The sequence below is a fragment of the Sinohyriopsis cumingii genome, chromosome 9 (assembly GCF_028554795.1).
Source record: "Sinohyriopsis cumingii isolate HCF-2022 chromosome 9, ASM2855479v2, whole genome shotgun sequence".
Taxonomy (NCBI): domain Eukaryota; kingdom Metazoa; phylum Mollusca; class Bivalvia; order Unionida; family Unionidae; genus Sinohyriopsis; species Sinohyriopsis cumingii.
In genome coordinates, this window is record NC_142969.1 from 19,789,084 (window position 1) to 19,861,172 (window position 72,089).

Below are 72,089 nucleotides of genomic sequence, written 5' to 3' on the forward strand. Positions count from 1 at the left end.
TTACTCGAGAAACTGCTAGATAAACTAAATTTGACCAGGAAATTCTATCATCGACAATCCAAACTTGGCCATCTACTGTCAATCCCTGTGACGAGTGAATCGTTGCTGCGTATCCAAGTTTCCACGGCGATCTTTCTGCGTTTATCGCATCATTGACAAGATTAATATCGACGAAAATAATATCATTCAAAACTAATATTTTTTCTTCTCCGCATGGCAAAATAACATTAATATTTTGTTTTCTAGTATCAGCTGGCCTATAACACAACGGCACCTGCAACGTTGGAAATTTCTCACAGTGAAGCTTAAATAGTATTTCTTGAATATTATCACGAATAATTTTTCTGCTAGCAACGATCAAATGATCTGGACGCCACAAATTTAGAAAATTATCCATCGAAGTTTCGTCAATTATTTTTCTCATCACATCACATTGAAATTTATTAGGTTGCAATCGAATCATTTTTTTAAACTCGGTCAGTAAAATATCATTAGATCTATAATCAGCATCAATCTCTTCATAATAATCCACAAAATTTCTAAGCCATCTATGAGGAGATTCACCATCAATAGGATCAGGTTGTCCATGATCGCCGCACATTATTACTGCGGTGTTTTTTTCTTCTAGCCAACTTAGGAATGATTTTAGTATAACTAAATTTACTGTGCAAATTTCATCAAATATTATAATCTTGTTGATATATTTATTTCCCATTCGAGCTGAATCCCACAATCCACCGCTGTACTTGAAATAACTGTGATAAGTACAAGAATTAACGCCACGTTGTTTTATTTCTCTCGCTAGTCTGTGAGTTGGAGTCAACACGATCATATCAGAGTTTGAAAATAAGTTTATTGCTCGTGTTGTTTTACCACTACCACCAGGACCATTTAGGTAAACGAATTTGTTTCGTGAAATTGGATCAAACACTGATACTGCTGTTGATACTTCATCACATTGGTCTTTATGAAACTTATCGCAATCTTCTACATCCGCGTCCTCACAATAATCTAGAATATCCTCGTTTTTTATTCTCCAAGTTCCCCAGGAACCATCGGTGATTAAATTTTCCAACCTACACTGATATTTCTTATCGATATAAAATGAATCCGTTGCAACCCTTACCGCGATATCAGAAAATTTATTTATCATTGACAGCAAATTAATACTCACATAGGCGAGCATTGATGATCTTAAATGAGTATACTGCGCGGATTCTCCATCGAGATAAGTGATCACTGTACCTAACTTCGTTCCATCAATAATAATATTTTCTCTGTTGCAAAATATTCCACGAGACACTGTATCGGCAATAATAAAATCCATCTCAGCATCATTGATAAATAACCTAGCGTGGCGATGTTTATGATCAACTGATCCTCCTTGAGTAAATTTACCAATTATTTTTCTTCCAATATCTTTCGCGTTCTCACAATCCGTGGGTAACCACACCTCGGTCTGCTTTCTATACGATATAATTGCTTCACTTACCGTCAATGATATTAACATCGACGAATCCAACATAAATCTCAACAATACCGTAGGGACCCATCTGCGTTGAGATAAATGCCGACCAAACCAAATATAACAAATTTTATGCAAATTTTCAGCAAGTTCGAATGAAGTAACATGAGCGAATCCTGTCATGACAAAATCAGGTAACGGTCCGTTAATTGCCACTCTCGTCATCTCGTTGGTGGGATGGCCGAATTTAGCAAAGTAATTTGCACAATCGCCATACCCAAGGAAACTTCCAGGATAGCATGCGCTCATATCAACGGAAATCATATCTTCGAAATAATACTTGGTATTCCATAATCCTCCATGGCCGTATTCGATACAGCTAAGTTGAATATCATTAAGAAATTCATTTCTTGTAGGTTTCCACGAATTTCTTTCTCTAGCAGCGTGAGCAGCAACAGACGGAACAGTAAAGCAATTTGTCAGTAACTGATCTGGATTTGACGAATACTTCTCCGCGATATTTTTCATCGATTCATGTAATATTTCATCTCGGTAAATATCTCCGCGTGGTAAGATAAATTGATCGTATCTTTCTTCGCTAGAAAATAACCAAATCGATATTGGATCGGACCTGGCTAATAGTTTGATATACCTAAACATTGCATCGGAACTATCTTTTCCGGATTCCACGGGATAAAATTTAACAACACGATCTCGCGGGAATATCATTACCGACTGACTCCACGCATGTGAATTATGATCAACAATTTCGATTGGTGTTCCTCGAGAATTATACGGCGACGAATATAATATTTCACCCGATAATGTTTTAACCGTAATAGGAAATTTAAGTTTCTTACTTAACGCAGCAACATCATCGATTGATGCGCCATCAGTAACTGTCTTTGCCCATGAATTAATTTTATCCAATCTCAATTGAGTCAGACCAGATCCGCGACGAGCATTTTTCATGTGCTCGATAACTCGCTCAGCCACGCAGTTTATTATCGGAGATTCCCTCATCGTAGGTAGATTTTTCACATCAGGATTATTATTCAGCCGATAAATTCCATAAACAACAGCACTAGAAGGATACGCCCTAGCATAATAAGGACCATCAATCCCCAGCAGCAATCCTGGTTTCGAATTTTTATCAAGAACAACATTTTTCTTACCGCCGCGTACCGGATCTCGTTTATCACGAATAATCCAAATGTCATCGGGTATTTGTGCAATAAATTTTATTCCGAAAATAAATCGTTCTTCCTTGTGTTCAGATTTTATATGCTCGATTATCTTCTTCGCTCGCTCCAAATTCATCGTAGCATCAACAAAGTTAGTTTTCCATGTCGACCAAACATGAATCGCTCCATCATCAAAAAATTCCTTCTTCGCATTATCAACTTCAGGAATGATATATTCTGCCTCATCGAGATCAAATAAATCCATTATTATATTTTAGACAAATATCTAAATTATAATATGCAATGCAAATGGATAATAGTCGGATCAACAAAGTCATGTGACAAATCCTGCAGAGGTGAATATTGTGGCGCTCATATATACGAAATTCGACGAGGTAACAAAGGACCACAGCGATGTTTAGTTTGCCAAGTTGGTATTCGAGGAAAGACACGATTGTGTTTCTCCTGTGGAGGGAAAAAATATCGTGAATTACGAAGATATTATGAAAAAAGATCCTCCTCGGTAATAAAATGCGAAGAAGATTATATTAATCGTTTCAAAGCAAATTTCGATTTAAACAAAGAGAATATCATATATGGAAATGAAATCAGCGATTCCCACAATGAAAATCACATGCGAGTATAAATCGCATCCCATCATCGAAGGTTACGAAGCATCTGAGGATGGTAATGTCAGAAACATCAAAACAAAGAAACGTGTTGGTAGTATTTGTAATTCGGGATATCTCAAATTTACAGTCCATAAAAGAAATGAAAGAACAGAATGTTATTCGAATCATAGATTTGTGTTCGAATGCTACAAAGGACCAATAGAGATCGGACTTGTTATCGACCACATTGACGGTAATAAACTTAACAATAAATTTTCCAATCTGCGCGCGGTAACCCAGAGTGAAAATTCAAGATTTGGTAATAACCGTGGATTTCCTAATTATTCGAGGACTGTTAAATCAGTGAATCAAGCAACAGGTGAGGAAATCGCGTTTACATCGATGAGTGCAGCAGCAAAACATTTCTTTATTGAACCACGATCAGTACAATTTGTGGCAGAAGGAAAATATAACGCAACATTTTCTTATGATGCTGATTCGTGGATCAAATTCTCCTATGTACCAATAATATTTGATTCGGAGAGTGACGAAGAATAATTGAATATCTCCGCAAAACAAAAAAAAAAGATTAATTTTGAAAATTTCCCTGGATTTTATTTATTTTTTTCGCCCATTTTTCCCACGGAGACAGATTTGGAAAATCTCACTTGCGATTTAAAAATCAGGAATCAGAGATTCTCACGATTTCACCAAAAGATTGATACTTACAGTTTCTCCTCGTATATCAAGTAAATTTCCTTTTTGATCCGTTAATTTGAAATTTATTCTTGTCAATAATCGATTATGACATCGCAGGTAAAACGGATTCATTGGTTCCTTGATTATCAAGTAACCAGGAGATGCGCTAGGTGAAAACGAATACAATATAAAACCCTGATGGGCTTGATTTGACTCTGACGAATCCACGTTGTAGCTACCCTCGACAACGTCCGCGTGAAGATAAATCGCGATAACTTCCGTTATATTAACGATACCCGGCGATATATGTCGTCCACCTTTGTCAGGATCGTTATTGTGTTTAAGAATCAATTCTGAATGTATTTTTTTGGTCCATGCGGCATATAATTTCGGAAATAAATCATCAATGGTATCAGTGACGGATTTTCTCATCGCATCAAAATCAGAATTGGGAAATTTGAAATTTGGCAGTGTTTCCTCGGTTAATTCAAATACTCTCATGAATTTTTGTTTCTCACCCGAGTTCTTGATCAACTCGAATTTGCTAATAGGAAGAACATACTCGGCAATTGATATATCGTCGACTATCGCCCGAATAAACATATCATGATAATATTCAATATCATTTGCAAGTTGATTTAAAATTTTCACGTGTTTGATAATTTCGCTACATGAACCAGATTTATTTAGGATGCATTCATGAAATGATCCTCGCAATAAATTTAATTGTAATTCGTGTTCTTGAATAAACTCGTCTAGTGTTCTTCTTACCAAGATACCGTCTATGGGGGCTATTATCCTGTTAATGTGGGTAGCGTCGAAGATTTTCACATCTGGGGGGATTTTAGGAAGAGGTAACCATGAGAGAATTCTTTCGTTAATAAAAGTGAAAGCGAATATTACTAGGTTAATTTTGTGGTTATTCATGAGATTGATGGCGCTGTGGATCAGAGGTTTGTGTTTGATATCTCCATACCATCCTTCGTCGGTTGTAAAATCTTCCTTTTTTGGTTCCGGTAGTTCTGGAAGGGTTTCATCATACCAACCTGGAATAATAACATCCGATTTCTTTGGTTTTATCAGAGGTGCGACCTCGGGCCAACCTAATATATTCCTGATCGATGATTGGTAAATATCTACCACGTACGGTGATTTCACTTCTATCATTGACGATAGTGTTGGATCATGTGCAGATATTTTTATTCCCGGAGTAGCATCGCCGGTTAAATTTGATATTCTAGTGGTAAACTCATTATTCAGCTGATCAATTTCATAACTGCCCGTTGGTATACCAACGACGATCCAATCGGGTGTTCCATCGGGTTTATTTTTATTTGCAAAAACAAGTGAATTATTTGGCATCAAATTACCGAATGATTTTGATCTAACATTAGGCCAGCTGTTGTAGACGCGTAATTGTGTTAATGCAATTTCGTTAACGTTAATTGGTGTTGAAAAATTAATACTAAACTCGGGTTTCGTTGAACTTAACGATATTAACGTTGTTGTTGGTGGTGTCGTGTTTGTCACGATCTGGGCTAACTCGGACATTATTAATATTCATTTGTTCAATCTCCGAGTAAATACTAATCATTGAAGAAAATTCTAGATCGGATATAATACCATCGTTGAGACTTTCAGAAAGTAGCAATGATAACTTCGAGTACGCATCATTGATCTTAGTTAGTTTACTTTTGTATGATGATAATTTCTCACTTGTGCACGAGGATATCTTTTTCGCGATGATATTAAGAACACCCGCGATTGCTGTTGTTGACGAGATTATTATTGTTGCTGCAATTGGCGCTATCATTGTTACCGCGGATAGAATTATTCCTGCACCAGCAACTACAGCTGATACTGCATACACGGCAACATCAATAATAACTAATCTACGCTGATACTTCTTTATTTTTGTCTGATAATTATCGAGAAGACTTTTTAGCGAATCCTGCCATGATCGCGCCTGATTATATCGGTAATCAGATGCGGTCATTTATAAGTATAATTAGTTATTCCAATTTGGGGGTATTTCGGATAAATATTCGAAAATTGCAAAAAAAGGAGTTGGTTTTGTTATGGTTCTATCTGGTGGTTCCAGACTGATGTAAAATCCTTGCTGTTCATCTAAGGATAAAATAAGAAAACCGGGATAATATTCAACGAAATATGCATTATTGCTTTTTGCATTGAATTTTATCCTGGAGATAATATGTATTCGATACATACCCATAATTGGCGCTTGAAAGAGAAATGGGTCAATCCCAGGTGTCCATATACCCTTATATGTCTCTACCACAAATGGTACACTACAGGTAACATTATTTGTTTCTACTTTTTCTGGTATCGAAATTCGCGATAATCTTCCAAGGTTCATTGACGATATTTTTGTGTTGATATTGTTAATTTTTGTGGTTGTTTCGATAATTTCTCTACCTAATTGCTTTACGTCAGTGGCGTGACCAGTTTTATCGACGGATTGGTCAATCTTTGCTGTTGCAGCAAGAAGTTTTGTGTTTAAATCTCGAATTTTTTCGTCGTACGTTGATGTATCTAACTTTTGACGCGCTAATTCACGTACCGCGTTAATTTCATCGTTGATGGATTTTATTTGTCCTTGCATCACGTTAATCCCCTTGGTAAATTCAGGAACAACAACATTACCGAGTTTAATAATTTCCTCGTTGATTTTTTTGTTGAGATCTTCGATCGATGGGTTCTGACCCATCGAGATTTTTACTTCGTTAATTTTGGCAAAAATACTAGTAATTTCCTCGTTGATTTTTTTTATTTTTTTGTTGAGATCGTCGATTGATGTTTTATCGATTTTCTGACTCATCGAGATATTTACTTCGTTAATTTCGGCAAGAATATTAGTAATTTCCTCGTTGATTTTTTTTATTTTCTCGCTGAGATCGTCATGTGATGCTTGATCGGCTTTCTTATTTGCTAGTTCGTTTGCGGCGGAGGAAGTATCACTGGATGTTTTTATATCCTCGTCAAATTTTTTGCTAAATTTAGCTAAAGCATCGTCAAGTTTTTTAAGGTCGTTATTTAGCCTATTAAATCTTTTTGTCATTCTATCCTGAAGATCGTCGTGTAATGCTTTATCGGCCTTCAGGGGTAACTTCGCTATAATATCGGCGATATCAGCAATAGATTTTAATACCATCTCCGATTGGCGAGTAAATTGACTAATGTGATCGCGGTATTCGTCTCGCTTGATTATGTCAGTTATTTTAACGTTGCTAGTTTGTAATCGCCCTTCGGTATTTTGAAAAACAGCAACTTCGCCAGGATCCACCTCTGACAGCGATAAAAGATTGTTAATATCGCTCTTGGTTGCAAACTTTGATGTATCGATGTCGACTGCGTCTTTTTTTTCTTTTCTGAAGAGAGATCTACCGTAAATGTCAACCATGATATTTATCTACGGTATATTCAAATAAAATTTTGCGATAAGGATTGGATGATTTTGAAATTGCATCAAGGACATTAATTGACTCCGGGCCGCATATTGGTGGATCTGCTAATGTTTGTGTTGGAAGTGTTGAATACCAAACCGGAAGTTTTAGTTTTGACACATATTTGATAAATTCATTTGGCGGTGCTAATCCGTATGAGTCGAAGTAAATAACTTCGCGAGGATTAATCGCGTAAGCAACCCAGTGAGTGCCAGGACCAGAATTTTTATCGAGGTTTATTATTCCTGTCTCGGTAGGATTTGGTTTATCTGGTAGTTGATCTCGCATAAATACGCCCCTGAAAAATTTTATTTTCTTTTTTTTTGCTTCACTTATTAAATCTAAATTTGAGGCTGGTAGGCTCGACTTAGACCGGATCCGTACGGGGGTCGTCTTAGGTAAAGGCCTGATCCTTGTTGCGGTTGCAACAATTTTGCGAGAAGAGAGGGGAAGAGAAATCCTCCCTTTTTTTTGCGATATCTTCCTCCAACGACCTTCTTTCCTAATGCGGAACCTATCCCACCAAGTGCACCTAATCCTACTGCCTTTGCAATCATGGGGGCCGCTGCAGCTATTAATCCTGGAATAGCGGCGAATAAAGGAAAAATACCACCTACTTTGATCATATCTCTGATTGCACCTATCGAGAGATTCAGACGAATACCAATATTTGCTGATCTGGCTCTGGTGAAATGTCCGTGTTGATTTTTAGTTAACGATAGTTTGTTAGGTCCACCGTGAAGTTGATTACTTTTTAAGGTTAAACTTAAACCTCGTCGCGCTGTTGTTGCTGCATGAAGTTTTTTTATTTGACCTGGGGTCAGAGTTACGCTGACGTGATCGTATGGCATATTAATAATCACTTAATCTAAATTTAGAATTTTGTTACATGTTCTCTACGGGTGCATCGATGACTCTCATTCTTCCACTAATACCTTCTAGGATCATTGTTCTATCGCTGAGAATAACCGCGATTGCTCTTGCCGGTCCTCCTGTGTTAATTCTGGCTTTGAAATGAATATCGACAACCGACTGCTTTACCAAATCGAGATGTTCCAGGGAAAAGTAATAGATAGGATATAATGTATTAAAATCTAGTTGTGATATTTGCAATCCGGTATCAATATTTTGATCACGACCCATATAACTTAGTAATTGATGATATGCACGTGCCGTCGAATTGTTCTCAAAATCGATGGCTATTTCCTCGGATGGCTCCTGTTGGCCATTTATTCTCAACGATACATTTGTTGCCTCTAATCGATCGAATATCATGTTACTATGTAATTGATCGTCTCTGATCATGCTTTGCAGAGCAACAAAGATATGTCTAGGTGCGGAAGAGCCTTGCTGTGACGCAATTCGCCAAGTAAATATTCCGTCCAAATTAACATTTTCGTTGGAGTCAGTCATTGTTGTCAACCAAGACATGATGGATTTTCCTCCTTGATTCATAAACGACAGTAATTTTTCTTCTATGATCATTGATGGAACTATTGCTGGCATCCACAAGGTAATTTTTTCAAGGACAACTTTACCAGGATCACCAGGATCTCTCCAAATGGCTCTGTCATCATTGGCATCTCGAACGAAAGATATCGTATGCTTCGCTCCGTAAATAACTTTTCTGAAATGTCTGCAAAATCCAAAAATATGAGATAATGGAATTGCACAGGAGAATTTTCGTTCAGCTCCCTTCAACATATTTTTTCTTATGGCAAATCCAAGATTGTAATTGCCATTGGGGGCAATCATCGCTGAACGAACATCAGCGGGTTGGCCATTGGGGTCTACCGGTCTACCAATATCAAATGGTAAATGTTCAGGGTAGTTGGAATTATCCTTGGCAAACATCATACTAGGACCGGCTGATCTGGTAAAATCATCCGAGTATCTTGCTAGACCTATGATAGTCGTTGCTATATCAACGTTGTTCGTAATTGATTCAATCTCTCTTCCATCAATCATGTAAGTGGCATTCTTGAATAATGCCATGATACCATTATTGACAAAACCAACACCAAAATCCGCATCGTAGTTGGTACCATCAGCTGCCTTTACAATTTTTCCAACAAATTCGATATACGCCTCAGATGGAAGAAAATATCTTGTTGTATCGTGGACTTGAATTTCCTTTCGATTTCTTGAATCTGGCTCAACTACATCGTACGAGAAATACTGAAAATCTCGCACTGATGTGTCCCTACCTACTGGCTCGTCCATATCAAATACTTCATTTGACACTTGTGCGAACATTTATTACTAATAATATCGTCTAAAACGAAGACCACTACCTGAAACAAAACTTGTATTTACAAGATTTTTCTTAGCAACATCCTGTGCTAGATTTGTATTAGCAACTTCCTGCGCTAGATTTGTTATAGCAGCTTCCTGTGCTAGATCATTTATTTTTTTATTTGCCGCATCATTTATGGCCTTACTGACTTCAGGTGGCATTTCTCTGGTAATAGGTAATTTGACGGGTTGCTTTTTACGTACTAAACTTAATATTTTATTTTTGATAGCGTTGAAGCCTTTACTGGCCAAATTACCGATACCAGAAATGGCAGTCTCGCCGATCTTTCCTATCGCTTTCAACCCAAATTGCTTAATCACGGGTCCAATTTTAGGTATTACTCGCGTGACAAGACTTCCAACGATATCGCCGAATCCATTACCGTGAATATATTTGTATACTGGCAATCGAGAGTTTACTATGCGGACCTGATTAGGTCTGCGTTGATGTTTATGAATAATCATGTTATTTCAATTGTATTGATTTAATCGATGAGTTCATCGACAAACTCCTTGTAAATGTGAGAATCGATGATACCACCACGGAATAATCGCTGACAAATATCTGATGCTTCGTTGACTATCTCACGGGAGTTATTTCCTGCTCGCTTTCCTCCGATTAATACTTCGAGGCGAGATACATCATTGACAACACTATCGGGACAAACTGAATATCCACTTCCTGTGTGTGATTCTGGAGATTCCAATGGCGTTACGTAAAATACTTCATCTGACGGCGATGAAGATGTCCCTGACGACGATAATCCTGACAGTGTTGAAGATGTCCCTGACAATGACCTTGGTGGCAAATCCCTTGTAGGACTATCTTGTTTAGGATATTTATCCCTTATAGTAAGAAGATTACTAATATAAGCCTTTTCAGGAGTACCACTACTTTCAGGTGGCGAACTTTTAGGTGGCAAAATTTCCTTACCTGTAGGTAATGGATCGAGGTAGGAGTATGCTGATGCAGGAATATCCTTTTTAGGACTATCTTTTTTAGGACTAACCTTTTTAGGTGTTATTAAAGTTGATGCTCTTGCTTTTCTCTCTGATAACTCTATTCTGTAATTACCAACATCCGATGAAAATTTCCCAAAATCTTCATCGGAATATCTTACTGGTTTTCCTAAACTACCAAAATACATTATCGCATACCAATCAAGTGTGTTAATTTTATCAGCATTAATTTCTTTTCGTAAAAAGAATTTTTTATTTTCCGTAGAATCATCCGCAGCCATTTGAACTACTGAATCATAGTTGCTAAGTAAATAAAACCTACTTGGATTCAAATAATTATCCGCTGTTACACTAGGATCAATTTTAAACACACTACTAGCCGGTGATGGTACATATTCGGGAACAATTATTGGTTCATCACTCTGATCTTTTTTCTTTCTTGATTTTCTTTCTTTTTTCCGTGGTGGAATATCTTCCTTTGGTCTAGCTCCTAATTCCTCTGGTTGAAATATTGGCTCCTGTAGTTGAATATCTTCCTGTGGTGTTTCTTTTCTTCCTCGTTTTTTAGTTTTTTCCTTCTTTTCCTGTTGTTTTCTTTCTTTCTCTAGATTTTTTTCTTCCTTCTCCTGTTGTTTTCTTTCTTCCGCCACTTGCTTATTAAATCTTTGTGTATCTCTTGCCGCTTCTAAAAATCTTCTGTAACGTGGATCCGTTACTACACTCACATGTGTTTTTCCCGTATAAACTTTATATACCATGCTGTACCAATTATCACGAGTCCCATATCTTTTTTTTCCTATTGGAGTCAAATATTCATTTCGATCGCTAAAATAATTTTCCGCAAAATCACCAATTTGTTCTATAGTATACAATGCCGAGAGAGGTCGCGATATCATATCCCATCCCTCCTCGGTAAAATTTTCTCTTAAATTCTCAATATTAAACTTTCCTTTTATCATTAAAGGTTTTCCTCCAGGTTTTTTTTCTCCAGGTTGTCCTCCATCATCAATTGCAAGTTGTTGCGCCGCTGCTGCTATTGCTAATCGCTCGGGTAATGTTCGTGATTGATCCTCAATACCTTTCAACATAGGAAATATTCCACGTTTTCTGGCATCTGGATCTTTTTCGTCGCCATATACAACCTGTTCAATTGTTCCGGTTACTGGCTTCAACCATTTTGCCGAAGTTTCTGAAATTCCATGCTGCATATCTTCGTAACCACGAACATTTCTCTTAAATAATTGTTTTGTCGGAATAAACTTCTTTAATGCCGCTAATTGCTCTCGCGCTAATCTAGCAGATTGAGGTTCTCCAACTGTGCTAGTTTTCCGACTCATCTTATTTTCAACGATATTGTTTTAATGTGAAATAAAATTAGTATCCGCAGCCCACCATAATTCATTATGGCACAAATAAATTTTACCATACCCCCCCCAAAAAACTGCCTTTTTTTTTTATGCCCGAAAATGCAATTTGGGGTGAAATTTTGCGGATTAATTTGCGTAGGAGGCGTTATTTCTGCTTTCTGAGGCTTCTACGGAGAAAGTTTGTTTGGAAGGCTTAAATTTATCTGAGCCACCTGGTCTGTACGACTTCCCTGCTGCTACAAAAGTAGGGGATCAATATTCAGATATAAATAACATAGAAAACAGTCAGCCACAAGGTAACGTGCTTAGCCCCACATTAGTCAACATATGGTAAACGACCTTGACACTATAATTAACAAAAATAAGGTAGATCTATCCCAATTAGCTAACTATAGTGGGATTTGTAAAGCAGGCAATCCAAACAGCAAAACAGTCATAGGGCAAATACAAGATAGTCCTTACCAACTAGGTCGGTGGGCAGATAAATGGGGTTTTAAAATATCCAACACTAAAACAAATCATTATTAGAAATACCATGGAATACAATAAAGTGCACATACAAGGGAAAATAATCAAATTTGTCAAAATAGCCAAATTCCTAGGAATGTTCCTTGCCATATCTGTAAGAAGAAATGGCATTGGTCTTCAGAGTGTCCAGACCGACAAAAAAGCGAAACAGGAACTAGAAGAGACAAAAGTAAAGATACCTGTTATCATTGTCAAGAAAAAGGACATTGGTCTCCAGATGGCCCTAAGAAACAACAGGAGCAAGAAGAAGAAGAAAGGAATTATGAAGAGAAAGAAGAAGAGGTACACTCCTCCAAGGAAGAACTCAGACATGTGCAGAAAGAGAAACAGGAGAAGAAAAGAAGAAGGGGAGAAAGTAAGGAAGAAATGTAGGAAAAACTGTGAAAGTGAAGAAATTTAAAAAACAGAGAGAGTGAAGACAGAGACAGAAGAAGCCTGTGAACTTTTTAATGTGATATGTTGTGTTGTGAATTGAATTGTAAAAAATTAGAACAAGAATAGACAGTCTATCAAAAGTAAGTGTCTCTTGGTTTTGATTTTTAGATTAAGAATCTACACTCATACATTTATAAGTACCATAAGGGTAAAAAGGGGATTTTTGAGTTTTAATTGATGTTGGCAATTGAAATAGTATCTCTTTTAGAGAGAAATGGGTGGCCCTGAAAAGGACCTTTGGGGTATTTGTTGATGCAAACAATCAACTTAAACTGTTTTAAGCCTTTTCCACGGCCAAGGCCTACATCTGGACTGCGTACTGTCGATTATGATTTGGGAGAAATCACTAAGGGTGGTATGGTAGGTGTTGTCACAGCGTTGGGTTGTTTAGCTCGGGAAGGTCTATTCCTCTTCGGCCGTATTAAAGAAGAAAGATACATTTGTTTCAGACTTCTTAACTCAGCTAAAATTTTAAACAGTACCGTAACGGTTTGACTTTTACACCCTTGTTTCTTTGCTGCTTCTTCTTCTTGTTTTTTATTCTTTCTTACCTCTTCTTCTTGTTGCTGTTGCTGTAGGAGGAAAGCTTGTTCCGCTTACTTTTGGTGCTGTATAAATTTCTCCAATTCTTCCTTCTGTCTCTGTTTAAAATTCTCCACGTGTGGTAAACAAGGAGAAGGTACTGGCAAAGGTACTGGCTCCGGAACAAATTCTTGAGCAAGAAAATCCATAAATTTCCAATTTAAATTCACCTCTTCTGGAAGTAAGTCCGGGTTCCCTTGTTTAGTCTCCACGGCCGGTGCACCCCAATTCATTGTCTTCTGAGTTTTCATTATTGGTGTGGTCCGCCTCAGAATTACATCATTTGACGAACCCCTAGTTCCTAAAATTAAATAATTTTATGGGGTTTATTTAATATTTAGTATGTTGTTTGTATATTTTTATTTTCAAATTTCATTTGGATAAATTTGGTAGGGTTTACATACCGCCCCATTCTATATAGGGAATGTGACGTCACAGACTGGTCTTCGGATTGGACGTGGGGTGACTGGATTTTGTAACGCGTGTTTGGATTGGTCAATGGACTCAATTAGTTTCTATCCTCCCTTTCCCTATAAATAACGGCAGTTCGCTGCATTCCTTCACCTGTTCTCATCACCAAGATGTGGACCGACGTGGAGTCCTCTACTCAAGTCTCTTCAATGCTGTTCATGTCGGACTTGCCGTTGTATGTGGACTATTGTCAGGATAACGGATACAAGTGTGTGGAAGAGAAGAATCTACGTAGAAAGGCAAGGTTGTTTAAAGAGGGTTTTTAATTTACGGACCAGAAGTGAGACAGAGTTTGAGGAAAAGAAGACTAGTGCCATGCCCTCTATGTTAACATGGAGTACGGTTAATCTAAACCAAAGGCCCTTTTCAGAGCCATTCATAAACCTTGAAAAGAAATTGACTTTCATGCCTAATTTAAAAAAAAAAAAACTGTCTGTTGTCTATTGTCTGTTTTCTATCCCTCTTCCATGTAAAATTCCCCTTTGTCGCTATAATGCATATCCTGTGCTCCCCATGTTAAATTCCCCTTGTCGCTATAATGCCGGTCCTGTATTCCCCATGTTAAATTCCCCTTGTCGCCAAAAAAAAAAAAAATTCCCCATGTTAAATTTCCATTGTCGCCAAAGGGCCGCGACCCTATTTTAACATTAAAGTCCACTTGTCTCTGAATCGCCTCACTACACTACTCCTGTGGGATGAGGCTCTAATTCCTTTCCCCGGAATCAATTAAATAGTCTGCTTATGGACATTAACCAGATGTATATGCCCGTATGGGCGAACACGTCTATAATTTAATCTAAAATCCGACTTTATCCACTCTCTACCCCTTTTTGATGGAGATAGAGAGAGAGAGAGAGAGAGGGGGGGCATACATGCAACCAAAAGTAATACAATTTACATCTAACCAAAAGACAGTTGTGTTTAAAAGGTTATATCTAAGTTATATTTACATTTGTTTTCCTAACAATTTCCATTACATACATTATTTACGGTTCATCGTTAGATTCAGTTAATCCTTATTTAATTAAGATTGCGATGATACAAAATTACCATTACAAAAGTGAGATTTATGTTTGAACGATGGAAGAAGCCGTTGCCACAACAAAAGCTAAAGTCATATTGGTATTTGAATATCGTTACAACAGTAGGTTAGTGTACACTTGGCTCTTTATCCACTCGCCACATACTACTGTCCTTCTGACTTCTAGGACCGTTTCATCGGTTCGAATGGAATATTTCCTTTATTTATTGTGTCATCTGTTACTTATTTACCGAGTCACTGGGCTTGCAGGCATGAACCCAACAGAAAATAATAGTTACCACCTAGGGTCTCTGACTTTTAAGGTTCCTTCAGGGATAGAACCACATTTTCCATTAATAATGTATGTATTAGATTAGCATACAAACCTCTCATACTTTCATTCATGATAGTTAGAAAACTTTGTCCAGCACTGAAAAAGCAGGTGTTTTGAAACATTTGTATAGCCTCTTTCTATTAACAGGGGGACTCCTACACCTAATAACATAGCCTTGCACCATGTGTTTGTATGGTATTTTGTCAGTATGAAATACAAATATGATATAATAAGCAAAATATCTTGGTCAGCTATGGTTTATAGAATGAAGTTTGTGATATTATTAATGAAAGAAACTCCCGCCCGAACCACCCCCCAACATCCCCGCACCAAAAAAATTCCGAATCCATTTATTAGCCAATAGCCTTTGTACTCTGTTTTGTGTTCCCTACCGGTACAGAATCGTCAAACATGGACCCGATGCTTTCCATCACATAACCGTGACCTCGGAATGCCTTTGATACAACCGTTCTTATTCGGACAAATCGGTTATCTATGCGAGAAAACAAAATCACACAATTTCTTTTGGCAGAAATTACATTGCCTTCTATTCAGAATATCTCGGCTTTTTTCTTGAAGTTACAAATGAAAAGAAAAATAGTCCCATGCATTTGTTTTGGTTAGATATTTATATAATAAGAAATTTAATATTTCGACAGCTGTGCGGGTCTGACGTGGTCGTGTCGCAAAATTTAATAACATTAAATTTGGTATAATAGATTTTCAAGAAATACTCATTCTCTCTCTCTCTCTCTCTCTCTCTCTCTCTCTGATATTTATTTACGCAATATTTCCGTGTATCACACACCTTATTACCGTGTTAATTCCTTAATTGTCGGGAATAAATCTAAGTTGAAAAGACTAGAAAGGCGTATGTGCCCGGATTTATTATTCAAAATTATCATTTTTAAGGTTTTTAGAAAACAATAAAAATGAATCGGTATATCATAAATCTGGATAGCCAATTTATTATTGTGTAGTATGCAAACTCATCAAGTAACCATGACAACATGGTTATTTTGATGTTTTACATGTGATTATCTTTAATACTTTATAACGTACTGTCTGGATATTTGATTAAAATATCCTTTCATTGTTTCTTCTCGCAACAACAGCAAGAAAACGTGTGTGTATCTTGCCGATTTAAATTGAGAACAAGAGTATATTTTGTATACTGACAGGCGAAAGTTTCCTCTAAAAATGTTACCGATGGCAGCCGCGGTAGAGCAGCAGGTAGAGCGTAACGCTCAATGGCTGCCGATGCTAGATAAGGTCAGATGTCGTAATGGATTTTGTCAGCACATAATGGCTATCCATGGCGACCAGTATATCTGGCGGAGGAAGAACCCGGGAATATCCCGGTCGAACCACCGACCTGAGGAAGCTACTGGCATGATTTCTCATATCTTCCAAGACTTAAACCGACGCAGAGGTGATTTGTCATTGAAATGTAAAGGCGAGATCACTCAGTAATCCGAGCGCGTCCTCCCCCTCCCCCAAGAAACCATTTAGCTCCCACATTCTCTGCATGATATAGCTAATAATGATTAAAGTGTCGTTAAAACCAATACAACCAGTACATGCAAACAAAACTAAGGATAAAATCGTTGCCACCTTTTGGTTGCACAATGACCTCTTTATTCCCATACTGAAATATCTAAAACAGGCTCCATTGGCTTTTCGCAATATATTATAACATAAAAATAAACATCATGCAAACTCTGCATTAAGGTTATATTACTAGTTCCATCAGATAAGCATACTTCATTGACACGGGGTGACAGTTACTTGACTCCGTTAATATCATTGCAAAATTTAGAAAACACGCGTGAAATGTTAATACATCATTTCAGGTGAAGCTTAAAGTACTTTTATAAAAGAAATCATTAATGTACCAAAGGCTAAATACGCTCGATTACAAGCTAATTCAAATGTCGGAGCGGATTTCTATTTAATGGTAATGTGCCCAGTTACGGCGACAGCTTATGCAGACATTGCCATCAATGGTAAAGAAATAACCTCACTGATGTGCAGAAAGCAGAATGTTTCCAGGGAGAGATTAGCAACAACAACAAACAAACGGGTTCCTATCAATGGCCACCAAATGCAATGTGATAAATAAATGATCATTCAGAGATTAAATAATTTTACTGGGTTTTGAAATGTAAGATGGGAACTTTTATATTTATGGGTCAGTCTATATTAATTTTAACATGGTTGATTCATTGTAACATTAGGTAAGTAGGACATTAAAGTTTTAATGAACTGTAAATAATGTGAAACATAAATGGATAAATATTTTGATATATTAGATTCTGATATAATGATAAGACATTCTTAGCTATTTTAACGCCGGAAAGAAACCAATGTTAAGATATAGGTACCTGAAGAAACCAAAATATTCGTCCGATTCCTCCATTTTTCTGGTCAAAAACAAGGCCAAAATCGTTGAAAAGAGAAAATCCAGTTTCTTAATATTCCAGGGACTGACCTGTAAGATGCTCAAATGGGTTTCAAGGACACGTATCTGCTGTGTAAGATCGTGTTCATCTTGCTGACTCTGTGTTTCATCACGGACCTAGTTGGGTTTTCCATCCCTTACTGGTACTCGAAGGAGTTTATGATCTCTAAAATCAGCGGCAAGGACTATGCGGGACTCTGGGATTGGTGCACGGTGACCGGCAAGGCATCATGCAATAAAATCGAAGATAATAACCATTCAGGTAAACATTAATTTATGATGATAACATTTGCTTGAATGATCATGTTGACAAAAAGACAGTTATGAAATCAATGCAGCAAATGATGACCACGACGACGATGATGATGCAGTCTGGACAATTTTGAAGTTGCCGCCAAGGAGCTGCAATAGAATATGTGCAAACATACGTCCATGGCGGGACAATATATTAAACTAAAACATATTGCCTTTATTGGCATTTGTCTTTTCGTGTTTAGCTCTCCTTTCAGTCTCGAGGATGAAGAATAGGCCGACTCTCCGCCATGTCTTAAGAGGATGAAGGAAAGTCAAGATGGATTCATCCATGTCGTACGAGGATGTAGAAAAGGCCCGATGGACTTTTTGCATGTCGTAAGAGGATGTAGGAAAGACTCGATGTCGTAAGAGGATGCAGAAAAGGCCAGATGGACTTTTCATGTTGTAGGACGATGTTGAAAAGGCTCGATGGACTCTTCCATGTTGTAACAGGATGTAGAATAGGCCCGACGCTCCTCCATGTCGTAAAAAACAACTAAGGGAGGCAGGAGTACCGTTGGCTCAGTAGATAGCGTGGTTTACTCGCAACTAAAATAGGTTTGGGTTCGAATCCTACCATCAGGTCAGTCGGAGTCAGCTCGTGTGCTGTGCCCCTATTGCAGTTGCATTTGAACATAATAACCTACTAAAGTTGTTGTGCCGTATGACCTAAAAAACATTATTCCACCAGTTGTGCGTTTATCAGTTTGAAAGACATCGATAATTTCTTTCCTAAATTTGGAATTTTACATTTATTATTGGCATGTGCACTGTGTAGTTCTGTGAACTGTTGTCCCCTGCCACTACTAATGTATTAGTTGTTAGTGTATTATGTCTCTCGGGCTTTGTAAAAGGGTTCGTAAAAAGGTAGTTGGTAATGTATTCGGTCTTTAATGCTTTATATTGTCAATTGTAAAAGGTAGTTGGTAATGTGTTAGGTCTTTAATGCTTTCTATTGTCAATTGTAAAAGGTAGTTGTTAATGTGTTAGGTATTTAATGCTTTCTATTGTCAATTGTAAAAGGTAGTTGTTAATGTGTTAGGTATTTAATGCTTTATATTGTCAATTGTAAAAGGTAGTTGGTAGTGTATCAGGTTTATAGTGGTTTATATTGTCCGTTGTAAAAGGTAGTTGGCAGTGTGTTCGGTCTTTAGGGTTTATATTGTCCGTTGTAAAGGGTAGTTGGTAGTGTCTTAGGTCTTTAAGGCATTATATTATCCGTTGTAAAAGGTAGTTGCTAGTATGTTAGGTCTTTAATGTTTTATATTGTTGTAACAGGTAGTTGGTAGTGTGCTAGGCCTTTAAGGCTGTATATTGCCCGTTGTAAAATGTCTATCTCAGTAAAGGGGGCACGTTCAGATTTATGTGCTGTTCTAGAAAATAGTCTATATTTAGCAAACATTTTGACATTTGTATAGTTTTCTTGGAAATCTAATTTTCCCAAAGGCACGTATAGTGTTGACTGGTGGTGACTCTATCTCCATGACATATATAGTCGTTGGTAGAGTTTTAGCTTTTTCTAGAAATTGATTTTGTTCACACACACACAGACACACACACACACACACACACACACACACACACACACACAATCACCAGCAAATGACACATAAGGTGATTTATAGTGTTTTGGGATAGTAAAGACATTGTTGCGTGCGCTTCTAATTGTCGAAAATCGTAGACGACGTATAACGTGCTTTATTTTGTGTTTATTTCTTGGTTTCTTGTACGTTGAGTTTTTAATACAATATTTTCAAGATTGTTTAATGTTGACTTTTTAATACTATATTTTTCTTATATTTCAGACTAAGCGTATACCCTTTTATATATGTGTCTGTTACCTAAAAACTTTGTTCGCTTTTCCATAGGATCCGAGAGAAATTATTTGGTTGATTATAAAGATGACCTAGGTCAATACAGTTTCTTTGGCCACTGTACAGATTAATGAGCATAGCATTTTTGAGTAGATTCCCTTTTTTTAACTAATACAATATTTCCAAATTAGCTTCATGATTCCAATCTCTATGTGTTTGAACTTTGTCAAGTAAAATATTTAGGTAAGTATTACACATTTCTTAGTTTGCCGTTACTCGTTACTTACATTTTAATTTCTGAAATCCATAGTGTCGGTCACGTTTTGAATCTAACCCTGCACAATGTAATAGAATAAGATGACATGCAAGTGGTATTAGCATGCGTTTATACAGATCACGTGTACATGAGAAATACATGACTGGTACAGTTGCCTGCAGTAAAGTCAGTTAATAGGCAGCTACTACTACTAGTACTACAACTAATAATAACACAGTAATATCAATCATTAGGCATCTACTACTGCTACAATAGTAATAATAGTCATCGGGCATCTTCTACTGCTACTATAGTAATGGTAGTCATATGGCATCTTCTACTGCTACTATAGTAATAAGAGTCATCGGGCAACTAATACTGGTACTATAGTAATAGCAATCATTGGGCAGCTAATACTGCTACTACAGTAATAAGAGTCATCGGGTAACTACTACTGCTACAATAGTAATATTAGTCATCGAGCAACAACCGCTGCTACTACAGTAATAGCAGTCATTGGGCATCTACTACTGCTACACTAGTAATAGTAGTCATCGGGCAAAAACTACTGCTACAATAGCAATAGCATTCATTAGGCAGCTACTACTGTTACTACAGTAATATCAGTCACCGGGCAACTACTACTGGTAATTTTGTAATAGCAACCATTGGGTAAATACTGGTGATACCGTAATAACACTTATCAGGCAATTACTACGGATGTTATAGTACAAGTAGTCACAAGTCAACTACTACTGCTACTATAGTAATATCAGTCATAGGAAAACTACTACTGCTACTGATGTTGCTCGCAAAGCTCTGATTCCAAATAGCGTCAAAACCATTATGTAACATTTTCATCCCGTGTTTCGTTTTTTTGTGACTATTAGTGATGCCCTCCCAACTCACAATCATTATTTTACGTTGGACTGAAAAACTAAAGTTCCTATTTATAAGTTATGCACGTATTTATCAAGAATCTTACCTTTGCTACGATTTGTTGTTAAACCAAACATTAACTAATAATTACATTAAAAATAAAGTCAGTTCGACATGAATTCGTTCATAGATATCTTGTGCCCTCGATATGCTAGGTACTGAACCTCAAATTGGTCCATGACATAAATGCAAAGAATTGCTGTAAATGAGAGATGAGTTTCATAATGTCTGTGTTTCAAGCAGGTTTAATGCTGGTTGATCGTTTCGTTTTCTTTTCTACGATTTTAATAAAAAATTATTGACTAGATTATATGATATATAACATTTATCCAAGTATTAATAACGGAATTATCACGAGACTGACTACAGACGATCATCAGAGCAAATTTAGTATACATAGAATGAGATGGGGTTGGTTAATAATTAGGTTAAGAAATAAACTTCTTGTGTTTTGTTTTCTTTGTTGTAATCCGCCTTGTTCAAGACTTGTCTCATGTATATCAGCAAATGGGGAGCGGCTCATTGCGAGAGATGTATTAAAGCAATATCTCAGTTTTAAGAGCATGTATCGTGAAACTCGACTGATACTTTGCTTTCTGCTTCCTGTCTGTAATTATTGCATATTTTTTAAATGGCTGACGATGTACATGGTTTTTGTTGTTGTTGAGGTTTTACTATGTATCAGAAATTTGTCTCCCGATTCCGTTTATTCCTTTTATAGCCTCCTTTTTATACTGGTTAAAGGCTGTTCGAACGTTCTCAATCCTGTCATGGATTTTGTTTCTGGTGGCTCTGGTTTTCATCATGATCTTCATGTTCTGCAAGTCTGACAAGAAAGCACTGTATATGGTAGCCGTCTGCCTGATCTTTGCTGGAGGTAGGTCACTGCCAAGTGCATCTAATGACTATAAACTACCTCCACAACTATTGACCGCTTATGTTTGGACCTAATAATCTCTTTATATTAGTCTTTCTTTGCTTATATATATATATATATATATATATATATATATATATATATATATATATATATATATATATATATACAGACAGACAGACAGACAGAGAAAGACATGAGTTACACTGTACATGATGCAAAATATATGTAGTGAGAGATAGTAGTATTTGCCCTCATACATTAAGATAAAGGCAGTATAACATGTGTATGACCCAACAGTAAGACTCTACAAGCCAAAGATTGGTACTTAACTCCATCTACCACGAAACTGACCCAAACACGAAATACAAGGAATTATTTCAATCTTAAGTTACTAAATGCCAATACATTGAAATATCGCGATTAGTTCTGATGTTAAGATATTACGGAGAGTACATTTCACTAGACTAATCCGTACTATCATAATGTCTCTTGAATTTCGTACATCACGACATCTGCTCCGAGAAATTAGATCGTTACTCGGTATGAAAAATATATTTCCAGCATCGACTCCCTGTAATCAACACATAATAAACAAAATCTAACAAAGCTATCAATATAAGCACAAATAACACATACCCTATGATTATAACAGTAATAAAATAGATTGTATTTGTATTTTCTCCAAGAACAAGACACGTATTTGACTGAAGGCAGTAAGACTGAGATTGTTGGTAAGACATTCTTACAGACTGCTTCATATCTTATTGATTTCAATTTTCCTCTAAGAAGAAATAGATTTTGACTTTGTAAATCAGTCTATATTGAAAATGATCGATTATTTTATTGTGATGGAAAAGCATCATGCAATGTCATGTCGGTGATTTTCATATTACAGCATTGATTCTAGATTACGAAATCCTTTGTATCAACTTAAGTTTCGTTCATGGCTTGTGTTCTGTGTCTAATGAACTCAGAACCGGCGCCAGAACCGGCCAGACTATCTGGCGCCCTAGGCAAGGTTAGATTCTGGCGCCCCCCCCCCCCCGAAAATATCAATTTCAAAATTTATAAACAATACATTTTATTTTAAATGCGCCCCCCCCCCCCTTTGAATTCAGCGCCCTAGGCGGCTGCCTAGTTTGCCTATATGGTAGCGCCGGCCCAGAATGAACTTAATTTCCATTTTTATTCATTTTCAGCTGTATGTGCCTTGATAGCTTTTGCAGTGTACACCGGGCAGTCAACAGGAATAATGAAGGAGTACAGCGCAGCCTTTGCCCTGACAATTGCAGTCTTTGTAATGGGGATCATTATTGGAATCCTTGGTGTTATTGACTACATCGGGGTTGTCGGCGGGAAATAGAAGGCAGTAAGATCGTGGAATTTCCTCTAGAAAATATACCAGAAAGCATTTTCTGTATCTCAACCAATATTATAAAAACGTCTGATCATCTCACGAATGAACTACGTACATTCTATCTTTGTTGTCAATTTTAATAGATCAACACTGCTTAAGTACTACTAAAGACCGAATGTAAATAAAGATTATCTCATCTCATCCTATTTATTTCATCTTATCTTATCTAGTCTGTCTTATATATTTGTTGGATGCGGGAGGTACTAGAAGCTGCCTCGCTTGGCGCTCAGAATTACGAGGTTACTGATAGGACTGATTGGCCTGGTGTCAGGAGAATGTGACCGGGTGGTACATGAAGCTAAATGCTAGATGTCACTATAAACTGCCACACTGCAGACATCGTAGCGATATGACTGGAAAAATATTATAGCTATGTTAAAATCCAACACACACACACACACACACACACACACACACACACACACACACGGAGGCATATTTGCCCTTACGTAGATTTTGTCCTTGTGTTTTTTCTTCACAAGTTATCATTAATTTTCTAGGTTACTTTTGTTTTGTACCATATTATAAATCATTTTCATTCTCATAAATTTCGTTTTAAAAATCTGTTTTCACTTTGTTACTGCTATTTGTCTCCTTCACGAAATTTTTACAAAGCTTGAAATGTCATCTACTAAGTACCTGCGTATGTATAATAAACCGAGCATTGTAGGGTTTGTTTCCGGTCTACGTACACTAAATTGAGTGTTGAATGGTTTGTTACAGGCCTGTGTATTCTATATTGAGCATTGAATGGTTTGTTGCAGGCCTGTGTATCCTTAATTAAGCATTGTAAGGTCTGTTTCTGTTCTGCGTATACAAAACTGAGCATAGACTGGTCTGTTTCTGATCTGTGTATATTAAATTGAGTATTGAATGGTTAGTTTGCAGGCCCGTATATCCTTAACTAAGTAGTGAATGGTCTGTTTCTGGTATGTGTATTTAAAACTAATCATTAATATTTTTTTTTTGCAGGAATGTAATACTAAATTGAGCATTGAATGGTTTGTTTCAGGCCTGTGTATGCAAAACTGAGCGTTTAATGGTCTGTTTTAGGCGTGTGTATATACAACTGAGCGTTGTCTGTTTCTGGCCTGTAAATGCAAAACTGAGCGTTGAATGGTCTGTTTCAGGCGTGTGTATATACATCTGAGCGTTGATGGTCTATTTCTGGCCTGTGCGTGCAAAACTGAGCGTTGAAGGGCTTTTAAGCATGTGTATGCAAAACTGAGTGTTGAATAGTCTGTTTCAGGCCTGTGTATGCAAATCTGAGTGTTGAAGTGTGTTTAAGGCCCGTGTATACAAAAATGAGTGTTGAATGGTCTGTTTCAGGCATGTGCATGCAAAACTGAGCGCTTAAGGGTGTTTAAGGCCTGTGTACACAAATCTGAGTATTGAATGGTCTATTTCAGGACTGTGTACATACAACTGAGCGTTGAATGGTCTGTTTCAGGCCTGTGCATGCAAAACTGAGCGTTGAAGGGTTTTTAAGCATGTATATGCAAAACTGAGCGTTGAATGGTCTGTTTCAAAACTGTGTATGCAAAATTGAGCGTTGAAGGGTGTTTAAGGCCTGTGTATACAAAACTGAGTGCTGAATGGTCAGTTTCAGCAGTAGTTGCTATCACTTACAAAACTCAAACACAAACAAACACATTGCTACTTTGTGCGCAGTCTTTGTCGACAAGCAGTAAGGAAACTATGTTTTATTTAATGGACGGATGAGTTTTGCAGCATTTGAAAAGGTTTCTTTTTTAATATTGCCTTGTATTTTTAGGTGGAGATGTGATTTATATATAATTTGGTTGGGCATTACCGTCAGTAGTTCACAGATTTGGTTCAAATCACCAGTGGGATATTTATTTATATACATCCTAGAAAACACGAATATATCAAAAATGGAAATAACAACATATTTGACAATTCATACTTTTTGTATCGCCATTGAATTTCAAATTTTAAACTAATTCAACAACTCGTACTTTTTCGTATCGCCATTAGAAATCAAATTTACAAGTTATCAGAGCAATCAGAATGAAGTGCGAATACAACAGTACCACATGCTGAGGTATACAACAGTACCACATGCTGGGGTATACAACAGTATCACATGCTGGGGTATACAACTTTACCACATGCTGGGGTATACAACAGTGCCACATGCTGGGCTATACAACAGTATCACATGCTAGGGTATACAACAGTATCACATGCTGGGGTATACAACAGTATCACATGCTGGGCTATACAACAGTATCACATGCTGGGCTATACAACAGTATCACATGCTGGGGTATTTACAGGTAAGTAAATATGTTTTATTCCGTATAGATGGGACTCCTACCAGACTATCATGTCTTCAGACCAGCTAGATAATTTATTCATGTCACATAAGGAGCCAAAGATTCACTGCTTCACAATCCAGCAAATATTACAATTTACACTAGAGTCTGCGCCAGCTGGCATTTTTTATTTTATATGGGAATGGCATATTTTATTTAATATAGGTCTGGTATATTTTATTTAATATGGGTCTGGTATATTTTTTTAATATGGGTCTGGCATATTTTATTTAATATAGGCGTGGCATATTTTATTTAATATGGGTCTGGTATATTTTATTTAATATGGGTCTGGTATATTTTATTCAATATGGGTCTGATATATTTTATTTAATATGGGTCTGGTATATTTTATTTAACATAGGTGTGGCATATTTTATTTGATATGGGTCTGGTATATTTTATTTAATATGGGTCTGGTATATTTTATTTAATATGGGTCTGGTATATCTTATTCAATATGGGTCTGGTATATTTATTTAATATGGGTCTAGTATATTTTTTAATATGGGTCTGGCAAATTTTATTTAATATAGGTGTGGCATATTTTATTTGATATGGGTCTGGTATATTTTATTTAATATGGGAATGGTATATTTTATTTAACATAGGTCTGGTATATTTTATTTAACATGGGTCTGGCATATTTTATTTAATAAAGGTTTGGTATATTTTATTTAATATGGATCTGGTATATTTTTTTAATATGGGTCTGGTATATTTTATTTAATATGGGAATGGCATATTTTATTTAATATAGGTCTGGTATATTTTATTTAATATGGGTCTGGTATATTTTTTTAATATGGGTCTGGCATATTTTATTTAATATAAATCTGGTATATTTTATTTAATATGGATGTGGTATATTTCTTTAATATGGGTCTGGTATATTTTATTTAATATGGGTCTGGTATATTTTTTTAATATGGGTCTGGCATATTTTATTTAATATGGGTCTGGCATTCTTTATTTAATATAGGTCTGGTATATTTTATTTAATATGGGTCTGGTATATTTTTTTAATATCGGTCTTTCATATTTTATTTAATATAGGTGTGGCATATTTTATTTAATATGGGTCTGGTATATTTTATTTAATATGGGTCTGGAATATTTTTTTAATATGGGTCTGGCATATTTTATTTAATATAGGTGTGGCATATTGTATTTAATATGGGTCTGGTATATTTCATTTAATATAGGTCTGGTATATTTTATTTAATATGGGTCTGGTATATTTTTTTTAATATGGGTCTGGTATATTTTATTTAATATGGGAATGGCATATTTAGTTTAATATAGGTCTGGTATATTTTATTTAATATGGGTCTGGTATATTTTTTTAGTATGGGTCGGGCATATTTTATTTAATATAAATCTGGCATATTTTATTTGATATGGATGTGGTATATTTTTTTAATATATGTCTGGTATATTTTATTTAATATGGGTCTGGTATATTTTTTTAATATGGGTCTGGCATATTTTATTTAATATAAATCTGGTATATTTTATTTGATATGGATGTGGTATATTTTTTTAATATGGGTCTGGTATATTTTATTTAATATGGGTATGGTATATTTTTTTAATATGGGTCTGACATATTTTATTTAATATAGGTGTGGCATATTTTATTTAATATGGGTCTGGTATATTTTTTTAATATGGGTCTGGCATATTTTATTTAATATGGGTCTGGCATACTTTATTTAATATAGGTCTGGTATATTTTATTTAATATGGGTCTGGTATATTTTTTTAATATCGGTCTTTCATATTTTATTTGATATAGGTGTGGCATATTTTATTTAATATGGGTCTGGTATATTTTATTTAATATGGGTCTGGTATATTTTATTCAATATGGGTCTGGTATATTTATTTAATATGGGTCTAGTATATTTTTTTAATATGGGTCTGGCATATTTTATTTAATATAGGTGTGGCATATTTTATTTGATATGGGTCTGGTATATTTTATTTAATATGGGAATGGTATATTTTATTTAACATAGGTCTGGTATATTTTATTTAATATGGGCCTGGTATATTTTATTGAATATGGGTCTGGCATATTTTATTTAATAAAGGTCTGGTATATTTTATTTAATATGAGTCTGGTATATTTTTTAATATGGGTCTGGTATATTTTATTTAATATGGGAATGGCATATTTAATTTAATATAGGTCTGGTATATTTTATTTAATATGGGTCTGGTATATTTTTTTAATATGGGTCTGGCATATTTTATTTAATATAAATCTGGTATATTTTATTTGATATGGATGTGGTATATTTTTTTAATATGGGTCTGGTATATTTCATTTAATATGGGTCTGGTATATTTTTTTAATATGGGTCTGGCATATTTTATTTAATATAAATCTGGTATATTTTATTTGATATGGATGTGGTATATTTTTTTAATATGGGTCTGGTATATTTTATTTAATATGGGTCTGGTATATTTTTTTAATATGGGTCTGGCATATTTTATTTAATATAGGTGTGGCATATTTTATTTAATATGGGTCTGGTATATTTTTATAATATGGGTCTGGCATATTTTATTTAATATGGGTCTGGCATACTTTATTTAATATAGGTCTGGTATATTTTATTTAATATGGGTCTGGTATATTTTTTTAATATCGGTCTTTCATATTTTATTTAATATAGGTGTGGCATATTTTATTTAATATGGGTCTGGTATATTTTATTTAATATGGGTCTGGTATATTTTATTCAATATGGGTCTGGTATATTTATTTAATATGGGTCTAGTATATTTTTTTAATATGGGTCTGGCATATTTTATTTAATATAGGTGTGGCATATTTTATTTGATATGGGTCTGGTATATTTTATTTAATATGGGAATGGTATATTTTATTTAACATAGGTCTGGTATATTTTATTTAATATGGGTCTGGTATATTTTATTGAATATGGGTCTGGCATATTTTATTTAATAAAGGTCTGGTATATTTTATTTAATATGAGCCTGGTATATTTTATTTAATATGGGTCTGGTATATTTTATTTAATATGGGCCTGGTATATTTTATTGAATATGGGTCTGGCATATTTTATTTAATAAAGGTCTGGTATATTTTATTTAATATGAGTCTGGTATATTTTTTAATATGGGTCTGGTATATTTTATTTAATATGGGAATGGCATATTTTATTTAATATAGGTCTGGTATATTTTATTTACTATGGGTCTGGTATATTTTTTTAATATGGGTCTGGCATATTTTATTTAATATAAATCTGGTATATTTTATTTAATATGGGTGTGGTATATTTTTTAATATGGGTCTGGCATATTTTATTTAATATAGGTGTGGCATATTTTATTTTATATGGGTCTGGTATATTTTTTAATATCGGTCTGGTATATTTTATTTAATATGGGTCTGGTATATTTTTTTAATATGGGTCTGGCATATTTTATTTAATATGGGTCTGGCATACTTTATTTAATATGGGTCTGGTATATTTTATTTAATATGGGTCTGGTATATTTTTTTAATATGGGTCTGGCATATTTTATTTAATATAGGTGTGGCATATTTTTTTAATATGGGTCTGGTATATTTTATTTAATATGGGTCTGGCATACTTTTTTAATATGGGTCTGGCATATTTTATTTAATATGGGTCTGGCATACTTTATTTAATATAGGTCTGGTATATTTTATTTAATATGGGTCTGGTATATTTTTTTAATATCGGTCTTTCATATTTTATTTAATATAGGTGTGGCATATTTTATTTAATATGGGTCTGGTATATTTTTTTAATATGGGTCTGGTATATTTTATTCAATATGGGTCTGGTATATTTGTTTAATATGGGTCTAGTATATTTTTTTAATATGGGTCTGGCATATTTTATTTAATATAGGTGTGGCATATTTTATTTGATATGGGTCTGGTATATTTTATTTAATATGGGAATGGTATATTTTATTTAACATAGGTCTGGTATATTTTATTTAATATGGGCCTGGTATATTTTATTGAATATGGGTCTGGCATATTTTATTTAATAAAGGTCTGGTATATTTTATTTAATATGGGTCTGGTATATTTTTTAATATGGGTCTGGTATATTTTATTTAATATGGGAATGGCATATTTTATTTAATATAGGTCTTGTATATTTTATTTAATATGGGTGTGGTATATTTTTTAATATGGGTCTGGCATATTTTATTTAATATAGGTGTGGCATATTTTATTTTATATGGGTCTGGTATATTTTTTTAACATGGGTCTGGTATATTTTATTTAATATGGGTCTAGTATATTTTTTTAATATGGGTCTGGCATATTTTATTTAATATGGGTCTGGCATACTTTATTTAATATGGGTCTGGTATATTTTATTTAATATGGGTCTGGTATATTTTATTTAATATAGGTGTGGCATATTTTATTTAATATTGGTCTGGTATATTTTTTAATATCGGTCTGGTATATTTTGTTTAATATGGGTCTGGTATATTTTTTTAATATGGGTCTGGCATATTTTATTTAATATGGGTCTGGCATACTTTATTTAATATGGGTCTGGTATATTTTATTTAATATGGGTCTGGTATATTTTTTTAATATGGGTCTGGCATATTTTATTTAATATAGGTGTGGCATATTTTTTTAATATGGGTCTGGTATATTTTATTTAATATGGGTCTGGCAAATTTTTTAATATGGGTGTGGCATATTTTATTTAATATAGGTCTGGTATATTTTATTTAATATGGGTCTGGTGTATATTTTTAATATGGGTCTGGTATATTTTATTTAATATAGGTCTGGTATATTTTATTTAATATGGGTCTAGTATATTTTATTTAATATGGGTCTGGTATATTTTTTTATATGGGTCTGGCATATTTTATCTAATATAGGTCTTTCATATTTTATTTAATATATGTGTGGTATATTGTATTTAATATAGGTCTGGCATATTTTGTTTAATATGAGTCTGGCATATTTTACTTAATATAATTCTATCATATTTTTTTAAAATATGGGTATGGCATATTTTGTTTAATATGGGTCTGACATATTGTATTTAACATAGATGTGGCATATTTTTTTAATACAGGTCTGGTATATTTTATTTAATATAGGTCTGGCATATTTTGTTTAATATAGGTTCGACATATTTTGTTTAATATGGGTCTGACATACTTCGTTTAATATGGGTCTGCACCAAAATTATATTGTGAGAATTTTAGCTGTTGTAAACACAAAATATACTTTACTATGGGGTAACTGAAAAGACTTGATGGTAAAATCAATGCTACAACTGATTCTCATTCATGTACAACATATTTTATTTTGTTAGAACATGCAAACATGCACACATACATACATACGTACATACATACATACATACATACAGACAGGCAGACAGACATATACCATCTGTCCTGAGAAAAGGTGTATTGGGCATTACAATGATTCTAGTGTAGTTTTATTACGTAGTTAAACAGGTAATTTCACATGACTGTAATCCAGGTAATTGTCGTATTTATGTAATTATGATCCACCTCGTTCTCTACATAAAGATACTTCATAAAATGCAAATCATTTTTAAGCTCCTTTAGGACTTTAGATTAGGAAATGTTTTAAGGTTTTGGCATACATGCAAAACAATGTAGTTATTATGGCATGAAGGTATCGAACCATTAATCAGTTTTTCAGCCAGGATACCAGTCTACTCTTATGGAATATAAAAATCGAGTACAAAATGTACTGAGATGCGCGTTATGGCTAATAAATGTATTCCGTTTTTTCCAATATTATTTTCACAAGCTATGCATTATAATTGAAAACAAGATATTTTACTTTTTATATCCTGTATTCAATTGTATAGCAACCATATAGCATATGAACTCTTGGTGCAAGGCTATGTTATTAAGTGAAGACAGAGAGTCCCTTGTTTAATAGAACGAGGTTGCAAACAGAGCACTTACCTTTTAATGCTGAACAAAATTGATCTAATTATCAGGAGCGAAATAATGCAAGGATTGTTTGCCAGTGTGATGCACACCTTATTATTATGTTTTAATATATTAAATTAAGTTTATGGAAAATCTGGTCGGATCCCTGAAGGAAACTTCGAAGACAGACAGACCTTAGTATGTAACTGTCCTTGTGTGGGAGTTTCATGTCAACACTTCAGTTACACGGTAAATAAGTTAATAAATAAAATAGACCGTTTGAACTCATGAAAAGGACATGGAAGTCAGATTGGCAGCTAGGTGGAGCTGGTGAAGGTTGGGTTTAGTGGATAAAGATCCCCGTGCAACACTGTGGATATATACCAACCTAATGTAACGATATTCATATACCACTATGACGGTAGGTTTTATTGTGGCAACGAAATCTTTCATCGTTTAAGCAGAAAGCTCACCGTTATAATGGTATTTTGTATCATAGGAAGCTCAATTTTATTATTGCGATATTTCATACCATTGCAATAGTGCGAGAAGTTTTTAGCAGGCCATAAGTTCATCAGAAAGAAGTCTACGATCAATCGTTGATGTAGCACGGTCTCATGGATATTTATGTATTTTATTTTTATTTTATAGGGCCATTTTACTATTTTTAATAGTTTGTATTCCACTACGTAACACATATATGATGTAATAAAAGGGTCCCCTTAAATATGGATATGTTTCTGGTAAATAGAAAGGGCCATTCACCGTTTAAGTTCCAGGCTGAACGGGCCCTTTTGTCTGATAGCGGTTAAAAATCATTTGTAGAATAAATGTGAAAAATGTGTACTGCTCAAACCCGGATCTCCCGAATGTTTGTCTCGTAAGAGTTATTATTACAAAATATTTGACTTATCTTCCGTTGCTTAATACACTTCGAGACTGCCATCTGAACTACGTGAGAAGTCCCATGAAGATGCCAGTTCCACAGTATGTATAATACATACTTACATACTAGCTAAAGGATGAAAAAATGGTTTCATTATTCCTTTGATCAAATTCACAGATTTTGAGTTCAATTTGCATTTGTTCTTAGTGGGTTGTATGCTCACAAATATAAAATAACTGCTTAATTATGTTTCAAGTCTCCATGAAGTTTATAAGGCATTTTATTTAACAACAAAACTACATAATCTTAAAAGAGACATTAAAATAATGCGCGTTTTTAAAATTAAAAGCCATGACTCGATGTAAATTAAAGTCAGGATCAACCGAATAGAACGGCTAACCGTAAAAGGAGCATTATGCAAGGAATGTAAATTTAAAGCAAAACAATATAAATTCGATACAATTTTTTTAAAAAGTACAGTCTATTGACTTGACTAAAGTACATGCCTCTCTGATTGCATGCATATATATATATATATATATATATATATATATATATATATATATATATATATATATATATATATATAAGTAGTAAATGGGGGCACTTTACCGTAAATGGGAATTAGCATTACAGAGACCCCTGGGTCAGATTAGCGTCAAGGGAAATTTAACATGGAGAAAAATCGTGGGTCAGATTAGCGTCAAGGGAAATTAACATGGAGAAAAATCGTGGGACGGTTTAGCGTCAAAGGAATTTAAACAGGGTGGGACTTTATAGCGTCAAGGGAAATTGAACATGGGATTTTTTTTTTTTTTTTAAATTTTTTTAAAAAAGGGGTAGGCAATGGAAAGCTATCTCTTTTCGAGAAATATGGCTGGCCCTGAAAAGGGCCTTTGGGTTTATGTTAATATTAATATTAACATAGATAGCATCTGTCACATCTTCTTCTTCTTCTTAAACTCCTTCTAACTGCCGGTCCATACACAAGTACCCTCTTGAGACATCCTTGTCTTTCTATGTAAACTCTCCTCATCCATTGACTAGTATCTGTCCTATCAACAACAGTCCACTTGGACCTGACATACATGAGCATGTCCGTCCTAAACATCATGGAAGACACAAGGGTGGATGACTCAATGAGCGGGTACAAACACAAACACACAAACACAAACACACAAACACATACGCTAAGAAACAATAAACAAAATCCATAATCTACTATCCACACAATCGTACGTGAACGGTTACAAAACCCAAACTATACTCTCCACATACGCTAAGAAACAATAAACAAACCCATAATCTACTATTCACACAATCGTACGTGAGCGGGTACAAACACAAACACACAAACACAAACACACAAACACATACGCTAAGAAACAATAAACAAATCCATAATCTACTATCCACACAATCGTACGTGAGCGGTTACAAAACCCAAACTATACTCTCCACATACGCTAAGAAACAATAAACAAACCCATAATCTACTATCCACACAATCGTACGTGAGCGGGTACAAACACAAACACACAAACACAAACACACAAACACATACGCTAAGAAACAATAAACAAAATCCATGATCTAATATCCACACAGTCGTACGTGAGCGCTTACAGAACCCTAACTATACTCTTCACATACGCTAAGAAACAATAAACAAAATCCATAATCTACTATCCACACAATCGTACGTGAGCGCTTACAGAACCCTAACTATACTCTTCACCTACGCTAAGAAACAATAAAGAAACCCATAATCTACTATTCACACAAACATACCTTAGCTCTTACAAGCACCAACACACAAACACATACCCTCACACTGTCTTAAAAAAGAGTTAGTGTTTATATTCACACTACTCTACCTACACATTGGCAAATTGATGGTTATTTCTTTTCTAGAGTATTGGGTAGCCCTGAAAAGGGCTGTTTTTTTGTTTGGAACTTCATGGACACCTGGTTAATGGTGGCACCTTCCAGGCCTGGCGCCGCATATACATCTTATCCCCCAATTACATTTTACCTTTTGGGGGGAGAGAGCAGAGGCAGGATACGTCGCTTCAGAATCCCAATTTTCGCTCTCTGGGATTCTGAAATTTCTTCTTCTTCTCTCCTTTTCCTCCTCCTCCTCTTCTTTGTATCTTCTCTCCTCCTCTTTGTATCTTCTTTCCTCTTCTTTATATCTTCTCTCCTCCTCTTCTTTCTTTCTTCTTTCCTCCTCCTCTCTTATCCTTCCCTCCTCCACAATGGCTTCCGCGGCCAGTTCATTTAATATGCGCCTGGCATATTCCAGATGCACATGAAGTTCCAACAGTTTCTCCAGTCTCGTGTTCATTTTTGGTGTTGATCAATCAACAAGGGTAGGTGGACTGCCGAACGAGTTTCAATTTATAGTGAAAGCGCGGACGTGAACGAAAACATCCCCTAAAAACATAAAATTGATCTTACCTAGATCATGAGCATAAAACAACGCGCCGACCTAAAAGAAACACTCACTCACTTTTTTATGCTACCCATCACTATTTTAAAATTTTTTATAAATCACTTCAATAGACTATCCACATACGCAAAGCAATCCAATCTAACTCCAAATATACACCTCAAACACCAAAAAAGACATCATTTTAATCTACTATCCATACCAACTTACTTAACCACTTACAAACACAAACACACAAACACATACCCTCACATTTTTTTAAAAAAGAGTTAGTGTTTATTTTCACACTACTCTACCTACACACATTGGCAAATCGATTGTTATTTCTTTTCTAGAGTATTGGGTAGCCCTGAAAAGGGCTGTTTTTTTTTTGTTTGCTATGGCATTCTTTTTAGTTTCTAAGAATGCGATGTCCTCTGAGGATAGACTTTCTGGCGATAGGTCTGCTTCTTCGGAAAGAGAAGAAGAACTCTTTGGTGTCGATACGACAATCGACAAAGCCTCTGTCAGCTTCAGGTTGCTGCTGCTGCTCTTGTTGTTGTTGTTGCTGCTGTCTCTGAAGTCTGTACTTCTCTGTCCATTCTTCTTTTTCCCTGTTCATTTCTTCTCTGAAGAGCTCTTCTATCAGGTCTTCAGTGATTTTTAACATTCTCACATTCTCTATTTCTTCTGGCTTCGGTATCAGACTGTGTCTGACCCTATGCAAATTCACGTAGGCTTCGTTGAGCTTAGCTAGTTTGGAGCACATCTTCTTAGGAGGATGAGTCGACAATGGATGGTTAGACTGGAAACAACCCCGGTTCTTAAAGTCAAAGCGCGGACGTGAAGGAAAACATCCCCCACACGGTTTTTGAGTCGCAACGTTTAGTGAGTGTCATGAGAGGGATAGTAAGAAATGAAAGAGCATCAATCCAACATTCTTATAGCTAAACAAAAGACAAAGGCATTTTTTTCAAAACACAACATTTTTTATTCAAAAATCACTTAACACTAAACAACAACAACTCTAACATTTTTTAACAATAATCCAACACTAAAAGTTTCTCCACTAGGTAAAGAGGGATAACAGTCTTCCATGGTTTCTAGTAATCTAGGATGACTTCTCTCAAACTGTTGATTTCTATGGTATTATCGAATTCTGCATACAGGATGACGTTCACCGTTTCATCAGAGTCTCGGTCTTTAAACTGAATTTCCACACGAATCTGGCCGGATTTTATAGGGTGGAAATGTCCCTCGTCGCTGCCTTGGTCTGGAGTGAAATCGAAAGCCCACAAAGCGTAGCCTCCTGCATAATCCTCGTACGTAATACCGTGACTGGTATTGGTTCCTAACTGTCCGGTGGCTTCGTACAGGGACAAGTACGATCTCAAGTAATTCTTCTTGGTAAAGTCAGGTTCGAAAGGTCGGGTACACAAGGTCTTGCCATCGCGACTGACTTCGATTTTGGACACGCCAAAGTGTTGAAAGTAGAAAGGATTTTTTTCGGCAGCTCCGTTGAAGGCTGTATTCTCGACGATACCAACGATCAAACGTTTGGGTAACTGTCCTTGGAACAGATGATCTTCGATCATGGATCGCTGTCCCTTGGGAATGGTGAAGGTTTTCACTTCAACGCGTCGTATGGGATACTTGGCAGTCGTTCTGCTCAACGTCTGACTGATGTCGTTTCCCACTTTAGGTAACACTTCCACACGGCGTACGTAGAGTCTGGCTTCTAGGATTTTGGTTTTGTAACCGTCACTATCAGCCATCAAATGGAAAGCGGCACTGCTACGATTCAGTCTCAGGCGGACATCCACCCCGTTCAGCAAATACTTTTCTTGCAACCACATGTCCAAATGCAAACGATCCATCAGTTCTAAACTTGTGTCGGCTCCCGTGATTCTCTTTCTTCGTTCTACAAATCCATCATTGTTGTCTTTCTTTTCATCAGTTTCCAATATTTCAAACTTGGTAGGTTCGTCAGCTTCCCATACCACACAGGCATTGAGATGAGTGTTCTTGGCATCTATTCCGTACGTCAAGAGATTTTCCAGGTAGGCACTATAAGGGTAAGTATCCATGCTGCTACTGACCAGTTTGTTATTCAAGTACAAGTCCACTCCACTTAACAAGGAATGCATGAAATTGTTGACGGGAGCTACTGCTTCATCGTCTATAGCACCTCCAGTCTTATCTAGAATTTTGACTTTCAGGTACAAGTAACTGCTATTCAGATCGATGTAATCTTCGGGCTGTCCTTTGATTTCAAACTCGATGGGAGCGGAATCGGTCAATGAGGAGACGGGGTGAAATTCCACCCACTGGGATTCTTGCATCGTCATCATCGTGGGGGGCATGGCAAACAGATCCAGTTCCGTCTTGGAACAAGCGCAAGATTCTCGGTGCATCATTTTTTTGTCTCTTTTCTCAATAATCTAAAACGTCTAAGTCTCGAACGGTTCTTCTTTTCTTGGCCTTTCTCGCTTGAAGTCTGGTGAAAGGGTGTTTTCTTCGTCGTCTCTTTCTGCCTTGTCCTTGCTGAATGCCTGACTCGGTAGCGTGCAGGGCATTTATAGGTGTTTCTCGGTGACCCAAAATGTCTTTGCCCGTTTGCAGCAAGACATTTTTGCCTGCCCTCATGAAGGCTTCTTTAGGGTTTTGTTTGTCGATGATGACATTTTGGAGAAATTCTTTGCCTTGCGTCAGTGCCGCATCTTTCAAGGCGTGCAATCCGCGTGTCACCATCGGTTTCAACACCGGGGCCACCGAACGAAAGGCCGATTTTAACATATCTCCTAAACCGTGTCCTCGCTGTCGAGCAACCCCTCGGTACACTGGATACATGACTTACGAATCGTGAGAAAACCGTTCTCGAAAATGGAGTTTCACCGTGACTTTTCCTTTGGTGAATGGAATATTTTGTCCCAAATCTCCTTTTATAGTAATGTTGACCGTGTCCAAACACGACTTACTGACAGGCAAATAGTGAGGATGTACAAATTCGCGGTGGACGTGGTAAGTGTTTCCACCTTCCTCGTCAGTGTTCGTGGCAGAATCCACTTTGAAAGGAATGACACGCAGTAACGGTACGGAGGTGTGTCCCACCACGTTATACTCCACCACATCGGAGTACACAAACATCAAATTCAGTCCTTGGTTCAGTTCTACCGGGGCACGAAATAACTTGCTAAAAGACTCGTTGTCGTAAACGATGGGTAATTCGCTTTTCTTCATCATGCTCATTCTCAGGTTCATGTCTCCGCCCAACATGTCATACAATTCAGGACAAAATAAAATGGACAGGATTTTACTCCGTTCAAATTTCATCAAGAAGCGACGAGCTGTTTTGTGGTACTCCAGGGTGACACTTTTGTTAACATGCTCCAAAGCTTTCAGAAACACGGCATTAAACCTGGAGGCTATGGTGCTGACCAAATGTTGACCACTAAAATAATAGCCTGGGGAAATGAACAAGTGATAGGTGGTGTACTTTTGTGTACGGGTTTTCTTGTCATATTTGACATTGCTATCCATCCACTGTTGCAATTGTTCGTCATGAACTTCCACATCAAAAAAATTTTGATTGGGAAGGACATTGAGGACTTGGGTCGGGTGAATCATTTCTACTAAAGCCACTTCCCAATGGGCTTCGTGATCTAAGGGGATGGCTTGAGGTAATTTGGCCGTGTAACAGCACAACGTGTTCTTGGGAAACACCTCCATGGAACTGTCACTGGGTAAGGTTAAGTAAAATTGGTTTTGGTGACTCATAATTCCAGGGTTCTGTGGCTGTCCGAGGGGTTAGTGGACGTCAGAGGCGTGTCTCCGCCCAAAATGGGGTTCTGGTTGTGGTTGGAGTGGTGACTGGCACTGGCACTGGACACAAGGTTCCCGTGGTTCCCGTTGGAGGTCAATTTCAGGGAGGGATTAGGAAGCAGGTAACCGATGCAACTGCTCAATAAAATGGTCCACAATTGTTTGTCACCTTGTTGCAAACTCAAATTGGCGATGGCTGCCCCGATGACACAATACACCACGAAGATTTGGCAGAAAAAGACGATTTGCGTTTTAGGCACACGTTCTCCACACCACACCCACAAGGGTTGTTTTTGTAAATCTTGCACAGAAGAAGTGGGTGAAGGAGGAGTGGTCGACATAGCTGCGTCTGTGTGAAAAGGCATGATGGTCACTTCTTTTTATAGTCGATGACTTGCGAAGCGTCGATCCAAGAATCAAAACTGGGTGGATATCCTTTCCAACGTACTTTGACTTCTTTGACACGTCGTTTGCCCACTTTACGGGTTCTGCGTTCGAGAATGCTTTCGATGTCGTACACGTCGTCTTCTTTTTTGGTGACACGTTGTAACTCGGGCAAATAAAACGTTCCTTTGAGCACTTCTCCGTTCATGTCTTCCAATTTATAGACGGCAGGATTACGGCCATGCACTCGTCCAGTGACGCGAAACAATTCGGTCGTCCAGTTAGGTAAGTAACCTTTGTCGAAAGTGAGGTAAAATACCTCCACGTTGCACTAACATCTTCTTTTTTTGACGAATGGGAATTTTCTTTTGAACCATTTGGCGAAGAACGTGACGATGTTTGCCTAAGCATTGTTTCTGGTGTTTGGACAAAGGGATCGTGCCTTTCAAAACGTTCAAACAACATTCGCACACGGTATCGATGACCTCTTTGGAGGCCGTTTGAATGAGTTTTTTTCGTAGGGGTGGAGAAGCTTTGGACAGGACAGATAACATGTCCCCATGTTTGGCTAAACGTGGTGGCAGTCCTTTCCTTTTCTTTCCTTGGGGTTTTCTGGAGGGTGACATCTTTGAGTCTTCAGGAGCACCAAAAAACACTGATACCCCGACTTGGTCACAGGCCTTTTTTATACTGGAACGCGTCGCCACTGATTGTCTTGACGTCGTATTAGTTTGAGGACAGGCATGACACGTCGTGCAGGGGTACGTAACGGACTAAATCGAGCCAGTTCTTGCTTGGACAAATCCAGTAAACCTTGTAACATGCCCGATCATTCTTGAACTTTGATTTTGGGAGAAGGTACTTTGTGAGCAGCAGCCACTGCCACTAAATTGGAAGGTCCTGCCACTGGGGAAGTTCTTTTGGGGGTCATCAACGGAGAAGTTCTTGGTGTGATCAACGTCTCCAAGTACTCTTCAGTTCTGGGTGTCATTAACGGAGAAGTGGACAAACGTGAGGCTGCCGGATACGCAGTCACCGCCGTGGCAGGTCGTGGTTTGCGAGTGTAAGGTTGCGTCCTGGCCGAAGTGCCTCTCTTGCGACTAGTTTTCTGTGGACTTTTCTTTTTCTGGGTACTTTTTCTCTGTTTCTTTTTCTGGGGGCTTCTTTTCTTTTTCCGGGGTGGTGGTGTCTGGTCAGAGGAGGGCCCTGCCACTGGAGAAGTTCTCCTTGGGGACCTGGTCTTTTTCTTCTTGGGGCTTCGTTGGACTTTTGTCTTGGGTATAACTTTGGGGGCATTAGGATCCCATCTTAAGAGTGAGCGAATGATGACCTCTCCTAGAGTACCGCTCCCTCCAGGTTTCAAAATGATTTGTTTTTTGGTTTGAGTGTCGATGCGGAGATCGGCCAGTTGGACCAAAGCGACTTTGTTTCGATCGAAAAAGCGTTTGGTTTGATGAGGAATCTGAATGATTCCTTGGAGTAATTGACGTGCCGTCACCGTGAACCATCGTAAGACTTCTCTGAGACTAGCTTCTAAGACACGAGCTCGTGTTTGTGGATCTTTTTCTCGACTGATGCCATACAAGGCACGAATCAATTTGACGGGAAGATGCGACTGATGAGACAGACGAAAAAGGGTCTGAGGTTTTTATAGATTTTTTGATGGGGAGTGAAATGAAGTCGAGGAAAGAGACGTGTACAGGACAGGCCCTCCGTCTTGGCACCAGTGGTGAAACAAGTGGGTACGAAATCGCAAATCCTCGGGAGTCGTAGGTTTCAAATCGACGAGTAAATAGGCGTGTGGCGTTTGAGTGGCATCGTTGTACGCCTTAGTCAGCCAAGGCATTCCTAACTGTTTGGCTAAGACTTGCACTTGCGATTTATCTCGAGGGCTTTTAAACAAGACCACGTAATGCGCATTGAGACTGATGGTGCGATGGGCTTTACTTTGTTGAAACAAATTTTGGGCGATGTAAACGACACTGGCATTACGGTGATGCCCTTTGCGCGTGAACCACAGTTTAATTTCTTCTTCGTCTTCTCCTAACATGTCGTCGAAAATGACCAAATGGGTTAGACGGGAGTCAAAGACGATGCCATCGTCTTCTTTAGGAATGCCTTCCACAAACACGATGGAATCGCCTTGACTTTCTCGCAAGAGGCTGTACGCCGATTGCCACTCTTTGTAACACCACACGATTCGTTGAGGGGGTCGATCGATCAAATGATGTTTATGTTCGATCAAACGTTTGACGAATTCGGTTTTGCCTGAACCGCTAGGTCCAGCAATGAGCATGTTAAAGGGATGGCGAAGATACAAAGCCTCCCAACTGGCACGATCTAAGTGTTCGTCGATGACTTTGACAGTAGAGGAAGAGGGAGCAGAGACAGCAGAGGTAGCCATAGTGTGAGAAATGTCACTTGTGACACGAAAAACAAACAAGACAAGAGTTTATATATTTTTTCAGAACACGTTTATTGAATGTTTTTTTCAAACATGAATACGAAAGACAAAAATACATAAAAGCCAAAGGCTTAAGTACAAGAATAAAAGGCACATGATAACCATGAACGTGGAATAAACACAAGTGTCTGTACAACATGTTTTGGGTAAAGTTCTAACCAGTTCTATAGTAGGGGTAAGGTCACACAAGGGTCTTTCAGGCCTGTCCACGACAGTCCTGTCCTGGGTGACGGGTTCTTCTGGCACCGTCACTAACACAGGTTGAAAAGTAACTTTTTTCCTTGAATAACTCTCGTGCATACTGGGCCACCTCTTGTGTCCAAGCCTCAAAACCCTGGTCTCGGTGATGTCCAACATTTGACTCCTAACCAATCTGGTTTCTTCTTCGTCAACGACATGGTAAGTTACTTCAATGAACAATGAACTATTGGTCTTGGACGTTGTCCCTTTTTATATGCTGACCAATATCGATGTGACCGTACGGCAACGTAAAGTGATTGGGAAGTCTTACTCGCTTCTGGTACACGATTTGATAGATTTTTTCCAGGGGCCGACTGACGATGTGGTGAGTGGGTAAACGTACAATCTTGTTCGGTTGATAAGTGGTCACTTTAAAGTTTCCATCCTCTCCCGATTGCAAGGCTTCTTTCAATACCCCAAAGTTGACCACTCGACTGGTACGATGATTCAGAGTCAGTCCTTTCACTTTGCACGTCGTGTGCACTTCTCCTTGTTTGTCCCGGTATTCGTAGCCGTAATTTTTGGGACCACCACTGACGAAACTTAGAATCTTGTCGTCGGGATGCTCGTCTGTCCAGGCTCCTAAACGGTCTCCTTCGATGTCAGGGTGATGTTGACTCGGGTGATGGATGTAAATGCAACTGTCCGTGTCAAAGTACAGGACGCGTTCTTCTAACAGTTCTAAACCTTCGTACAATTTTAAGCGAGCATGAGCTGTCACGTAAGCCGCAATGATGACATTTCCAAAAGGGTCGTCTTGTACAAAGTCCAGATCTTCTTCGTAATTGACCAAGATCAAATCCTCTCGAACGACGTCCACGTGTTTCATGTATTTGGTTTTGTCGTGAATCATCTGGAAGTAGCGGGAAGGTTCTGTCAAATATTCCGTCTTGGGTAAACACGGTCGTTGTGCCATTTTACCCCACAAGCAATTTAACATCACATTGGCAAACGATCGCCTGCCTTCGTTTTTTTCGATGTGGTCTAAAGAGATGCCTTCTTGTGTATAGTATTTCTCTTTGAATTGTATTTGGTCTTCGGGAGTGTGACACCAGGAAGGATAGCCGCTGGCTTCTTGTTTCAGTTTCAAAAAGGCATCCACGTAGTCGGCGAAAATGCCTTTCTGAGTAGGGTCACCCTTGTGGTACTGTTGTGTCTTGGGAAAGTGGCAAATTTCGTACACTTCTAACAGTTGGTATCCCATGTCCAGAGCTTTGAACAATTCCACGCTGACCCAGGTTCCCGTCAAGGCACGTTCTTCCTGGCTGTGATGGCAAGGTTGGTCCTGGTTGCACGTTTCGGCACAAGTACGGCACAAGGGAAACATCAGTTTGCCTTGACAATGGTGAGGTAAGACGGGATGGTACAAGTCCGTGGGAGGCAAAACTTTACACTTGATCAAGCCTTCGTATTGTCGAATGTTTTTCAGGTCGATGTGTTCCGTCAACAATTGTGGGTGCCCTACGGGAAAGCGACAATATTTGCACACGTAGGGATACAGCGAACACACGTCCAAGTATTTGATTTCTTCTCCTTTCTCTTCGTCGGCTTGGTACAGCAAACAGGTGGCATTGGTCCTTCCTCCGTACAAACTATCCCTCGGGTTCAGCGGGTCCATGAACTGGTAACTTTCCACGAGGCGTTTAAACTCGGGATCGGTTTTCAAACGGTGATCGTACTCGTGTTCCCACATTTCCACCACTTGGTATCCTTGCTGTTCTAACTTTAGGCATCGCTGACAAGTGGCCTGGTACAAGTCTTCCATGGTTCGTTGCAAAAACTGATTTTTAGTGTCACGGTCAGGGTAACATCCGTGAAATAAGCAACCGTTAAACTCGTACACGATCTTGGGGTTTTCCAAGTCCCAGCCATCTACCGAATACGTTCCGATGGTCTTTTCGCCTCCTCCGCTGCGGGCATGCTGAATCCATTTGTCTTCCTTGTCGCACAAGTAATGTAACCAACGTAGGGCTTTGACCGAGTATTGACGCTTGACATAGTGGGTCGTTTGAGGACTGATGACAGCCACGGTGTTTTCAGGCATGAATCGTTGGCGGTACACTAAGGACCACGCTTTGGCAATGGTGCAAGCTTCTTTCAAAGGATCGACCCCTCCGTGTTCCATGAACAGTTCTCGAAATTTTCCACAGCAACGTCGTAAAATGTCCACGTCGGAACGACAATACTTTAACATTTCTTCCTGAAAGTCGAAGGGGTCAGAATCATGAGCCTGGTACCAAGCGTAGAAAGCTTCTCGTTGTTCGGTACGCATGTTGTCGGGGTCGTAATAGTGAGCCTCAGGTAAATGGGGTAGAACGGCATGTTGATTAGCTTCCGTATTGAAAAAGTGTGGTAAGTACCCTTTAGCCATTTCTGTCATTCCAAACGTTTTAGGCATTCGACTCAAAGGCATGGCCAAGTAACTCATCGAATCTTTAAACTGTACTTGTCCCACTTGCATGAAAATGATTTTGGCTCCGTTCAAAGTGACTTTAGGACGTTCGGTGCCTTGTTCCGTATAGTATCTGAGAAGAAACTGTCCATCGTATCAGGAGAAATTGTGAGCCATCACCGTGGCATGACGATGACAATCTCCGTAACGTTCGATGTCCTCTTGGCTCCACGTCTTGTCGATGGGGTCTAAGACCCATTGAGCAAAATCGGCTAACGTGTTTGGTCCCCGAAAGATTTTTTCACGCCCTCCGGGAATCTTGCTGCAGTGAGGGCAATGACTGAAGATAGGTTCTTGAATGCACTTCTCGCACGCTCGATGAGCCACGCAGAAATTAGGAATGTGAATGCCGGTCTCTTGCATGCATTCGAAATCGAAAAAGATGAAATTGCCTTTCTTCTTGTGACCGTCCTCTTTCTCTAGTGGGGGTTTGTATTTTTGCACGTAGCATTGGTGTTCCAAGTCCACGATGCGGTGACAAATGTGACATTTTTTTTTCCTGAACATACGTGTGCCTTGGTACTATTGGTACGTATGGATTGTCTACACGTAGGGCACAATCTCAAGAGTTGACAAGCACATTTCTGCTGTGAGCCTTGCGTCTTCAGATGTTGTTGGTAACAGGTAGGACTGACAAATGTGCGCAAACAAGTCGAACAAGGCACTGGTCCTTTGCTCAGACAGGGTGGAGAGGCCAAACATCCTGGGCATTTCATTCCACAATGCTTGTGTTGCTCTCGATTGTTATAACCATAGTCACATTTCTCACAATAATAACTGTATCCCAGGAATCCAGTGATACTGGTAATGGTATCGAAATGGTCATCGTGATGATAGACATGAAAGTATTTTCCGTCCTTAAAATCTTGGCCTCGAAACAAAAGAGTTCCACGCATTTCTTGAGGGTGCACTTTCAAGGTGTAGCGTGGAGCTAGGGCATCTTGCAATTTTTGCATCTCAGGAATGCCACAGGGTGTGTCTTTGGACAGTCCGGCTTGTTGTAACAGGAGTTCTGCTTCATTTCGTTGTTTGGCTCGGTCGGATTGTTGAATAGTGTTCCAGGTTCTTTTCCATTCTACCGTGTCGTTCTTGTTGGCATAGGTTCGTCCCACCATGATGGCACGGGCTAAACACATCTGGTCTTGAGGGTTGTTAATTCGGACTAGACTCTTTTTGGTGTTGCGAAGGTCGTCCACCAATAACATCTTTTTGCGTCCTGTCCCTTGAGGAGGAAAGACGTGGGCCATTTTCAGTGTGGCTTTACCATCGGTGATGTCAAACTGGTCATTAGATTGTTGCACCTGTTGTATCTTGTCCATGACTTTGGAAGGGGTAAGTTCTGCGGGTCTGCTAAACTCGATCCAAACAGGGGATTTCAAACCGTCGTGATCTATGGATAGTGTCAAGCGATCGTCTTCTTTGGGTTGACATTGTCGCTTGAGTGCGGTGAGCAAAGAATCCCACATCTCGGTGATAAACCCTTCTGCTTTCTCCAAGGGTACGTCGGCCTTGAAATCTTTAAACTTCACCGTGTAGGTGTAAGCCGTGGTTCTAAATTTTCTAGAGGAGCGCTTTTCCGTCTCTCGAATGGAATTGTACTTTTCAGGGTTGACTAAGGGTGGTGAACTTGGTTTAGAGGGTTCGGATTCTGGTTCACTCATGTCCTCTTCAAAATCACTGGCATGAATTTGTGCCAAGATTTCAGCCCTGGTACGAGGCGATAGATCACGTTTCTGCCTCTTACTTTCTTCTTCTTCTTCTTTCTTCTCGAATGAATAGGATCGTTTCATCTTGAGTGCAAAACGTCAAATGACTCAAGTTTAAACACCATAGACTAATTTATAGTCTTGGCAAACCAGCGTATATAAAAAGGGTGTGTGTCTTGTCCTTTCACTATTCATTTCACTCTCAAGCCAAGCACAACGATGGAAGAGACTACCCAGATGGAACGTTTCGTCAGAGCTTTGCGAGGGGTCATTAGAAAATTCTCTTCAGACCAGCCGACGGACTACTCTCCTTCCTTTCGAGATAAAAGTCAAGATACTTGCTATATCTGTCAGAAGAAAGGGCATTGGTCTTCAGAGTGTCCAGACCGTCAAAAAAGAAAAAAAAACAGGGGCTAAAAAAGACAAAAGTCAAGATACCTGTTATTATTGTAAAGAAAAAGGACATTGGTCTCCAGATTGCCAAAAAAAGAAACAAGAGGAGTCAGAAGAAAAGAAGGATTCTTCAGAAGAAGAGAGGGATTCTTCGGAAGAAGAGAGGGATTCTTCGAAAGAAGAGAGGGATTCTTCAGAGGAAGAAGAGGAAGAAAGAAGACAATTCTATTTAAAAGAGGCAAAGAAACAGGAGAAGAAAAGAAGAAGGGAAGAAAATGAGGAAAAAACGGTGAAGAAATTCAAAAAACAGAGAGACTAAATAATGAGAAAGAAGAAGTGTACGAACTTTTTAAAGTGTTCTGTGGTGAATTGTGAATTGGATTGTAAAAAATGGATAAAAGAATACATGAATGATATAAGGTAAGTGTCTTTGAGTTTTGATTTTAAAATAAGAAGCTACACTCAAGCACTCATACACAGACACGTACTATAAGGGTAAAATGGGTGGGGTTTATTTTTGAGTTTTTGGCAAATTGAAATTGTATTTCTTTTCAAGAAATGTGGGTGGCCCTGAAAAGGGCCTTTTTTCTTTATGGTGTAGGAGTGAGTTTAACCAATCAACTTCTGATGATTGGGTTGAAATCACTAAGGGTGGTACGACAGGCTTAGTCACAGGGTTGGCGTGTTTAGCTCGGGAAGGTCGTATTCTCTTCGGTCGTGATAAAGAAGTCTGATACATTTGTTTCAGACTTCTTAACTCCGCTAAAATGTCCAACAGTACCGTAGCCGTTTGATTTTCACCCTCTTGTTTCTTTGCTGCTACTTCTTCTTGCTGTTGTTGCTGTTGTTTTTTTTCTTACCTCTTCTTGTTGCTGTTGCTGTTGCTGTAGGAGAAAAGCTTGTTCCGCTTCCTTTTGTCGTTGCATAAATTTCTCCAATTCTTCTTTCTGTCTCTGTCTAAAATTCTCCACTTGCGGTAATGAAGAAGGTAACGAAGGTTCCGGAACAAATTCTTGCGAGGTAAGAAAATCCACAAAATCCCAATGTACCTCTTCTGAAAGTAAGTCCGGGTTCCCTTGGGCAGTCTCCCCTGCTGGTGCACCCCAATGGATCGTTTTCTGAGTTTCCGTCATGTTGAATCACTGTCGCATAGATTGACTGCACACAAGCGCTAACGAATCTATATAGACCACGTGACGTCACAGACTGCTCTCTTCGGATTGGATGCGAGCTGACTGAATTTTGTAACGCGTGTTCGGATTGGTGAATGAATTCAATCTGTTTCAATCCTTCCTGTACCTATAAATAAGCGCAGTTCACTGCATTGATTCACCTATTCTCGTCGCTTCAAGATGTGGACCACAGTTGAGTCATCCACCCTTGTGTCTTCCATGATGTTTAGGACGGACATGCTCATGTATGTCAGGTCCAAGTGGACTGTTGTTGATAGGACAGATACTAGTCAATGGATGAGGAGAGTTTACATAGAAAGACAAGGATGTCTCAAGAGGGTACTTGTGTATGGACCGGCAGTTAGAAGGAGTTTAAGAAGAAGAAGAAGAAGATGTGACAGATGCCATCTATGTTAATATTAATATTAACATAAACCCAAAGGCCTTTTTCAGGGACAGCCATATTTCTCGAAAAGAGATAGCCTTTCCATTGCCTACCCCTTTTTTAAAAAAATTTAAAAAAAAAAAAATCCCATGTTCAATTTCCCTTGACGCTATAAAGTCCCACCCTGTTTAAATTCCTTTGACGCTAAACCGTCCCACGATTTTTCTCCATGTTAATTTCCCTTGACGCTAATCTGACCCACGATTTTTCTCCATGTTAAATTTCCCTTGACTCTAATCTGACCCAGGGGTCTCTGTAATGCTAATTCCCATTGACGGTAAAGTGCCCCCATTTACTACTTATATATATATATATATATATATATATATATATATATATATATATGTTTCTCTCTATTATCCATCAAAAGGGGTAGACAGTGAATGAAGAGATAAATAAACGTCAACTTTAATAATAGGCTTTTGAAAGGACCAAGCCATTTATTGCAGATATATTCTGTTCAGAATGCAAATATTGTATATTATTCAGAAGGAATGATGCATAAAAAAGTAAACCTATACATTTTTTTTGGGCACACCGTGGGCGTGGTTTATAAAACGATAGATAAAATCTGTTCTAAATGAGTTTGTTATACACAGTATAACTTAATGAGCCACTATGAGCTAAGTTCCAACAAAATAAGTAGGTGTGAACATAGAACATTTATGATGAAATCCAAAGGCACGCTTCCCGACAACGAGATGAATAGATGTTTACCGACTTAAGTACGTAAATACATGCACGTTTACATACGTGCGTGTACTAAATATATAAGCATCTCTTTCTCTCGCTATAATAATAATAATAATAATAAAACTACTACTACTACTAATAATAATAATAATATTAATGATAATATTAATAATGATAATAATGTTTATTCTTGATATAGTGGCAATATGTCACTGTCCAAAAAATTCAAACATATGACATAACCAAGAAAACTGGAAAATCAGGGACCAGTATAAAGACATTTTAATATTGTGCTAAATAATGTATAAAGTTATGTAATATATTATAATATTATCACTATTTTTCTGCATAAATTATAGTACATAATGAAGCTTGCATTTCAGTAAATGTTTGAAGATTAATTAAACATTTTTCAGTGAATATTCATTTAACCGATGAAGAGAAAATCTCTTCTTTAAATATACTAAATTAAAGTTTTGTGTCACTCACCTCTTGACTTGAGAGTGAAAAAAAATACATTTGTTACATCGTTTGCCCGGTATTTGCAATGTTTGCGCAAAGTTAAATGAATATTTTAACATTTTTTCAGAAATGTATTATTAAATATCTTTGATTCTCTGAAACAGTACTTAATTATGGTACTGTATCTAATTACTCGTAATGATATATGTCAACACAGCATTAGGTATACTGAGTACAGTCACATTGTATGAACCAAGCGATTGCGATATCTCTCTCTCTCTCTCTTTCTCTCTTACATACTGTATATTGCGCAAATAAACAATGTTATTTGATATTCGTTAATACTTTTTTAAATTACGAAACAGTGAAATATTTGCAAGATGAAAACTGTCAACGTTGATACAAATATACATGTCGTTATTATGTCTTCTAATTGAATTTACCCTAGCTGCGTTGCTAATATCCGATAAGTGTCTTTTTTGTATGGAATACCCTTGTTTTTAAATCTGGGTGCAAGAGGTCGAGGGGGAACTTTTTATGATGGAAAATAAAGAATCAATAATTATGACCCATAACTCGATCTGGACAAATTCAAATAGAAGTATACGTTACGCATTAGACTTTCTCATAAAATTTATGTCATTTTTTGAGTTTTCTTTGCATTTTTCCTTTATTCAGTCAAGTATGATTCAAAGAATCTCTCATCCTTCCACGGTTCTCTTCCTCAGCAAACCGGACATTAATTGCAAATAGCATGATTTTTTTTCTTCGAAATCATTCCGCCTGCTGTTTTAATTTATTATGCTAAACTAATAATGATGTAACTTATGCATATACAAGCAACCAAATAGTGAATGAATAATGTTTGTCATTTTATATTAACATGTCTGTACAATTTGGAAACCACCTATTCTAAATATGTGAGTGAAACATTATCTCATGTACTTTGTTACATTAATTACGTGTTGTTAGCGTTTGGGTCCAATGAACATCAACAACGAAAGTATGCATTGCACAACTTTCGATTAAATCCAAATCTACCTGCGTGTAAGTAGTTTCAGAGTTACATAAACGAGCTGATTTTCTGTTGACCGTGTATTTCACAAATTAAATTACAGCTATCATACTGCAGAAAGTTAATGACATCATTCAGATCACATGGTTGCTTACGATGACTCATTAATTGAAATATATTGCTTTAACAGTATACTACCAATAGATAAACAGGGAATTAGAATGTTTTTCAGAACACGATCTTGTGTTGGTACCTGTCAGATCTCCGTTATGTCTGGGATCTTGTTTATAAAAGATTAGCGTTGTACACAATCCGCCTCTACTTTATATTGAAGGTGCTACCAATATTATGTTACACGTTTATTCACATACTGACTCCGTTGGAATCCACAAATTACTATAACATTTATATTGCAATCACGCAAATCCAGCCATATGGTTTCTACGAAAGGTTCTATTTTTGACATCTACAACTACTTATGAATTGAGAAATAGTGAAAATGTTCGAGTTGGTAACAACCATGCACGATATAGAAAACACGTAAAGTGCAAAAATATCATTGCACCTGAATGTCAATATACCTTTTGCGAACAATTTAAGTAGGAAAGGCCAAAATTGCTACTTGCAGCTATATATCTACCTCATTAAAACTTTGAGTCAGTTTAATCCCCGACTGTATATTTAATTCACTTTTTTGTCGTTGGATATGCGTCTTTAAGGCATATAGTTATACTGCCTTTTACTGGTGTGCTCCATAAATGTAACAGGCTCACTAAAGAAAACCAGAACGTTTCCATGGAGAGAAAAACAATACACATCACGGATTGACAAATATGGTGACCAAACGTAAGGCATTTTGAATTAAGTAAGTCGTAACCCGGATACTACATGTATCATTCTAGATTTGGTTTTGGAAGGAAGAAGTGATATTTTATTTATACAGATCAATCTATATTGTTCTTAGATTGGTCGAAGTCTTGAATAACATCGTATACTGTGACAATTACATTTTTAATGATGTTTAGCTCCAGGTGATAATTACTGAGAAAACAAATATAATATAATATAATATAATATAATATAATATAATATAATATAATATAATATAATATAATAAGTGAATAATAAGTGAACCTTGGAGTTTACAATCAAATCTAATCTGCCATTTAATTATCCACAGGCTGTGTCTGATTTGCACAAAGTACTCCGCTTGCCAAATATAACTAGAATACTGCAAGGTGTTAGAATGGGTTTCGGCGACACGACCCTCCTGTGTAAGATCGTGTTCGGTTTACTGATATTTTGTTTCGTCATCGATTTGATTGGATTTGCTATTCCTTACTGGCATTCAACAGATTCTATCTTCGGTTTAAAGAACTTCGGTGGTCTCTGGGATGATTGCTACTACCAGGACGGCGTTAAAAAATGCGAGAACATCAAAGACAACGTTCTCCCAGGTATGGCAAATTAAAGTTTACAACAAAGAAAATAACGTGAAAGATATTGTCGATCTTGTTGGTGCTATTATTGCTGATGACGTCGATAATGACGATAAAGGTGACAATTTCAAATAAACAAAACTGCCTACGTCAAAAACTGACAACGATTATGACGTTTATGACGGCATTGATAACGACAATAATAAATTTGAAAACTATTAATTAGATAAGTGTTTACTGCACCACTATTGCTTTATAAGATCTAGATGGATAGAGTACACACAAAATATTTTTAAATTTGACATTTAAGCTTGAAATTGTTCTTAAAGCCCATGATAACGCTTTCTGTCATTTGGTAGGAAATCCTTTCGTTAGAAAGTTTGAGAAGAACTGTTAAGTAAAAACTAAATGTGTTTGAAATAACATAAATATTGATAAAAAGGCGAATAAATTAATTAATTAAATCAATCACTTTGTCAGTTATATGCAATACCATTTTCATTTGTATTTCCCATTTACAGTATATAACAAATTGCTATTCTTTTCATAACAATATTTAATAAAGTAGACTACCAAAATGGCGGACACATATCTCCAGGTACATACAAATGTCAGAAAATAAGCATATATTAAGAAGCTGATTGTCTGCTTATATTTCGTGCCTAGTAATGTGTTTTGACCAGCAAAGGTGAAAATGATACCGACAATGTGAATGCATTTTTCAAACTTTTGTCATCAATCTTATTAACATGGAAGCAAAACTGAAATTGTCCATATAAAACGTAAAAATTTTTTAATCCGTCTAAACTAGGTCTGATGTACATTTGATACTTTTCAAGCTGCACAGGTGATTTGAAACTGTACGTATTTCAATTTGCCATAATACCCAAGGTCCCTATAGAATAACAGGTCTTTATGTTGCACGTTGTATTACATAACAGTTTTCGATGATTCACATTTCTATTAAATGTATTCTCATAATTAAAAGTTGTTTTTAAACGATTACTTAATCAGTCATTTCTTGACTTGATAATTTCGTGCTTATATCTTGCTTCTTTACCTGTCGGTGACACAATGCGGTTTTGCGCGTTCTTGCTGCTAGAGAGTGTTCCGAACAATGAATTCTGTCTCGTACCTTATGGAAGTAATCTTGCTGTTAGAGAGTATTCCGAACAATGAATTCAGTCTCGTGACGTTTGGAAGTAATCTTGTTGTTAATGCTGTTGCTGATGATCATTGGTATTGTCGTTTAAAACTAATATTGAAATGAAAGTCAGTTCGACAGATGGTCATACATAGACATTCGTACGTTCCTTGTCATCATGGCTTGATTATGAACATCAGTCTGATGCATCCTCCTACCTTAGGTAGTACGACAAGAGACACGTCACTGAAAAATCCGTTTAGGCTTCCAGTTTTCGTCATTATTTTCACCATTTACACTAGTTTACACTAGTTTTTGTAGCATACAATGTATATGATATTGATGAGAATATTGAATTATCACCAGTCTTTATTCAGACAAAATGAATGTTCATTTAGAGCGGTAAGGTGGGTTTAAGGTCGATGGTAAACTTTATCTGTGTCCTTGAAAAGGATACAATATACATATTATTTATTAAGCAATGAAGAAATTATTCTCAAGTGTCCGCCAATGAATACATTTGTTTGATCTGTATATAGCAGAAGGGGAATTTTACTTGTGCGTCCTCGTTGTATACGCTGTAACATGTGCATTTCCAATAAACTATATTTATTCTAAGGTTTTCTGTAGCATCGATATTATTCTTTCCCATCTGCTTTCTTTCAGAGTCCTTTTTACGCTGGTTCCGTGCTGTAAGGGCCTTCTCGATTCTGTCATGGCTGTTCTTCCTGATGGCGCTAGTTTTCGTCATCGTCTTTGTGTTTTTTATGTCAGGCAAGAAATCAGTGTACCTCGTAGCCGTCTGTCTTAGCTTTGCTGGAGGTAAGTTCTGTTGGGGCTAAATGCTTGATGGAAAACAAGAACAGAAATAATACAGATATATCCTGGGGAATGCCTTTCTGAAAGAGCCTGTTCACGCATACCTTTGAATTTTAGTAGAAGCAACGTACTGCATGCTTTCTTGTTGTTTAGATGTAACACATCTGTATGGACTATACATTAACATACAAGAGTCTGAAAACAGAAATATATTTACTTAGCTTCTAACGTCCAAGTTAATTATTTCACTTGGTTTTTTTTTCTCCATCTTCTATTAGAATATTATGCCATAAAGCAGTATTAGGACTCAAATCCAAAAATACAATAATTAGTTGTCTTTGTGAAATAGAAGTCATTTATTGATGGAATTAATTACAAAATACAGTATGCAAAGAAAACATATGATTGCTAGAATGATAGTTCAACGAACCATGTTACCTGCTTGATGCTACGTCTAATTCATTTCTGAAGTAGAAGCCAACGTATACAATGCAGCTGTTTTAATGAATTTATCGATATTTTATTTTTTTACCAGAGCGATATTCAAACTGGATTTCAGTGCCTTTAGTGAGCCAGTTATACAGTCGTGCATTACGTTGTGTTGATTTCGAATTACATTCAAACGAGATGTCAAGCAACCAGCTTATAATCGAAAGTTACCGTACAACATTTGTTGTATACGTAACAAGTATGATGACGTAATTATAGGTTACTGCATTTGTATGGGAAAATATGAACGAGTTTTTTGGATGGAATACTGCACGACCTTGGGAGTGAAGTATACCCATGCAACAAAACGAGTTCATATTTTCCCATACAAATGCAGTCACCGTTTTATTATATGCTCATTTTTTTATTCTACCTAATGATTAATTATATAAACAAAATACACTACAAGAAACAAGGTAAATGAATGTATGCCGTATTCCAAACTAAATACACAAGCGCATATTCATCATTACACAAAAACAACATTATTACTGCGCACGTAACTCCGACCAGATAAATTTGAACTTAGTCGCGCGCTCGACATAACTTTCGAAAGAAGATGGCTTGTCTAGTTAAATTGAAATTTGGAGTCATATTGTGAATGAATGTGAATTGCAACAACTTTTCCATTTGATCTGGAATGAATAGATTTTTTTTTACATTTTTTTTTTCGATTCAACGAAATTTCGTGGTTATGGACCGGATTTGTATGTGACAATTCCACATGAAATACATGGGATTGAATAAGATAGGGAGAAGCGTGATGACATCTGCAAATGTGTTTCTGTTACTGTCGTTGAATGTTTGAAATTATTATGTGGGGAAAATATGAAGTCTTTAAATTGCAATTATCAAAAAGACGCTATGGAAATTAATGCTTATTTCATTTTGAATGCAGTAAGGAGGATGTAATTGCACTTGTCATCGAAACTACAGTACAATTTTGAAATGTGTAATCAAGATTGAGAACCTATGACATGGCTCATGTAATTCGGATTTGCTGAACTAAGAAAGTACATTTTGAGCAAATTCAGGATTCAAAACTGTTAAGTATATTTTTTGCCATTCTTATCACCAGCTAAAGAAGACAGTATACGACTTGTCACTTGTATGTTATTTGTAAGGACATTTTCTTGCGTGTGTTGTATACTGTAGCTAGCCTAAATCCGAAACATTGTATCAACGCGGAATGTGCCAAAGCAGCTGGTATGTGGCAGTCCACGAAACATCTGTTTTAGTTCATTCAGAAATAAATTTAAACAACCACAACGTAAAGCGCCTCTTACGCGAGTGTACATGATTCGTTTACAAATCAAAAGTGCTGGCGTCTGCGTCCGGTGTTTGTTTACAGTAGAAAGTAGTTCCTTTATGCACGTGAATGCTATATGTGTATTGGCGCGCGGGTTCAGTATCGGGTAATACTGCACAATTATGACAATGTAAAGTTAACGGGGGAAAAAAATGAGCATATAATAACAAATATTGCTACGAAACAAGTACTATTACGTAACAAGTATTATTAGTTCAAGAACAGAAAAAAATATTTAGATCATGTTCTGAATTCCTTAAAACATTAATACTACAATCATTTTAAGTGATTAAAACTCCAGTGTCGACATATATTTCATTCATTTCCTTTTATCCTATAACTCAATAAATTTAGTTAACTTCAATTTTTGTTTCAGCTTTTTGTGCCTTGATAGCATTTGCAGTGTATGTCGGGGAATCGTTCTTGTCTTATAAGCATTATCACATCGCCTTCGCCCTGACCGTTGTATCATTTTTCCTGGGACTCTTAACTGGAACCCTTGGTATTCTGGACTATTTTGTTGGAGGCGGCGAAAAATAGACGGTGATACGATCACGAAATCACTTGAAACATGTCAACCAATGCCATTAAAGCTTGTGATGAACTAACAAATGCAACAGATTGTATGTTTGTAGTTGTAGTTTGTAGTTCTACGGAACTGAAGCGTTACTAAAGTCCGAACTTAGCATATCATATCTATCTTATCTAATGTGTATCATACAAGTAAATACCAACAGTTTTTTCATATCAGTTTAACATTATTCAATGCATACTATAAATACAAGGTCTGTTTATGTTTCCAAATAAGGCAGCAGTGGCCTTATATAGCACACAAAAAACGAGGCTGAAAACGGAAGTAGTTAGCAACTGAACTAATATGGTGGTTGATCCAAACGAAACTATCGGATACAGACGGTCGAGGTATTTTTACGCTTTTTCTACAGTGATATGCAGCTATTCTGCATCAAATAAAAGGACTGTCTAATTTCGTTCAGTAAATTACGCCCGGATTCTCCGTTGATACATACTGACTCGTGTTCGTACCCCGCCCATGAAGTGGAGATACTAATATTAGTACTATGGGTATTTATGATCAATGTAAAATGTGCAAAAAGGTTAGGCCCATAAGTGACACAGTGGGTGAAAAGGTAACGTAACAATGACGTGTGTCTGCTCACGTCAACCATGATGCCGGTAAAGAATATTCGGATCAGATATTCTTGCTACCATAACAATTTGAATTGTCAATGACACTGCTAAGTTAGAGCGAGAATTTCATAATGCTTTCACTTTCCAGTTCAACATCACTTGATTCCTTACATGAACACAATCCTTAATTATGACCTAGGTTCCTGTTTGGCGATGATCAGAACATAAAAAAATTATTTACTATATTCCTCATCTTACTCCTCCTCCTCCATTAATTTCCCGGGTTCTTCCTCCACCATTAATACTGGCCGCCATGCATAGCCTATCGTGTGCTGAAAAATGGCGTTAAACCCCATGACAACAACAACAACCACTTCTCCTTCTTTCCTCTTCTTCTCCTTCTTCTTCTTCTTCTTATTATTATTATTCTGCCATATTTGCTTCTTATACACATCGTCTGAAAATAATGCTATTGAAGGGCGCATAAAAGGAATGACATAGAAAACAAAAAGACCAAACATGGTCTTATCAAGATAAATTTCAAGCAAATTCTACATAAATTGTACTTGTAGAGAGGAAATTTTACTCTAAGTTGGACACTGCAGAACATTGTCTACTCAATGTTCCATAAGGTCAACTGATAGAAGACAATTTTAAAAACGGATATAAATATGGTTGACTGTGGATGTCAATGTAGAAGTAAACCTTATATTTAAATGTTGGTCATAACATAACATTATATGTTTATGACAACGACAGATCTGTCATCCAAATTCAAACTCTTGATCATAAAGTATGTTTACAAGCAAGGTCGAACGGTTTTCTAGAGAACAGAGAGGATTAAGATCCAGATGGCATTACGAAGCAAACCTGTCATTCAAATGCGAGCTGCAATACACGTTTACTATGGTGTGAAGAAGAGGGTCGCTGCACCTTGTAGACAAATCACACTTACCAAGATCATGAACTAGAAAGATCAAGGCGACTGGATTGTTTGTCTAGTCTATGCCTAGATTTAAAATATAGCCAACACATGAGCTTTTTGAGACTGTTTTTTGTTCGAGCATGGCGGAGATGAAAACGACTTCGGATATTAAAAAAATGCTATCTATATAAATGACATTCCTTAATGTCAATATTTGTATTAGGCATACCGTGATATTGATTTCTAGGGTTCTAAACCTGTTAATAAATCTAACATTTAGAAATAATTGATTGGTTGGTTTGATTTATTGAGTATTTATAATGGGTGAATATGGTGATATGAAATCACAGGTATCAGTCAGGTGAGTTATTTCATGTAATGCATATATTGTGGGAGGCGGGAGATAACCAAAGTCCCACGCTTTATTGCCCGGTTAAACGTGCCATGTAGCTGTCTACAACTCTCCGCTATAATATATCATGTCAGAGTATGATGCATAGAGCTATAGAACATGGTATATGCACCCTGTTCAAGTTTTGATAAATGAGAAATAGTTTTTATCTGTAGTAAAGGATACTGACAGCGACCAAGCATAGTAAAAATTGCTAACATTACCATTGTTTTGATAAAACGAGATAATTTAAAAACACCGAAAAACGTCCAGACATTCAAGTTCCAGCGCTTACTACCGTAGCGTAAGCTCCATTATCGTTGTACAAAAATGTTATTTCTAGAATAAAATGAGATGACAAATGATATAACTGTGGTACCAAAAAAATCACCGAATAAACCGGAAGAGTGGTGAAAATACGGTAACGAAGTAGGTTTAAGAATTGCAAAAAAAAAAAAAAATACAAAAAAATAGGCGGAACAAAACTTGTAGACTCTAGTTTAATAAGGCGGTATTCTACAAGAGACTTAGTTCACTTATGTGTAAGAAAAACAGTTTCAATATAGCAAATTTGTATCGCCTTAAACTAAATTGGAAAATCAAGGTTCATTATAACATACAATTGAGTTGTAGGACGAGAATAAGACGTCGTACATTTGCTTTGAAAATCAAAATTCCATTTAGCTGCGATGTAGTTTTAGCTTTTACTACATAAACAGTTTATGACATTGTTCATTTTGTGCTGGTATTAATGCATTGATCCTCTTTTTAATATTTGTCCACATTCGTATGTAGTTCTCCGTTGATTTATCTGAAATATCTTTACATTTAATCCACTTTAATACTTGATTAATGGAATTTCACCTACACAATACTTGTATCTCTTGTATTCTGTATTTCGTAATTCCATTTCATCTATATAAACTACTTCCACACGTGAAAATGATACAAAACATGACCAGAAATGGGATAGATCAGTCATGCAGAAGGTAAATTAATTTACGTACATGGTGTCCATTGTTCGGCCTCTCTTTACAATTTGTGTGCTATTATTTATAAGTCTATGAATGCCCATTTGTCTACCCAAATATCATAATCTACATGATTTTGTTTTTTCTTACGAGTTATTGTTTTCTAACCTACGTATCGGAATGGATTGCCATCTGTTCATTTTGTACGTCTTGTTCTCTATCTCTGTAGACTGAAATGCGTGTCTATGTGTACTTGTGCATAGGCAGTGTGTAAATGAACACAGTGAGCAAACCAGGTCAGGCTGGGTTTTAAAGACAACAATCTGCAGTCAGCATTAATTCTACCATGCTTCGTTGTATAGTATTTTTTATGGATTGAATGTGCATTTCGAAATCACTCAGAATAACACAGTCAACTGTCAGGTTAAATGATTATCTGGGAGAATTTTAAAAGTTTATTCCGATCCTCTTTACAGGTGAAAACTGGCAATACCAAAATATTGAGCATTGCTGTATTATGCAGAAACAAATCTATTCCACGCTAATGATTCTTGCAAACATTTTGGATTTTTCAAAATGGAGGATTATTTAGAATATAAAACTGTTTAAGTGGATACATTACATTTTGGAAAAAAAAAGCTTGCATCACCTTTTATATGATCTGCCTGAACCAGTCGTAGATAGATGTAGCCTATTTTATTCGTCATTCAGTTCTGTAATTCATTACAGTGCAGAATAATGGGTATGTCACCATAAACAAAGCAAGGGACATGATCATTTTAAATTCTTCAGAAATATTTTGAAAGTTGAGAAATATGCAAATATGGATCCATTATATGGAGTGTTTTGTAAATTACCACTTCATATGATACAGACAATGCGAATGATACACGTTTGGTACTGGATTATATCAAGCATTAATTCTTTTCTGTCGGAACACACACACACACACACACACAAGATCTGTGACTGAATCTATATGTTGTGATCTTTTGTTACTCCTAAACATGAACCAATACATTTTGTAAATAAAAATGAAGAATTTCATCAACACTAAGGTATGTTTAAAGACTAAATTAATATCTTACAAAGTTCCCCCAATCTTGTCGTTGAATAATACGTGGATTACATGCCTTTAGGGCACTGCATCTGCTAACAAAATAATCATAGAAAACACACGTGTGATTGTGTGAAAATAATGCTTGTGTCATTTGTATGCAAATAGCAATATTCTTTCTTTCACTATCAATGATTGTGCTTAATATTTGCTTACCAATCGATTAAAGCCGGCTTTATCCCTAATAACGTAGTTTCTCATTGTCTTTTGATTTTAATTCCTCACTGAGTGAAGGCAATGTCATGATCCGTACAATATATATGCATATGTTATGCCCATGGTCTTTATAATACATAATTAAATGTAATGTCCATGGTCTATAAGAATAATACATGTTTAAATGGTATACCCTTGGTCTGTATAATACATTATTAAATGTAATGCCCATGGTTTGTAAAAATAATACATTAAATGTAATCCCCTTGGTCTCTATAATACATCATTAAATGTAATGCCCATCATCTGTATAATACATCTTTAAATGCAATACCCATGGTCTGTATAATACATATTCAAATCTAATGTCCATGGTCTGTATCATACATCTTTAAATGTAATACCCATGGTCTGTAAAAATAATACATATTTAAATGTAATGACCATGGTCTATATAATGAATCATTAAATGTAATGCCCATCGTCTGTAAGAACAATACATGTTTAAATGTAATGCCCATGGTCTGTATAATGCATCATTAAATTTAATGCCCTTGGTATGTAAGAATAATACATCTTTAAATGTAATGCACATGGTCTGTATACTACATCTTTAAATGTAATGTCCATGGTCTGTAAGAATAAAACACGTTTAAATGTAATGCACATGGTTTGTATTAAAACATCATTAAATGTAATGCCCATGGTCTGTAAGATTATGTTTTATACAGACCATGGACCTTCATATCGAAAGGTTCTTTATCACTATTGGGTGATTCTACCAATCATATCCCTATTAAGATTGTAAGGGAGACAGGAGCGTCTCAGTCTTTTATTGTCATATACTTTGCCTTTTTCTGAGAAGTCTTCTTGCCATGAGAGTGTTCTTATTCAGGGATTAGAGTGCGTTTTTATAATGTTCCTCTCTATTGTGTAAATTTGTCATCAGACGTAGTCTCAGGACCCAGGACAATCGGAACAGTCTTTGTTTTATCCGTTGAGGGCATTGATTTATTACTAGGCAACGACCTCGCTTTAGATATGGTAAATCAACTTGTAATCCACTTGTAAATGACAAGCCGTGTTTGGATCAGAAAGTCGATCCAAATGAAAAACAATTCCCTGATTTATTCCCAGCTTCTGCAGTTACCAGAGCTATGGAACATAAAGCTCTTGAAAATGATGTTGATAAAAAAAAGTATCCCTTTAGCTGACACACGTATTGTCAGGCTTTTGATGAGGACACATTTACTCATAGTTTGGATCAATCAGAAGGTATTGATCACAGTGATCCTCTTTTAATGACGCATTCTTTGAGAAAATGGAGACCTCCCGAGGTACCTGCTGATGACTAAAGGATAGTGAACGATCAAATTGTAGCGTCAGAATCTTTCAGACAGGAAATACTTAGTCTGGCCCATGAATCTCCTTTGGCTGGTAATTTAGTGATCAATAGAACTTATCACAAGATTTTGACTCACTTGTTGTAATGACAAAATCAAAAGTGATGTTTATAAATACTGTAGCTCTTGTCATACCTGTCCAATGGAAGGAAAACCCAATCAGAAAATTCCCATAGCTCATCTACATCCTATTCCTGCTTTTGACGAACCATTTAGTAGAATTATGGTAGATTGTGTTGGTCCCTTACCTAAGACTAAGTCAGGTAACAAATACTTGTTGACCACTATGTGTGCGTCATCAACGTTTGTCAGAGGCAATTCCGTTGAGGAGTATTAAAACTTTGATTAAGTTATTTCGTTACTAAAATTGGCCTTTCCAAATCTATCCAGTCGAGTCAAGGGTCATACTTTAGGTCTGGAACTTGCCAGCCTATTATAATTGAATTTGGCTTTCAGCAATTCAAGTTAAAAGTGAAATTATGGCTTGACAGAACTAATACGGAGATAATTTTTAGTTTGGTAACAATGTAGTTCTGTCTCTCTTGCTTATTCTTAAAAGTTTTCTCCAGATTAGATATTACGGCCCTTACAAGGTTAAGAAGAGTTAAATAATAATATTAGTGCTCCTGGGATCTAAATAATATATAGGAGTACCAGTATATTGAAAGAGATATCATGGTTAAACATGCAATTAATTTACTCACTGAAGATTTAAGTGAAGGAATATCATCAAATTCTACTGATATTGGAGTGACAAATCTTTGGAATTCAGAAATTATGAAAGATCGGGACCAGAAAATTTCACATTTGCAAGAGCAAGAAAGAAATGAACTTAAACAGTTATTATTTGAATATGAACACTTATTGTCAGATGTTTCTTCACGAAACAACAAAATGTTCCATGTAAATTCTAAAGCTGTCAAACAACACACGTACAGGATGAACCCTCTAAAATAGGAATACTTGAGAAAAATATCAGTATTTGCTGGAGAATGATTTTATAGAGCTCGGTAAAGGTGACTAGAGTTCACCATGCATACTTATTCCAAACCAGATAAAACTTTTATTATGTGGTCTGATTATAGAAATGTGAATAGTGTGACATAAACAGATCCTTTCCCATTACCAAGAATCGATAACTATATTGATAGGATCGGGAATACCACGTATGTCACCAAATTTGACCTTCTGAAAGGATTTTGGCCAATTCCACTAATGGCCAATTCCACTAAGGGAAAGAGCAAAGGAAATTTTGGCATTCGTGACTCCAGATGGATTTTACCAATATAATGTAATGCCGTTTGGGATGAAAGGGTCGCTAAGTGCATTTCAACCTCTCAAGAATATCTAAACCTCTGGCCTAGACAATTGTGATGCTTACATCATCTACAACGACACCTGGAAAGAACATTTAGCAACGATTCGGAAATTCTTTGACAGATTCACAGATGAATGTTTAACAATTAATTGATCTAAAAGCGAGTTCTGCCGTGCTGATGTAACTTTTCTAGGACACTTCGTGGGACAGGGACAGGTTAAACATATAGATGCTAAGGTCAAAACTATCTCTGAATTTCCTGTGACTGTTAATAAAAAGCAACTGATGCGAGTTTTGGGTATGGCCGGATACTATCGAACATTTTGTTCCAATTTTTCTATAAATGCTGAACCCCTGACAAATTTATTGAGTAAGAAAAACAAGCTACTTTGGACTGAAAAATGTCAGGAGACTTTAGACAAGTTGAAAGCTATACTTAAAAGCGCACCAGTTTTTACGGCTCCAAATTTCATCCAATCACTTAAACTGTCCGTTGATGCAAGTGATGTTGGGGTTGGAGCAGTTTCGATTTAAGAAGATGAAAACGGTATTGATCATCTAGTGTGCTATTTTACTAAGAAATTGAATAAGCACCAAAAAATATTCAACAATCGAGAAGGAGTGTTTAGCTTTGATATTGGCATTACAACATTTTGAAGTTTACCTAAGTTCAGCTTCTTTTCTATTATTGTATCAAGTGACCAAAACCGAATTACTTACGTCAGTAAGATGAAAAATAAAATCAAAGAGTACTAAGGATGAGAATGTTGTTACGTGAATCTACTCTTGACATCAGGCACATCAACGGAAAAAATAATTTAATAGCAGACGCACTTCTCCGTGTATAACAATGTTTTATTCAATGTACACTGTGTGTGCTTTATGAGTTCTTTTTAACCTCATGTATAAATAGTCTGGTAAAAATAAAGCTTTATGTATACATTTTTTTATCTTTATTGGGGAAGTGTTATGTATATTTGATATAATTAAATTTTATTTAACATATATTTATTTCAATTTAATAGTTTGTCAGTTTTATTTTTTTAAATTTTTATTACTTGCTTATTGTGATGTAAAGTTGTTCACTGGAGATATTCCTTTTATCCAGAAAATAGTTTGACCTTGATTGTTCGATTTGTAAACAACCAGGTGTTGATCTAGATCAAGACCTTGATTCAAAATTAGTAGCAACCACGTAAGCAAGTTTCATGTTTATTTTAAAATGATTTTTTGTTGTCAAGGTAATTATGGGACAACGTTTTTAATATGTAAACATTTTTTCTTTTTTTTTTCTTAGAGTAAAATGATTGGTTTTTGTCAGGGCCACACTGGGTGTATGTGATCTTCAACAAGTACATCATTTCTACGAGGTTCTGGAACATTATCACCTGACCTTCTTTCTGCATTTAAGAATACGATATTTCCTTTATTTTGGAGAGATATTATCAGTTAGCTGGGCTCTTACACTGGAAGTTGTAAGTTGTGCTGTTTGGAGTTATTTCAAATTACTTGGACTGGAATTATTTCAAATTACTTGGATTCAAAAGGATTAATTTGTTTCCTGCAAAATACGGGTGCTCGTGTGAAATTGTTGAAGAAGGAGAGTTTTTATATAACTTTATTCAGATTTCCAAAACCGGAGTGATAATTCTTGTTTCTACAAGGAACTGTAGGCTTCAACATTACAGATTACAGCATACGTCATAGTCTTCCGTCTTGGATTCTTCATTGGGACTCGAACTTGAAATCATTAGAACATTTTGTTATTAGGATATAAAAAATAGTATTCGTTGATTATTCTTGGATTATTTTTGGATTTGATTCTTAAAACCGTAAGTTCATATATTTTTCTCCATTTATGCAGAGTTTTCTCCAGGGAAATAAATTATTGTATTTTTTCAAAACTTGATGTTTTCACTATTTCTTGTGTTACTTTTTTTCAAGCCTAAATACATAACATAAAGAGCTATTTATTAAAAAATCTTGAAAATGTTCGAGTTGTTAATAACCATTCACGATATAGAAAACATGTCAAGTGTGAAAATATTATTGCACCTGAATGTTAGCATACCTTTTTCCGAACAATTTAAGAAGGAAAGGCTAAGAGATTGCTTGCTTGCGGCTACATACAGACCTCATTAAATCTTTGAGTCAGTTTAATACACGACTGCGTATTGAATTTACTTGTGTTATCGTATGATATGAGCAGTTAGGGCATGTAGTTATGCAGCCTTTTACTGCCGTGATACATTAACGAAACAGACTCACTAACTAAAACCAGAACGTTTTCATGGAGAGCAAAGCGACAATGGAACATCACGGATCTACAGATTTGGTGAAAGGCAAAATTAATTAAGTAAGTCGTAACCCAGACACTACATGTATAATTTTAGATTTGGTTTAGGAAGGTAGAAGTGATATTTTATTTATATGGATTAATCTATATTTTAAGATTAAACGAATTCATGAAAAACATCGGATACTGTGGCAATTGCAATTTTAATGATATTTAACTCTAGGTGGTAGCTGTTGAGAAAAGAAGGATAATGTAATGAGGGAACCTTGGAGTTTGCAATCAAATCTAATCTGCCATGTCTAATCAGCCAAAGGTTGTGGCACAATGTACTCCACTTGCCAAATATAACAAGAATATTGCAAGGTGTTTGAATGGGTTTCGGCGACGTGACCCGACTGTGTAAGATCGTGTTCGGTTATCCGATCATTTGCTTCATCATCTATCTGACTGGATTTGCTATTCCTTACTGGCACTCAACATATTCTATCTTCGGTTTAAAGAACTTCGATGGTCTCTGCGTAGATTGCTATAACCATGACGGCGTTAAAATGTGCGAGAACATCAGAGACAACGGTCTTCCACCTAGGTCAAATTAAAGTTTACAACAATAAAAATGACGTGAAAGATATTGTAGATCTTGTTGGTGTTGTTATTGCTGATGACGTCGATGATGATGATGTTAATGGTGACAATTTCAAATAAACAAACATGCTTACGTCAAAAAACTACAAGGATTATGACAATCATGACCGGTTTTTTAATGACTATAATAGATTTTAAAACTATTAATTAAACGAATTGTTGACACACCACTATCCCTGTGTAAGAACTAGATGGATAGCATATTTACAAAATATTGTTTTTAATTTGACGTTTAATCTTGAAATCTTTATTATTGCCCATGATAACATAGTCCGATATTTTGCAGGAAATCATTCCGCTAGAAAGTATGAGAGGAACTGTTAAGTAAACACTAACTGTTTTTGAAGCAACATACATATTGATAAGGAAAGGCGAATTAATTAATTAATTAAATCAATCGCTTTGGCAATTATATTCAATACAATTTTCATTTGTATTGCCCATTTTACGGGGTATTACAAATTAATATTCGCTTCATAATAATATTTAATAAAGTAGATAACCACAATTGGCGGACACATCTCAAAAAAGATGAAAATGTCAGAAAATAAGCATATATTAAGAAGCTGATTGTCTGCTTATATTTCGTAACTAGTGATATATTTTGACCATCAAAAGTGAAAATGATACCGATAATGTGAATGTATATTTCAAACTTTTTGTCATCAATCTTATTAACATAGAAGTAAAACTGAAATCGTCCATATAAAACTTATAATATTTTCAATCCGTCAAAACTAGGTCTGATGTAAATTGGATACCTTTTCAGTTGCACAGTGCGGTTTTCCGCGTGCTTGCTGCCATAGAGTATTCCGAATAATGAATTCGGTCTCGTGACGTTTGGAAGTAATCTTGCTGTTAATGCTGTAACTGATGATCATTGGTATTGTCGTTTAAAACTAATATTAAAATGAAAATCAGTTCGATATATGGTCATACATAGACATTCACACGTTCCTTGTCATTATGGCTTCATTATGAACATTAGTCGAATGCATTAGCCTACCTTGAGTAGTTTGACAAGAGACACGTCAATGAAAAATCTGTTTAGGCTTCCAGTTTTCGCCACACGCTCTAATTCATTATTTTAACCATTTGCACTAGTTTACACTAGTTTTTGTAGGATACAATGTATATGATATTGATGAGAATATTAAATTATCACCCGACTTTATTCAGACAAAATGAATGTTCATTTAGAGCGGTAAGGTAGGTTTAAGTTCGATAGTAAAATTTCTCTGTGTCCTTAAAAAGGATAAAATAAATATTATTTATTAAGCAATGAAGAAATTATTCTCAAGTGTCCGCCATTGAATACATTTGTTTGAACTGTATATAACCAGGAGGGGAAGTTTACTTGTGCGTCGTCGTTGTATACGCTGTAAAATGCGCAGTTCCAATGAACTGTAATTATTGCAAGCTTTACTGTCGCATCGATATTATTCTTTCCTATCTGCTTCCATTCAGAATCCTTTTTACGCTGGTTCCATGCTGTAAGGGCCTTCTCGATTCTGGCATGGCTGTTCTTCCTTGGGGCTCTAGTTTTTGTCATCGTCTCTGCGTTTTTTATGTCAGGCAAGAAAGCAATGTACGTCGTAGCCGTCTGCCTTAGCTTTGCTGGATGTAAGTTCAGTTGGGGCTAAATGCTTGATGGAAAACAAAATCAGAAATAATTCAGATATTCCCTGCACTATTGGTGAATGCCTTTCTAAAAGAGTCTGTTCTCGCATATCTTTGAATTTTATCAGAACCAACGTGTTGCATGCTTTCCTGTCTTTTTTTTATAGATATAACACATCTGTATGGATTATACATTAACGTTCAAGAGTTTGAAAACAGAAAAAGATGTACATACCTTCTAAAGTCCAAGTTAATTGTTTCACTTGTTTTGTCTTCTCCATCTTCTATTAGAATATTGTGTCCTAAAGCAGTCTTAGGACTCATATAAAAAAATACAATAATTAGTTGTCTTTGTGAATTAAAAGTCATTTATTGATATAATTAATCACAAAATATAGGATGCAAAGAAAACATAAGATAGCTAGAATGATAGTTCAATGAACCATGTTACCTGCTTGATGCGACGTCTAGTTCATTTCTGAAGCAGACGCCAACGTGTCCAATGCAGATGTTTTAATGAATTTATCGATATTTTGTTTGTTCCCCAGAACGATATTCAAAAAAGAATTAAGTGCCTTTAGTGAGTCAGTTATACAGTCATGCATCTAATTACATTCGAACGAGGTGTCAAGCAACTGGTTTATAATCGAACGTTATCGCGCAACAGTTGTTTTAGAGACAACAAGTATAACTACGTAACAAGTATTATTACGAAACAAGTAATATTACGTAAAAAGTAGTATTACATTCAAGAATGGAAAACATATTTAGATAATGTTTTGAATTACTTAAAATATAAATACTACGATCATTTTAAGTGATTAGAACTTTGGTGTCGAAACACATCTGATTCATTTCATTTTATCTTGCAACTCTATAAATTTAGTTGACTAATTTTTTTTCAGCTTTTTGTGTCTTTATGGCATTTGCAGTGTATGCCTGGGAGTCATTCTCGTCTTATACGCATTATCACATCGCCTTCGCTTTGACCGTTGTATCCTTTTTTCTTAGACTATTAATTGGAATCCTTGTTATTCTGGATATTATTCAATGCATACGCTAAAAACTAGGATCTGTTTATGTTTCGAAATAAGGCAGCAGTGGCCTTATATAGCATGCAAAAACTAGGCTGAAAACGGAGGTATTTAGCAATTGAACTAATATGATGGTTGATCTAAAAGAAAATGTCGGATAAAAAAATCAAGGATAGTTTCACAGGTGTTTCTACAGTGATATGCAGCTATTCTGCATCAAATAAGATGACTAGTTCATATCTTTCAGTACGCACCACTAGATGCTCCCTTGATACAAGTAGACTCGTATCCCGTCCATGTAGTAGGGGTACTAATATTTGTACTATGGGTATATATGATCAATGTAAAATATGCAAGAAGGTTATGTCTGTAAGTGTCACAGTGTGTGAAAAAGTAACGAAACAGTGACGTGTTCCTGTTCACGTCAACCATGGTGCAACTAAAGAATATTTAAAGATATTCTTAAAAGCATAACATTTTCAATTGCCAATGCCACTGGTAAGTAAGAGCGAGAACTTGATGATGCTTTTATTTTCCAGTTTAACATCATTTGATACGTACTTGAACACAATCATTAATTATAACCTAGTTTCCTGTTTGGCGATGATCAAAACATAAAAGTCATAACTATTTAATATAGTGCTCATCTTACTTCCTGCCCTTCTTATTCTTCTTCTTCGTCTTTTACCTCTTCTTCTTTGTCTTTGAACTCTTCTTCTTTTTCTTTGTTTTTTACTTGATTAATGGAATTTCATCTACACAATACTTGCAACCCTTGTATTCTGTATTTCGTTTTTCCATTTCATCTAGACAAACTACTTTCACAGGTGAAAAAGATACAAAACATGACCAGAAATTAGATAGATCAGTCATGTATAAGGTAAATTAATTTACTTACATGGTTTCTATTGTTCTGCCTCTCTTCACAATTTGTGTGCTATTATTTATAAGTCTATGAATGCCCATTTGTCTACCCAAATATCATAATCTACATGATTTTGTTTTTTCTTACGAGTTATTGTTTTCTTTCTTTATCGATTAAGCTATGTATCGGAATGGATTTGCCATCTGTCAGCCTGTATGTCATATATATCATGTCCATTTTGTACGTCTTTTTCTCCATCTCTGTAGACTGAAATGCGTGTCTATGTGTGCTCGTGCATGAACAGTGTGTAAGAGAAACACAGTGAGCAGCACACCAGGTCAGGCTGGGTTTTAAAGACAACAATCTGCAGTCAGTGTCAGCATTAATTTCATCATATTGTATATGATCTGCCTGAATCAGTCGTAGATAGATGTAGCCTATTTTATTCGTCATTAAGTTCTGTAATTCATTATAGTGCAGAAGAATGGGTATGTCACCATAAACAAAGTAAGGGACATGATCATTTGCAATTCTTCAGAAATATTTTGAAAGTTGAGAAATATGCAAATCTGGATCCATTATATGGAGTGTTTTGTAAATTACCACTTCATATGATACAGACAATGAGAATGATCACGTTTGGTACCGAATTCTATCAAGCATTAATTCTTTTCTGTCGGAAAACACACATACACACACAAGATATGTGACTGAATATATATACTATAATCTTGTGTTACTCCCAAAAATAACCAAACAAATTTTGCAAATAAAAATGGAGAATTTCATCAACACTAAAGTATGTTTAAAGACTAAATGATCTGCCCATTAATATCTATCAAAGTCTTCCGAATTTGTCGTTGAATAATACGTGGATTACATACCTTTAGGGAACTGCGTCTGCTGACAAAATAATCCTAGAAAACACACGTGTGATTGTGTGAAAATAATGCTTATGTCATTTGTATGCAAATAGCAATATTCTTTCTTTCACTATCAATGATTGTGCTTAATATTCGCTTACCAATCGATTAAAGCCGGCTTTAGCCCTAAGAACGTAGTTACTCATTGTCTTTTGATTTCAATTCCTCTCTGAGCGAAGGCAATGTCCATGGTCAGTATGATACATCTATAAAGGTAATGTACATGGTCCGTATAATATATCTTTAAATGTAATCCCCATGGTCTGTATATTACATCATTAAATGTAACACCCATGGTCTGTAAGAATAATGCATCTTTAAATGAAATGTCCATGGTCTGTATATTACATCATTAAATGTAATACCCATGGTCTGTAAGAATAATACATGTTTAAATGTAATGTCCATGGTCGTATAATATATATTTAAATTTAATGGCCATGGACTGTAAGAATAATACATGTTTAATTGTAAGGCCCATGGTCTGTATAATACATCATTAAATGTAATGCCCATGGTCTGTATAATACATCATTAAATGTAATGTCCATGGTCGTATAATACATATTTAAATTTAATGACCATGGACTGTAAGAATAATACATGTTTAATTGTAAGGCCCATGGTCTGTATAATACATAGTTAAATGTAATGCCCATGGTCTGTATAATACATCATTAAATGTAATGTCCATGGTCTGTATAGTACATATTCAAATCTAATGTCCATGGTCTGCAAGAATAATACATATTTAAATGTAATGACCATGATCTGTATAATACATCATTAAATGTAATACCCATGGTCTGTATAATACATATTTAAATTTAATGCCCATGGCCTGTAAGAATAATACATCATTAAATGTAATGGCCATGGTCTGTATAATACATCATTAAATGTAATTCCCATGGTCTGTACAATTCATCTTTAAATGTAATATCATTGTTCTGTATAATGTCTTAAAGTTAATGCAGGAATAATGCATTTTTAAAGGTAAATACTATGGTCTATAAGAATAATAATTTATAATATAGAAAATAAGCTAATATATTATATAATCATGGATAGAATCCAGCACTCAATACAAATTAAGTATGCATAACACTATTGCTACTTTGTTTTTTGTTTTTTGTATTTGATCAAATACATATTAGGATTCGATAATGGGCACGATGGTACACGTTCGGTTGATCTGGCCTAACTGCTACATACTCACTGACATAAAAAAAACTTAAAGCGTGTAATTGAAAAATTGATATTGAAAAGATCAGTTTAATACTCGCTTGATATAAGCCTGGGAATAACTGTTCACTGTAAGTAAGGGTGATTCATTATTTCTCGATAAGCCTTAGAAATAACTGTTCACTGTACCTAAGGGTGATTCGTTATTTCTCGATAAGCCTTAGAAATAACTGTTCACTGTACCTAAGGGTGATTCATTATTTCTCGATATTATAATATATGGCTTTTCCAAAAAATAGAAATTCGACTTGTCTCAGTGTGAATTATGATTCCAATTTTCTCCAGTAAATAGGACGGACAATACTGAATTAAAATAAGCCACGTAAATTAAACTTTAGTGTATTTAACAGTCGCCATTTCTGAGCGTACCACCAGACTATGTGACACCTGCACAAAGCTTTCGAATTATATCCATTTCCCTATAGTCCGGTAAAGAGATCTGAGGTAGGTGTCAACCTCATGCGTCATACAACATGACGTCGT

At 36.3% G+C, this 72,089-nt stretch overlaps 2 protein-coding genes across 6 annotated transcripts; both read left to right on the forward strand.

Moving 5' to 3' along the window:
• The first annotated feature begins 17,569 nt into the window (after window positions 1–17,569).
• LOC149791349 (uncharacterized) lies at window positions 17,570–24,041 on the forward strand. Of its 2 annotated transcripts, XM_089969178.1 has the most exons (4): window positions 17,570–17,653; window positions 17,900–18,139; window positions 21,902–22,057; window positions 23,260–24,041. In XM_089969178.1, exons 2-4 carry the CDS (start codon window positions 17,923–17,925, stop codon window positions 23,421–23,423), a joined length of 537 nt encoding a protein of 178 aa, XP_089825304.1. In that variant the 5' UTR covers window positions 17,570–17,653; window positions 17,900–17,922; the 3' UTR covers window positions 23,424–24,041. The 2 variants fall into 2 exon arrangements, with proteins under 2 accessions (XP_089825304.1, XP_089825305.1); XM_089969179.1 differs by lacking the exon at window positions 17,570–17,653 and having other exon boundaries at window positions 17,675–18,139.
• Window positions 24,042–32,099: 8,058 nt separating this feature from the next.
• Window positions 32,100–60,292, forward strand: LOC149791350 (uncharacterized). 4 transcript variants are annotated; one of them, XM_089969891.1, is made up of 4 exons: window positions 32,100–32,207; window positions 51,532–51,808; window positions 53,601–53,756; window positions 55,928–60,292. In XM_089969891.1, exons 1-4 carry the CDS (start codon window positions 32,202–32,204, stop codon window positions 56,089–56,091), a joined length of 603 nt encoding a protein of 200 aa, XP_089826017.1. In that variant the 5' UTR covers window positions 32,100–32,201; the 3' UTR covers window positions 56,092–60,292. The 4 variants fall into 4 exon arrangements, with proteins under 4 accessions (XP_089826017.1, XP_089826020.1, XP_089826019.1 ...); XM_089969894.1 differs by lacking the exon at window positions 32,100–32,207 and adding an exon at window positions 50,373–51,197 and having other exon boundaries at window positions 51,707–51,808; XM_089969893.1 differs by lacking the exon at window positions 32,100–32,207 and adding an exon at window positions 50,375–51,216.
• Window positions 60,293–72,089: the final 11,797 nt, after the last annotated feature.

Coding starts and splice junctions, on each gene's coding strand:
- LOC149791349 (XM_089969178.1), top strand. CDS start 17,923: ATGGGTTTCAAGGACACGTATCTGCTGTGTAAGATCGTGTTCATCTTG. Junction 18,140..21,901: donor CGAAGATAATAACCATTCAG/GTAAACATTAAT, acceptor TTCCTTTTATAG/CCTCCTTTTTATACTGGTTA. Junction 22,058..23,259: donor CTGCCTGATCTTTGCTGGAG/GTAGGTCACTGC, acceptor ATTCATTTTCAG/CTGTATGTGCCTTGATAGCT.
- LOC149791350 (XM_089969891.1), top strand. Junction 51,809..53,600: donor CAAAGACAACGTTCTCCCAG/GTATGGCAAATT, acceptor GCTTTCTTTCAG/AGTCCTTTTTACGCTGGTTC. Junction 53,757..55,927: donor CTGTCTTAGCTTTGCTGGAG/GTAAGTTCTGTT, acceptor TTTTTGTTTCAG/CTTTTTGTGCCTTGATAGCA.